At 43.0% G+C, this 69,552-nt stretch overlaps 3 protein-coding genes across 4 annotated transcripts; 1 reads left to right on the top strand and 2 right to left on the bottom strand.

Annotated features, from left to right (window-relative positions):
• The first annotated feature begins 17,982 nt into the window (after nucleotides 1-17,982).
• Nucleotides 17,983-20,470, top strand: LOC127300084 (pentatricopeptide repeat-containing protein At3g09040, mitochondrial-like). The gene has a single exon (XM_051330160.1). The coding sequence runs from the start codon at nucleotides 18,072-18,074 to the stop codon at nucleotides 20,313-20,315; it is 2,244 nt and encodes a 747-aa protein (XP_051186120.1). The 5' UTR covers nucleotides 17,983-18,071; the 3' UTR covers nucleotides 20,316-20,470.
• A 289-nt stretch (nucleotides 20,471-20,759) lies between these two features.
• Nucleotides 20,760-23,878, bottom strand: LOC127300085 (double-stranded RNA-binding protein 8). The gene is made up of 4 exons (XM_051330161.2): nucleotides 23,716-23,878; nucleotides 23,166-23,431; nucleotides 22,177-22,390; nucleotides 20,760-22,036 (listed from the first exon to the last, which is right to left on the bottom strand). Exons 1-4 carry the CDS (start codon nucleotides 23,792-23,794, stop codon nucleotides 20,913-20,915), a joined length of 1,683 nt encoding a protein of 560 aa, XP_051186121.1. The 5' UTR covers nucleotides 23,795-23,878; the 3' UTR covers nucleotides 20,760-20,912.
• A 3,524-nt stretch (nucleotides 23,879-27,402) lies between these two features.
• Nucleotides 27,403-37,562, bottom strand: LOC127300082 (regulatory-associated protein of TOR 1). Of its 2 annotated transcripts, none has more exons than XM_051330158.2 (23): nucleotides 36,909-37,562; nucleotides 35,143-35,245; nucleotides 34,448-34,530; nucleotides 34,206-34,364; nucleotides 34,011-34,127; nucleotides 33,721-33,875; nucleotides 33,451-33,605; nucleotides 33,234-33,378; nucleotides 33,080-33,158; nucleotides 32,893-32,994; nucleotides 32,521-32,604; nucleotides 32,319-32,429; nucleotides 31,872-32,225; nucleotides 31,612-31,792; nucleotides 30,908-31,513; nucleotides 30,481-30,807; nucleotides 30,242-30,365; nucleotides 30,016-30,140; nucleotides 29,794-29,933; nucleotides 29,596-29,697; nucleotides 28,855-28,940; nucleotides 28,623-28,707; nucleotides 27,403-28,493 (listed from the first exon to the last, which is right to left on the bottom strand). In XM_051330158.2, exons 1-23 carry the CDS (start codon nucleotides 37,236-37,238, stop codon nucleotides 28,152-28,154), a joined length of 4,095 nt encoding a protein of 1,364 aa, XP_051186118.1. In that variant the 5' UTR covers nucleotides 37,239-37,562; the 3' UTR covers nucleotides 27,403-28,151. The 2 variants fall into 2 exon arrangements, with proteins under 2 accessions (XP_051186118.1, XP_051186119.1); XM_051330159.2 differs by having other exon boundaries at nucleotides 30,242-30,362.
• Between the last annotated feature and the right edge of the window lie 31,990 nt (nucleotides 37,563-69,552).

Genomic DNA, 69,552 nt, shown 5'->3' with positions numbered 1-69,552 from the left:
CGAGCGGAGCCGCGTGGCGTCATTTTATGTGTCCTGGTAACCACTTCAAAAGACGGAATTGGGATACGACAATTATCTTGAAAAACCCTTCACGAATAGGGCTATCACGTCCGGAGTTCTATGGCTTTTAGGGGAAATGAGTAGGAAACGGCCCGTTTCACCACATAGTTTGTCGGAACGAGGCCATATTTGGCACGTGCGTGGACCTTAGGATGGGAAGCAAGGCCCGTGTCGCGGATTTCCAATCCGAACCACGGGCGACGGTTTTTCCATTTTCGGGGTGCCGGAAGGGCTTTTTTTTGTGAAGGGGCTACATGGTGCGCATTTTAGTATTGTGCGAGACCTCCGCACAGCGGTAGGATACCTCCTACGCACCACCTATCACATGCCGTATGCGCGCGGTAGCCATCTGGGAATCCCTCCCGCTTCCTGCGGTGTCCCGCCGAATCCGCTGGAAACTGACCGGATTTGAACTGGGGCCACACTTTCCTTTGCTCAATAAATGGAGGGAAAAATGTTTTTAGGTCTAGGACGCGTCATTTTATGTGCTAAATGTTTTCCGTTTCACGCGTTGGCGGACGGGTGCACGCGCGCGCCCGGTACGGCCATACCGCATGTCCCGACGGCCCCGTTTTGCGCAGTTGGCAAATTAAACGGAGCCAAAAAAATCGAGCGGAGCCGCGTGGCGTCATTTTATGTGTCCTCGTAACCACTTCAAAAGATGGAATTGGGATACGGCAATTATCTTGAAAAACCCTTCACGAATAGGGCTATCACGTCCGGAGTTCTATGGCTTTTAGGGGAAATGAGTAGGAAACGGCCCGTTTCACCACATAGTTTGTCGGAACGAGGCCATATTTGGCACGTGCGTGGACCTTAGGATGGGAAGCAAGGCCCGTGTCGCGGATTTCCAATCCGAACCACGGGCGACGGTTTTTCCATTTTCGGGGTGCCGGAAGGGCTTTTTTTTGTTAAGGGGCTACATGGTGCGCATTTTAGTATTGCGCGAGACCTCCGCGCAGCGGTAGGATACCTCCTACGCACCACCTATCACATGCCGTATGCGCGCGGTAGCCATCTGGGAATCCCTCCCGCTTCCTGCGGTGTCCCGCCGAATCCGCTGGAAACTGACCGGATTTGAACTGGGGCCACACTTTCCTTTGCTCAATAAATGGAGGGGAAAATGTTTTTAGGTCTAGGATGCGTCATTTTATGTGCTAAATGTTTTCCGTTTCGCGCGTTGGCGGACGGGTGCACGCGCGCGCCCGGTACGGCCATACCGCATGTCCCGACGGCCCCGTTTTGCGCAGTTGGCAAATTAAACGGAGCCAAAAAATCGAGCGGAGCCGCGTGGCATCATTTTATGTGTCATGGTAACCACTTCAAAAGACAGAATTGGGATACGGCAATTATCTTGAAAAACCCTTCACGAATAGGGCTATCACGTCCGGAGTTCTATGGCTTTTAGGGGAAATGAGTAGGAAACGGCCCGTTTCACCACATAGTTTGTCGGAACGAGGCCATATTTGGCACGTGTGTGGACCTTAGGATGGGAAGCAAGGCTCGTGTCGCGGATTTCCAATCCGAACCACGGGCGACGGTTTTTCCATTTTCGGGGTGCCGGAAGGGCTTTTTTTGTGAAGGGGCTACATGGTGCGCATTTTAGAATTGCGCGAGACCTCCGCGCAGCGGTAAGATACCTCCTACGCACCACCTATCACATGCCGTATGCGCGCGGTAGCCATCTGGGAATCCCTCCCGCTTCCTGCGGTGTCCCGCCGAATCCGCTGGAAACTGACCGGATTTGAACTGGGGCCACACTTTCCTTTGCTCAATAAATGGAGGGGAAAATGTTTTTAGGTCTAGGACGCGTCATTTTATGTGCTAAATGTTTTCCGTTTCGCGCGTTGGCGGACGTGTGCACGCGCGCGCCCGGTACGGCCATACCGCATGTCCCGACGGCCCCGTTTTGCGCAGTTGGCAAATTAAACGGAGCCAAAAAATCGAGCGGAGCCGCGTGGCGTCATTTTATGTGTTCTCGTAACCACTTCAAAAGACGGAATTGGGATACGGCAATTATCTTGAAAAACCCTTCATGAATAGGGCTATCACGTCCGGAGTTCTATGGCTTTTAGGGGAAATGAGTAGGAAACGGCCCGTTTCACCACATAGTTTGTCGGAACGAGGCCATATTTGGCACGTGCGTGGACCTTAGGATGGGAAGCAAGGCCCGTGTCGCGGATTTCCAATCCGAACCACGGGCGACGGTTTTTCCATTTTCGGGTGCCCGGAAGGGCTTTTTTGTGAAGGGGCTACATGGTGCGCATTTTAGTATTGCGCGAGACCTCCGCGCAGCGGTAGGATACCTCCTACGCACCACCTATCACATGCCGTATGCGCGCGGTAGCCATCTGGGAATCCCTCCCGCTTCTTGCGGTGTCCCGCCGAATCCGCTGGAAACTGACCGGGAGGATTTGAACTGGGGCCACACTTTCCTTGGCTCAATAAATGGAGGGAAACATGTTTTTAGGTCTAGGACGCGTCATTTTATGTGCTAAATGTTTTCCGTTTCGCGCGTTGGCGGACGGGTGCATGCGCGCGCCCGGTACGGCCATACCGCATGTCCCGGCGGCCCCGTTTTGCGCAGTTGGCAAATTAAACGGAGCCAAAAAATCGAGCGGAGACGACATTCTAGCTAGGAGAATCCTTCACGATCGAACTGCCACGTTCGGAATCTTGATGTATATAGAATGGGGTAAAGCTTGCATATGCCTTATGATAAGCATATAATTAGTGTGTGCAAGAGACATATATTATTTGACCTAATTAACCAAACATTTTATGATTTTTTTATATAATTTAATTATTAAGGATTCTAGGAGTTTCATATATCCCTATATTATTATCATTAAAGGAATGAAGGTGACACACGTTTAATTACATGATATTCTGTTTTTAAAAATATTTTAACCTACACCAAATTATATGCATTATTGCGCATTTAATTATTATTGTTTTGCACAAAAAAGCCCCAAAAATTCCCTCCAAAACCCCAAAACCCTCCAAAACCCCAAAACTCTCCCGCCCAGCTTCTCCCGCCAGCTCCAGCGAAATGTTTTGAATCCGCCCGCCACTAACCTAAGCTGGAAAGGAGGGCAAATGTCCGAAACGCCACTAACCTAAGCTGGAAAGGAGGGACATTTCAGTCAAATCCCGTACGAGCTCCCTCAATTCCCCAATTCCCCTCCCACTCCGGTGCAGTACGAACCCCAATTCCCACTCCGCTCATCCCCACCCGCCGACGGCCACCGACGAGCGGCGCTCCGACGAGCGGCGCTCCGACGAGCGGCGCTCCGACGAGCGGACGAGCGGAGAGCTACCCGCCGACGACGGCCGCGCGTGCGTAGACGCTCGCCACAAGATCTTCAGGCGAGTTCCCCCCCTCTTCTATGGCCTTTTCTTGGCCTGCTTAGGGTTTCGTCGGCCATGGCTAGGGTTACGGTTTGCTTGGCATGGCATGGTTAGGGTTAGGGATTTCGTGGCATGGCTTGTTTCCTTGGCCTGTCCAGGGTCAGGGTTGCTCGGCCTGTCATGGTTCTTGCTCCAACCAGTCCATGGTTGCTTCAGATCTTGCTTTTCATGTTCTTGCAGCAACCAGTCGATGATTGCTGCGGATCTTGCCTGGCTCAGGCTCTGTAGATTTTAGATTTGGTTTTCTGCAGTCCCTATATGATTACCTGCTGCCGATCTTGCTTGCTATATGCAAGCAGTCCATGGTTGCTTCGGATCTTGATTGGCATGTGTCTTGCTGCAACCAGTCGATGATTGCTGCGGATCTTGCTTGGCTCAGGCTCTGTAGAATTTAGATCTGGTTTACTGCAGTCCCTATATGATTACCTGCTGCCGATCTTGCTTGCTGTATCCAACCAGTCAATTAGTGATGCAGATCTTGCCTGGCGTGGGTCTCGCTGCAACCAGTCCGTGATTGTTGGGGGATTTTACTTGGCTTGGGCTCTGTAGATTGTACATCTAGTTTACTGCAGTCCATATATGATTAGCTTCTACAGATCTTTCTTGCTGCAACTAGTACATAATATGATTACCTGCTGCGGATCTTGCTTGGTACAGATCTTTACCAAGGCATTCCCTTTTATATTTCGTCGATGAACATTTATATTGCCCTTTTATCCTGTGTTGATGAAACTTCTCCCAAACAAAGTTTGGGAGCCCTGTTTATCTGTACATGCCTACAGCTTTTTCTGTGTACATGTCTATTGTTGTATGAAGGGATATGTCTAATGATTATAACCTGTTATCTTCTTAGGTAATACAATCAAGGTCTGACCTACTTCAAGGAGCAAGGTGAACCAGGTGATTGTTGATCCACATGAACCTATGTTGCTTGGTTCTTTAATTGCATCCATATGTTGTATCTGCTGTCACTAATTGTTATTCTTTTCGTGCCGACATATCCAACCCATCAACATCAGGCATGGCAAAGACTGGGAAGAAGCAGCTGGCTGGTATGCGGCTTCATCCTAACATCATTGTGTCTAATTGATGCTTTTAATCGGGTGCTGGGTTTTTTTGGCTCTGTCTGAATATTTCTGTACCCTAGGATTAAATGAAACTAAAAGTTGAAAATTGCTATGATTAAACAATTTACCTTAGTTGTTCGAGTTGGCTTGCTTCTATGCATTTCAACCATCAATCTAATGGTTACATATTTTTCTCATACATGTAAAGAAGCGCCCCTCACCGAGATAGAGAAGGACAGGGCTAGGACAATGATGCGGAACAACCGTGTCTTACAATCCCTGGGTATCCCCGCCGTAGTGTCAATTTTTAGGAAGTCACATGGTGGTCGAGGTGGAGGTCGTTCCACACTTTCAAATGATGAGTCATCTGCCATAACACAAGGCGAGAGCTCAGATTATCATCCGAGCAATGACCAATTGGTTGACCAGGAGGATGGGGAGGTTGAAGGGAGTATAGGGGAACACATTGAGAAGGTGCATTCTGCTTATCATCTTTGGAGGGCTGGCATTACTTGTATCTGTTTTCTTATTTCTGTTTTGCTATAACCTGTGATGTAATGCCATTTTGTTTTGCTATTTTTGCGAGGCATTGAAGGATCCCAAGAGTAGAAAGAAAAAGGCTTCTGTTAGAAAGACAAGCCCAGGGAGGAGGAGTAAGAGGTTGCAAAAGGAACAAAGTTCAATGCCTCCTGTTAGAGTGTTTGCTGATGCTCCAGGAGGGAGAAAGAGGCATCTGGAACCTGTTGCTAAAGCTCCTTCCAAAAGAGTCACCAGGAGGACATCAAGTGAAGCTTCTGCAACCAACAATGAAGATACTCCGCCCCGCAACAATCGCAGTAGCTCACCGCAGATTGATGAAAGGATCGATGAAGCAAGCACTGTTCGCAGGGACACAGGTCCTACTGCATCTGATGTCATGGTCCATCAGCACTTTGATTACGATGGTTTTCTTGATCCCGAGGATGATGAAGGCAAGTTTTTGTTGGACAGCTGTCCACACTATCTTGCCTTTTTTGTTTATCTTTATAAACTCTTTTGGTTGTGGGTCTTTGCTTTACGACATGATCTTTGTATGTATGCTATTCAGGTGGAACCACTGCTGCAGGTGGCCGTAAAAGGAAGGGCACCGGGCTGGAGCAGATTTGCAAGGGGATGGGAGTCAAGCTTACCATTGAGATTCCTCTAGGGCTGAAACGTCCTGAGAAGCCTTTGCCTGCTGCCAAGTTTGCATCGGAGGGTGGAATGCTTGCAAGAGGCCAGATGCCGCTCCTTCCGCATTTCAAGTTGTACAAGAGGGATGAGAATTTGTTGGCCAACTTCGTTGGAAAGATGGGGGTAATCTTCTTCATCACCAGTTCATTTGTTAGATGATAGGAGTGCTTGCTTGATTGTTCATAGTTCATGATAACTAACCTCGTCCTTGCCCTTGTTTGCTTTGTAGGCAAATTTCAACATGGACACAGAGTCGGAAGACATCCAAAAGGCTTGCTATGACGTACTGCGGAAAGTGTCGAAGAACAGGCGCTACATCCTGAAAAGGGACTACTTCGACAAAGTACCAGCAAATGAAGTCAGCATCAAGTCCCCTGTTAAGGATGTTTCAGATGAAGAATGGGAAGCTCTAATCGCTCTCGTGGGTAACCCCAAGACACAGGGGTATGTTCTTTGCTTCGATTGCGATCATTAGTGCTTGCATGGTAGACATGATGCTCATCGTTATAGTGTGCACATTGCTGAATATCATGATTGTGCCCTTCTGCAGAACACATGTACCAAGAACAAGGACAGTCATGCTGCGGTCAAATTTGGCCAAAAGACTGGCTCTCGTAGCTATGCTGCTCATCTGTATGCAACTGTAAGAACACTCTTACAGAATTTCCTTTTGCATCTTACTCTTGTCTCCACAAGCTTATGTTACGATTCTTGGTGAACATCATTTCCAGAGGGAGGAGCGCAGAGGTGAAGAGCTAGATGCAGTCGACATCTTTAAGGCGACCCATCACAGCAAGAAGGATGGTTTCTCTGAGGAAGCTCTAGCTGCAATAGTAAGTGACTTGTTCATTTCACTTTTGTGAACCATTCTTGGACCTGTGCGTTTCCTGAATTGATGAATCTTTTGGAAATGGATCTCCAGGCTGATATGGAAGCTGAGATGGCTATTCCTGTGCCAGAAGGTGCACCGCCAAGGTCTGCAGTCGCTGTTGTTGCAAAGGTTCTTAGCAAGGAAGCCAAGCACAGCACTTTCCTGAAGAATGCTGGACTTCAGCCCAGTTCCACTGTCAAGCTCAACAAGCCCACCGCAGCCTTTGTATCGGCGCATGTTCATGACCCGGAAGCACACCGAAGAGGTCCCAGGAGGAAGCTGAGCAGATGAAGCGGCAGCTTGTCGCCATCATGGAAGAAGCTGCTGCCAGAAGGAGAAGCAAGCGGCAAATGAAGCCGCACAAGCTCAGCGTGACAAGGACTACATGGAGCTCCTCAAGCGGACTGAGGAAAGTGATAGGAGGCTTGCTCACATGATGTCCATCTTCGGAGCATCTGCGAATTAGCTCCTGCTGCTGGTCGTATCCCTTTTTTGTGTCCCGCCATGGAACTTGGTCATATCCTGGCAGCGTGACAATAACTTGGTCATATCTGTGAACTTCTTACTGTGAATCTGTGAACTTTCTTGACATGTTGGTGAATCTGTGAACCTGGTCATTTTGCTGCTGTCACTCTGCTGTGAAATTTGCAGATTTGAAATGTTGTCTTTTATATTTTGCTGTTGAATTTCCTAATTTAATATATGCACTGTTGGGCTATTGTGGGCTCTTAAAAGGCCAAGGCCCAAAGTAGCCTAGAAATATATGGGCTCTTAAAAGGCTAGAGCCCAACAAATAATTAATTGCATTTTCGAAAAATGGGAGTTGAAAAGGCCAAAAAAGGCCGAAGCCCAAAAAACTTGCAGGACCGTAAAAAGGCCAAAGCCCATAACTTTTATGGACCCAAAAAGGCCAAGGCCCAATATCTTTATGGACCCCAAAAAGGCTGAGGCCCAAAACCTTTGTGGACCCTATAAAGGCCTAGGCCCAAAATCTTAATGGACCCTAAAAGGCCAAGGCCCAAAACCATAATGGACCCTAAAAAGGCCAAGGCCCAAAAGTGTAATGGGTCCTAAAAAGGCCACGGCCCAAAACTGTAATGGGTCCTAAAAAGGCCACGGCCCAATGGAAATTGGCCCAGGCCCAGTAAGTATAGCAGCTAAAAAGGCCGTTGAAAAAAAATAAGCTAAAAAGGCCGAGGTAATTGGGCCAGTTACGGGCCAAGGCCCAACAAAGCCGAAAAAAATAATCAGAACTAATGGGCTCAGCCCACATAAGGAGCTGAATGGACCGGGCTGAATTCAGATAACGACGTTTCTAATTCGTCACAATTTTGCCACGTCGGATTGCCACGCTGGACTCGGGGGCAGGTGCCCATGACGTTTTGGGAACGTCATGCCGTCAGTGACATTTTAAAACGTCACAAAGCTCTACGACGTTTTCAAGTGAAACGTCTTAAGCACTCACTGCTGACTCCCAGCTTTCGACGTTTTGAAAGTCGTCACAATAACGTCACAAGTAGCCATTAGTGACGTTTCAGTGACACCTTTATTTCGTCAACTTATGGCAGATTTCTTGTAGTGTCTTCTGGAAGCTCCGTGGAAAAATAAGACCCTGGGCGTTGATTTCGTCCAATTCCGAGAATATTTCCTTTGTAGGATTTCTGCAACCAAAAATAGCAGAAAACAGCAACTGGCTCTTCGGCATCTCGTCAATAGGTTAGTGCCTGAAAATGCATAATAATGACATAAAGTGTGTATAAAACATGTGAGTATCATCATAAAAGTAGCATGGAACATAAGAAATTATATATACGTTTGAGACGTATCAAGCATCCCCAAGCTTAGTTCCTACTCGCCCTCGAGTAGGTAAACGATAACAAAGATAATTTCTGAAGTGACATGCTATCATAATCTTGATCAATACTATTGTAAAGCATATGAAATGAATGCAGCGATTCGAAGCAATGGTAAAGACAATGATTAAACAACTGAATCATATAACAAAGACTTTTCATGAATAATACTTTCAAGACAAGCATCAATAAGACTTGCATAAGAATTAACTCATAAAGCAATCGATTCATAGTAGAAAGCTTTGAAGCAACACAAAGGAAGATATAAGTTTCAGCGGTCGCTTTCAACTTCAACATGTATATCTCATGGATAATTGTCAACACAAAGTAATATGATGAATGCAAATAAGCAAATATGTAGGAATCAGTACACACAGTTGACACAAGTGTTTGCTTCTAATATAGAAAGAAGTAGGCAAACTGACTCAACATAAAGTAGAAGAATGGCCCTTCGCAGAGGGAAGCATGGATTACTATTTTTGTGCTAGAGCTTTTATTTTGAAAACATAGAAACAATTTTGTCAACTGTAGTAATAATTCATATGTGTTATGCATAAGACATCCTATAAGTTGCAAGCCTCATGCATAGATTACCATTAGTGCTCGCACCTTGTCCTAATTAGCTTGGATTTACATGGATTATCATTGCATAACATATGTTTCAACCAAGTGTCACAAAGGGGTACCTCTATGCCGCCTGTACAAAGGTCTAAGGAGAAGGTTCGCATTGGATTTCTCGCTTTTGATTATTCTCAACTTAGACATCCATACCGGGACAACATAGAAAACAGATAATCCATACAGACGCTCCAAGTAAAGCACATAAGATGTGACGGAATAAAAATATAGTTTCACTAGAGGTGACCAGATAAGTTGTCGATGAAGAAGGGATGCCTTGGGCATCCCCAAGCTTAGATGCTTGAGTCTTCTTAAAATATGTAGGGATGAACCACGGGGGCATCTCCAAGCTTAGACTTTTCACTCTTCTTGATCATATTGTATCATCCTCCTCTTTTGACCCTTGAAAACTTCCTCCACACCAAACTCAAAACAAACTCATTAGAGGGTTAGTGCATGATTAAAAATTCACATATTCAGAGGTGACATAATCATTCTTAACACTTCTGGACATTGCACAAAGCTACTGAAAGTTAATGGAACAAAGAAATCCATCAAACATAGCAAAACAGGCAATGCGAAATAAAAGGCAGAATCTGTCAAAACAGAACAGTCCGTAAAGACGAATTTTTCTGGGGCACTTAACTTGCTCAGATGAAAAAGCTCAAATTGAACGAAAGTTGCGTACATATCTGAGGATCACGCACGTAAATTGGAAGATTTTTCTGAATTACCTACAGACGGGGCTGCTCAATTTCGTGACAGTAATAAATCTGTTGTTGCGCAGTAATCCAAATCTAGTATCAACCCTACTATCAAAGACTTTACTTGGCACAACAATGCAATAAAATAAAGATAAGGAGAGGTTGCTACAGTAGTAACAACTTCCAAGACTCAAATATAAAACAAAAGTGCAGAAGTAAAATAATGTTGTCTCCCATAAGCGTTTTTCTTTAACACCTTTCAGCTAGGCGCAGAAAGTGTGAATCAAGTAACATCAAGAGATGAAGCATCAACATCATAATTTGTTCTAATAATAAAATCATAAGGTAACTTCATTCTCTTTCTAGGGAAGTGTTCCATACCTTTCTTGAGAGGAAATTGATACTTAATATTACCTTCCTTCATATCAATAATAGCACCAACAGTTCGAAGAAAAGGTCTTCCCAAAATAATGGGACAAGATGCATTGCATTCAATATCCAAGACAACAAAATCAACGGGGACAAGGTTATTGTTAACCGTAATATGAACATTATCAATCCTCCCCAAAGGTTTCTTCATAGAATTATCAGCAAGATTAACATCCAATTAACAATTTTCAATGGTGGCAAGTCAAGCATATTATAGATTTTCTTAGGCATAACAGAAATAGTTGCACCAAGATCACATAAAGCATTACAATCAAAATCATTGACCTTCATCTTAATGATGGGCTCCCAACCATCTTCTAACTTCCTAGGAATAGAAGTTTAAAGTTTTAATTTCTCTTCTCTAGCTTTTATGAGAGCATTTGTAATATGTTTTGTAAAGGCCAAATTTATAGCACTAGCATTAGGACTTCTAGCAAGTTTTTGTAAGAACTTTATAACTTCAGAGATATGACAATCATCAAAATCTAAACCATTATTATCTAAAACAATGGGATCATTGTCCCCAATATTTTGAAAAATTTCAGCAGTTTTATCACAAGTAGTTTCAGCAGTTTTAGCAGTTTCGGGCAGTTTTGCACGCTTTGCATTAGGAGTAGAAACATTGCTAACACCAATTATTTTACCATTGATAGTAGTAGGTCTAGCAACATGTGAAGCATCAACATTACTAGTGGTGGTAATAGTCCAAACTTTAGCTACATTATTCTCTTTAGCAAATTTTTCTTCTCTTTCCCACCTAGCATGCAATTCAGCCATCAATCTAATATTCTCATTAATTCAAACTTGGATAGCGTTTGCTGTAGCAAATGACTTAATATCTTTAGTTTCATTAGGCATAGCTTTCAATTTTAAAAGATCAACATCAGCAGCAAGACTATCAACCTTAGAAGCAAGAACATCAATTTTACCAAGCTTTTCTTCAACAGATTTATTAAAAGCAGTTTGTGTACTAATAAATTCTTTAAGCATGGCTTCAAGACCAGGGGGTACACTCCTATTATTGTTGTAAGAATTACCATAAGAATTACCATAACCATTGCCATTATTAGAAGGATATGGCCTATAGTTGTTACCAAAATTATTCCGATAAGCATTGTTGTTAAAATTATTATTTTTAATGAAGTTCATATCAACATGCTCTTCTTGAGCAACCAATGAAGCTAAAGGAACATTATTAGGATCAACATTAGATCTACCATTAACAAGCATAGACATAATAGCATCAATCTTATCACTCAAGGAGGAGGTTTCTTCAACTGAATTTACCTTCTTACCTTGTGGAGCCCTTTCAGTGTGCCATTCAGAGTAGTTGATCATCATATCATCAAGAAGCTTTGTTGCGGCGTCTAAGGTGATGGACATAAAAGTACCTCCAGCAGCTGAATCCAATAGGTTCCGCGAAGAAAAATTCAATCCTGCATAAAAGGTTTGGATGATCATCCAAGTAGTCAGTCCATGGGTAGGGCAATTCTTTACCAAAGATTTCATTCTTTCCCATGCTTGGGCAACATGCTCATTATCCAATTGCTTAAAATTCATTATGCTACTTCTCAAAGATATAATTTTAGCAGGAGGATGATATCTACCAATGAAAGCATCCTTACATTTAGTCCATGAATCAATACTATTTTCAGGCAAAGATAGCAACCAATCTTTATCTCTTCCTCTTAATGAGAAAGGAAACAATTTTAATTTTATAATGTCACCATCTACATCCTTATACTTTTGCATCTCACAAAGTTCAACAAAATTATTAAGATGGGCAGCAGCAACATCAGAACTAACACCAGAAAATTGCTCTCTCATAACAAGATTCAGTAAAGCAGGTTTAATTTCATAAAATTCTGCTGTAGTAGCAGGTGGAGCAATAGGTGTGCATAGGAAATCATTATTATTTGTGCTTGTGAAGTCACACAACTTAGTATTCTTAGGAGTACCCATTTTAGCAGTAGTAAATAAAGCAAACTAGATAAAATAAATGCAAGTAACTAATTTTTTGTGTTTTTAATATGGAGAACGCAAACAAGACAGTAAATAAAATAATGCAAGTAGCTAATTTTTTTGTATTTTTGATATAGAAAGCAAACAAAGCAGTAAATAAAATAAAGTAAAGTAAGACAAAAACAAAGTAAAGAGATTGGAAGTGGGAGACTCCCCTTGCAGCGTGTCTTGATCTCCCCGGCAACGGCGCCAGAAAACAGTTGCTGGCGTGCAGTTGATGTGGGAGTTAGAAATCTTTGTGGTGTAACTTTTCTTCAGGTCCCCGGCAACGGCGCCAGAAAACAGTCTTGATACGCGTGAAGCACACGTACGTTGGGAACCCCAAGAGGAAGGTGTGATGCGTACAGCAGCAAGTTTTCCCTCAGTAAGAAACCAAGGTTATCGAACCAGTAGGAGTCAAGGATCACGTGAAGGTTGTTGGTGGCGGAGTGTAGTGCGGCGCAACACCAGGGATTCCGGCGCCAACGTGGAACCTGCACAACACAATCAAAGTACTTTGCCCCAACTTAACAGTGAGGTTGTCAATCTCACTGGCTTGTTGTAAACAAAGGATTAAATGTATAGTGTGGAAGATGATGTTTGTTTGTGAAGAACAGTAAAAAACAAGTATTGCAGTAGATTGTATTCAGATGTAAAAGAATGGACCGGGGTCCACAGTTCACTAGTGGTGTCTCTACAATAAGAAATAGCATGTTGGGTGAACAAATTACAGTTGGGCAATTGACAATAGAGAGGGCATAACAATGCACATACATATCATGATGACTAATATGAGATTTAATCAGGGCATTACGACAAAGTACATAGACCGCTATCCAGCATGCATCTATGCCTAAAAACTCCACCTTCGGGTTAGCATCCGCACCCCTTCCAGTATTAAGTTGCAAACAACAGACAATTGCATTAAGTATGGTGCGTAATGTAATCAACACAAATATCCTTAGACAAAGCATCGATGTTTTATCCCTAGTGGCAACAGCACATCCACAACCTTAGAACTTTTTGTCACTGTCCCAGATTCAATGGAGGCATGAACCCACTATCGAGCATAAATACTCCCTCTTGGAGTTACAAGTATCAACTTGGCCAGAGCCTCTACTAGCAACGGAGAGCATGCAAGAACATAAACAACACATATATGATAGATTGATAATCAACTTGACATAGTATTCTATATTCATCGGATCCCAACAAACACAACATATAGCATTACAAATAGATGATCTTGATCATGATTGGCAGCTCAAAAGATCTAACATGATGGCACAATAAGGAGAAGACAACCATCTAGCTACTGCTATGGACCCATAGTCCAAGGATGAACTACTCACACATCAATCCGGAGGCGATCATGGTGATGAAGAGTCCTCTGGGAGATGATTCCCCTCTCCGGCAGGGTGCCGGAGGCGATCTCCTGAATCCCCCGAGGTGGGATTGGCGGCGGCTGCGTCTCTGGAAGGTTTTCCGTATCGTGGCTCTCGGTAATAGGGTTTTCGTGACGGAGAGTATATGTAGGCGGAAGGGCAGAGTCGGAGGGCTGACGAGGGCCCCACACCATAGGGCGGCGCGGGCCCCACCCAGGCCGCGCGGCCCTGTGGTGTCGGCGCCTCGTCGCCCCACCTCGTATACTCTTCGGTCTTCTGGAAGCTCCGTGGAAAAATAAGACCATGGGCGTTGATTTCGTCCAATTCCGAGAATATTTTCTTTATAGGATTTCTGAAACCAAAAACAGCAGAAAACAGCAACTGGCTGTTCGGCATCTCGTCAATAGGTTAGTGCCGGAAAATGCATAATAATGACATAAAGTGTGTATAAAACATGTGAGTATCATCATAAAAGTAGCATGGAACATAAGAAATTATAGATACGTTTGAGGCGTATCAGTGTGTCCTGGGCGCTGCAGTGTTTACTGTTGAGCGAGTCCTTCCTCCCTGCGTACAACGGCAGGCGACGTATAGCGCCGAAGAGTCCTTCCTCGTGAGAGGAAACGAAGTTGCTTATAGTGATGGTCATGCTCAATTCTACTTGGCGGGCCGATATTTATTAAGTGCCCTAGGAATCGACACTTATTTGTGCAGGTACTAATGGAAGTATTCTATCTTTTTTTTATCCGAAGTATTCTGTATATCATGATCGATTTATAGAGTTGTTTGCACTGAACATACATTCAATCATAGGCTTTATAGTTCGCACATCACATCCCTAACCCACCTGGCCACCTCCTCGGCTCCTCTATGCAATGAGTAGTAGTACCGAGCAGCGCATCAGAATTCAGGAAGCCGCTTCTTTAAGCTCATCTGTTATTCATTCCTATTTCATGATTACAAAAATCGTTCTTCTCCTCCATTTCATGTAGGGATCCATAGGCTTATATCCAACTACTAACTGAAGGATTCAACATATTTGCAGGAAAAACATTTATACCTTTATTTTTGGTAATGAACACAACACTGAGAAATAAAAAAAGTTCTGCGACCAAATGTTTCTTTGTCAATGTTCAACAAGCATAACTTACTATGAAGGTGCTACTATTCTATTTGCATTATACATGTCATTATCTTTTGCTTATCACAAATTCATCTGAAATTTCCGCAGCAACGCGCGGGGTATCAACTAGTTTATCCAGACGAGATTGTACAAGTCAAGAGTGGAATAATTACCAGAAAGTTTTTTTTTTGTTTCTGAAAGTTCAATTTAAAAACTAAATATACTTTTCTTTATCTTTGACAAAAAAAAATCCAACTAGAAATTTCGGGATGCACAAATTTGTTACAAATTTGAAATTGTTTTGTCACTTTGCTTGGGCTGATGTGGTGGGTATTTTCCTGCCAAAACACAGAGAGGTTCACGAGATTTTTTTTGTTTGGAGAAAAATGAAAGAAATGTGGGCTCCAAGTGCACTAACAACTACACAACAATGAACTTACGCAATAAAAACAAGGATATTTTGTATTGTATTTGCAATGGTTGAAATTATTTTCATACTGCTATCTATACAAAAAAAAAATATTTTTTCCACCTGATCCCCACATCGCCTCCCTCCGATGACTCCAGGTAAACCCTAGAATTGTGCTACGTCGGGTGCTCCGTGACAAAGTCTCATGCGAAAAGATGTATATATTTATTGTCCGGGGCAGACACCAGCAACGCCCTTGCACAACACATTCTTCTTGAAGGCAATGTCGAGGCGGTGTCCTCGCTCCTCTACCCGGGTAACTCCAAGGGAAACCCCGGATCCTACAAGGGATCATGTGTCGGTGTTGCCTCTCCGTCACATTCCTTCCGAAGTCTAGTCTTGAATGTTGCCTCTGGCTGGATGGACCCATGAGATGTCGGTGGGCAACGGCGACGAGTCACCGGACAACCTTTAGCTACATAGGTGAACTAGCAGAAACAATTTTGGGTTTTACGAGCTCGGGGTAAAATCAATGCACCGACCTCGGTCGGTGTCGGCGATGGCAGCATTCTACGGATGTCTCTCCCCTCATAGGAGGCATCGTCGAGGAGCCCCTTCACCAACCTCGTCGGTTGTGCTTTGTCTCTGCTGGTGTTGGTTGGCGTTGCCTTGCAACTTTGTCATCTCGGCTAGGCGGGTACGACCCTAGGGCCAGTGTGGAGTCGGAGCAGCAACTCTGAAACATCCATTGATGTGTTGGTGTGTAGGGTGTCACCTTTGGTTACTTTTGCGGAAGAACGGATTGTTTCTGGGATGTGTGGAATCGTGGGAGGTGGTGTTTTGGCTCATATGTGCATATGAACCTATTATTAAAAATGCATAAATATTACATCTCAAAAGTATCAAAAAAATGGAAATAGACTTTCACGTGTACATATGGACATTCTATGTTCTCACGCAAGATTTCGGGGATAACGAACATTTCGCGTTGCTGGTGTAAAAAAGACAAAAAAAAATGTTCAGTGAATAGTTATGTAGAGGCATCAAAATTTGTCTTTTTTACATGGGACATAAAAAAAATGTTAATTTTTTCGAAAATTTGTGTGCCAAACATAAAATGTCTAGATATACATGGAAAATTTTAGTTCATATTATTTGATATTTTGAATTGTGTTTTCACATAATGGATTCATATACACCTGACCCGAAATGCATTTCCCGGCATCGTGTTGTATCGATTTTCTTATTAACTGGTGAACTCATATTTTTGTATGAGGCAGTAGTTGGGCGAACTTTGGGTAGTAGCACTTTCTCTAACCTATATTTGAACGTATATTTCTGTTCAATTGAGAGTAGTTGCACTTTTTAACATACATTGGAACCTATATCTTGCAGCCAAATTTATGTGCTTTTTTTTTTGGCTTCCGCCTAGTGCTTCTTTTGAACCGGCAAGGATTCCGGTTCTGGCGCATGCTTGGAAGAAGATTTTGTTTATATGTACATGAGGAGGGCTTTTCAATGCGAAACCTTTAACTCAACTAGTAAAATGCCGGTGCGTTGCCACGATGCGACGATAGATATAAACACACTAAAAAGATTGTTAATATGCAAATATAGTGTCATCAACATATGGCATTGTTTCTAACTTCATTGAGTTCTCATGAGACGTTGGCAGGTGAAAACATAGCCATCATGTTCTCTTGTAAATCTTTTTTTTTCGAAATTATGCTTCAGACAGTGATGATTCAGTTGCAAGCCAAAAACTTTTGAAAAATATTTGAGCCGATCTATACACGTCTAAATGTGTAATGAATAAGGATTTTTTAAAAACTTGTGTAGTAAATAAGGATTATCTAGGATGATAAGTACAAATATTTTTAAGACATCAACTTAATTATTCAAAGTGTATTCTTTGACCATACACACAAAAATCAAGAACTTATTTGAAAATTTAATATAAATCCAAAAAATAAAATAAAAACCATACAACGAATTTTCCATATCACATCACACCATGTCTTATCATAAAGCAAATATTTCATGAAGTAAATAGTGCATGGAAATTGTAATGCGCCTAACTGCAATAGTGTTTTTATTTTTCTTAAAAGGAGCACCCGATTCCATTACATAATGGTCATCAAAACAAATACAAAGTTTCACAGCGATTCAGGTCGGAGAAACCTGGAATTCTGTCAACGCTCATCGTAGGCTGCAAAATTTGTGTGCCAATTATTACAGTCAAAGATAGAACGAAAACTAAACAGAAAAAATTAAGCCTAAAAAAGGCTCGCAATTCTCAGTAAATTATTCCATTTAGCGTCATGTCGAAGTCAGTGTTCTTCAGGGTGCAACAGATTCTGCACATCCGACTCCAGCTCCAAACAACCTACACGCCAACTAATCACAAGCAATATGTGGAAATGATTAGTGATACAGTCAATGAGATATGTTTTATATTTATCAGTGCATTATAAATGCACTTTGGCTCATAGGAGCATATGCTCCCATTATGTGAATCCACATTTCAAAGTGTCAACCCTTGGTTCCATATTATTCCATATATAAGGTTTGTTAAAGGTAAGGTTTGTAATCTTTGACCAACTAACTATACAATATAAAATATCAGTGTGTACATAATCAAATGTAAATGATATAATAGTACATTACATTATGGTACTAATGATATTATTTTTATTTTCTAAATAAAAAATATATTTTTGTATAACATTAGTTAAACTTGACAAAGTTTGATTTTGGCCAACCCGCAGAGTAATAATACGAAATAAAGGGAGTATATATACTATACCATACAAAAGAACACACGATGAACTCATGAGAGCGTCAGCATTATTTTTCCACGCGAGGGGTTATTCCAGCCTCACAAACCCGAGGTCGCCGGCCCCCCTCGCCCTTGCCAATGCGCTCTCCATGGCCTCACCCTCCTCCAGGCCACCCTCGCACCTCCACGCCCTGGTTCTCAAGCTCGGCATGTCCGGTGACACCTTCACTACGAACCACCTGCTCATCTCTTACTCCAAATTCGGGCTCCTCGGGCACGCGCTCCAGGTGTTCGATGAATTGCTGCACAGGAACCTGGTTTCCTGGACCGCCATGGTGTCTGGCTCGGTACGCAGCGGCGCGCCAGAACTGGGAATACAGTTGTTTGTCTCCATGATCAGGGACGGCTTCTGCCCCAACGAGTTCGCCCTCGCCAGCGCGCTCCGTGCTGCGTGTGACCAGTCCATGGCCCACGTCAAGCTCCAGTTTGGCATTTCGCTCCATGGTGTCGCGGTGAAGGTTGGCGTGGATGCCGATCCTTTTGTAGGAAGCTCGCTGCTCCTCATGTATGCAAAACATGGGCGTGTAGCTGCTGCGGAGCTCGCGTTCGTGGAGATACGGCGCAAAGATTTGACTTGCTGGAACGCGATGCTCGATGGTTATGTATCCAATGGTTTTGGGCGTGACGCTCTGATGGTGGCGTCTCTGATGCACCAGTCCGGGCTAACAGCTGACATGTTCACCTACGTTTCAGCTGTCAAGGCATGTTTGATCGCCGGGGAGTTGGATTTTGGGCGGCAGCTGCATGGCAGTGTCATCCATAACATGTTTGAGTCTGATACCTCGGTGATGAATGCGCTTGTTGATATGTATTTCAGAGCTGGGCTGATGGGCATTGCCATGGCTGTTTTTGGTAGGATTCGGCACAAGGACACAATTTCTTGGAATACGGTGATATCCGGTTTCGCGCATGATGAAGATGAGAGGGCAGTTGTGGGCTGTTTTGCTGAGATGAAACAATCGGGTGGTAAGCCCAATGAAGTCACTTTATCTACCATGCTGAGGCTGGCTGGTGCCAAAGAGAATGCCTCACTTGGTCTTCAGATATTTGGGCTTGCCTATCGTTATGGCTACTCTGACAGTGTTCTTGTAGCAAATGCAGTTATCAACATGCTGTCTAGATGTGGATTGCTCTATTGTGCACATGGCTTCTTCAGTAACCTCAGTTTCAGAAACACAGTGACATGGAACGAGATGATCGCAGGTTATGGTCTATACAGTTGTTCAGAGGATGCAATGAGGCTCTTCCGTGATATGGTTTGCTTCGGAGAAAGACCGGATGAGTTCACCTATTCAGCTGTTTTGTCTGCTCTCCAAGAACCTCATGAACCAAAGAACCATGAACAAGTCCATGCAAGTATTCTGAAACAAGGTATCGCTTCACAGCAGTTTGTGTCGACTTCACTGATCAAGGCAAAGGCGGCTTTCGGATCAGTTCAGAGTGCACTGAAAGTCATTGAAGACACTGGCAAGATGGATTTGGTGTCGTGGGGAGTCATCGTCTCTTCATTCCTCAGTAATAACCTAAACGATGATGTCATTTTCCTTTTCGACTTGTTTAGAAGTGACTGCATGAACAAACCTGATGAATTCATCCTGGCTACAGTCCTGAATGCCTGCGCAAACGCTGCATTAATAAGGAAGTGCAGATGCGTCCATTCTCTTGTTATCAGGACAGGGCACAGCAAGCACTTCTGTGTGGCAAGTGCTCTAGTTGATGCCTACGCAAAGTGTGGTGACATAGCCGCTGCGAAGAGTGCTTTCGCCGCTGTTTCATCGAGTGGTGATGCCATACTGTACAACACCATGCTGACAGCTTACGCCAACCATGGCCTGATCGACAAAGCCCTCAGCCTCTACCAACATATGACACGAGCTCAATTGGTTCCCACTCCAGCTACGTTTGTTGCCATTGTCTCAGCGTGCAGCCATTTTGGGCTGATAGAGCAGGGAAAGCTTGTATTCAGTGTGATGCTGTCTGTAGATCAGGGTATGAATCCTACGAGGGCAAACTTTGCCACCCTAGTCGATCTCCTGGCGCGGAAAGGGCTCCTCCACGAGGCCAAAGGCGTGATTGAGGTAATGCCTTTCCAACCGTGGCCTGCGGTTTGGAGGTCTCTGCTGAATGGTTGCCGCATCCACGGGAACAAAGAACTGGGAGTGCTTGCAGCACAGCAAATCCTCAGAATGGTGCCAAGCAATGATGGCGCCTATGTTTCGCTTTCCAACGTCTTCGCTGGGGATGGAGAGTGGCATTATGCAGAAGAAGCCAGGAGGATAATGGCTGAGAAGCAAGTCAGGAAGGTGCAAGGGTATAGCAGGATTGAGATTTAGGGATAATGTTTATATAGGAGTTGCTAAGCTAGCACTAACAACAGAACAGCCATGTGGCTGCAAGAACTGATACTATCTCCGTGAACCTAGGCATATTTTTAGGGATTATTTTGCTACTGAAAGTCTGGAGCAAATACACCTAAAAATACGTCAGATATTCTGCTATTTGCTTTGGCTTGGAAATTCCTAAAAGGTGTTGCTATGATTTTATATTTCAAAACGGTGGAATAGCATGTACTGATAACGAATGGTGATTATTCATTAACGATCGGATCGGACTACTTAAGATAGATGGATCCAAGATCATATTGTCAGGCATACAAATTTTCTAATAGCTAATGGCAAGCATAGGCTAACTATGCTCCGCCCAAATACTTCTCATCTGTTTTGCAAAAATCTCTAAATTGCAAAGGCAGCTATTCAGAATTAATACAGATCAAGACGTAAAACTGAAAGGACCATTTTGATTCAAGCACCACAATTTATTTTGCGCTCGTAAAGGCAGATGAATGATCTGGCATATCTCCCATAGTTTGGCCCTTGTGTTTGGACAAAGATTCACTGTTCTTAAACACTAGGTTCCTTAATTGGTAGCAGCTATGAACCATTGCTGAGTGGCTCCTGGTTTACAATTCTAGTTTCTTCGTCATGTTGTGGTACTGCTTTGTTGCTCAGTGGCTCCTCCTTTATGTTTCTAGCTTCTGCATTAGGTTGCTGCTCTATTGTGGAGTCGTTCGGAGACACATGAGTCACACTTGGTTTAGCTACCTCATTAGGTAGAGGAACTGCAGTGTCAATGTGTGGTTCCTGCTTTACACTTCTAGGATCCTCATTAGGTTGCATCACTGCGTCTCTGGGTGGCTCCGGTTCCACACTTCTACCTTCCACGTGAGGTTGAGGCATTGCTGCGTCAATGAGTGGCTCCTGCTTTACACTTCTCGGTTCCTCATTAGGTTGCACCACTGCTGCATCTCTGGGTGGCTCTGGTTCCACACTTCTATCTTCTACATGAGGTTGGGGCATTGGAGTGTCAATGAATGGCTCCTGCTTTATACTTCTAGCTTCCTCATTATGTAGAACCATTGGAGTATCACTGGGTGGCTCCTGTTCAACTCTTCCAGCTTCCTCATTAGCTTGCAGAATTGCAGCATCTCTGGGTGGCTCTGGTTCCACACTTCTATCTTCTACATGAGGTTGAGGCATTGCGGTGTCAATGAGTGGCTCCTGCTTTATACTTCTAGCTTCCTCATTATGCAGAAACATTGGAGTATCATTGGGTGGTTCATGTTCAACTCTTCCAGCTTCCTCATGAGCTTGCAGAATTGCAGTGTCACTGGGTGACTCCTGTTCTACTTTTCTAGCTTCCACATCAGGTTGCAGAATCGCAGTGTCACTCATCGGCTCATGGTCCATTCTTATAGTTTCTTCATCAGGTTGCAGCATTACAGTGTCGATGGACGGATCTTGTGTTGTTTCCGCTGGCTCCATGGGAACATCAGATTGATGACTGTCTCCAGGCAATTCTTCATTCTTTTCTACATTAACTGCTTGGCCATTATTCTTGATGAATTTCTGCTTGTTCCGTTGCTTCTTGAAACCACCTTTTTTGGCCTTGAGTGGTTTTGGAGTTTCAATTGGCCTTTTCTCTGGCTCCTTACCTTGCCTTTTTCCAGGCACAACAATATATTTTGTGCTACCATTTGCACAACCCTCTGATTGGCCTGCAAACAAATATAGCATGCGGATGATTCGATGTCCAACCCAACACCGAAAGGAGGAAAGAAGTACAATTTCGGCAGAATAGCTAGGATTGAACAAGAAAAAACACCTCTTTCGAAACGAACAGAACAGGAAAAAATACCTTGGATGGCAAGAAGAGCAGTTCTTGCAGCTTTTATCTCTGCCTCTTTCTTTGTACGTGCTGTTGCACCAATGTAATGTATTCCACCAATCTCTACGGTGCATATGAAAGAACCTACTCCTGAAGTTTGTTTGACGCAAATATATGATGGAATAGCGTAATTCATCTTCTGAGCATACTCCTGAAGAAGATTCTTGCACAGGCCAGTTTCTTGCTGGAAAGCATGGGAAGATGTGTCAAGAAAGCACAGCATCCAGGAAAGAGACTAGTAGATTGTTATCATAATTTAATCATTCTCCTAAGAACTAGGAAAACTCAATCCTATAAAGCATGGCTTTAGACATGGTAGCAAAATTTGACACTTGTACTGTGAGGTAAAAAAAATCTTGTTCTAATGAGGGAAACTTCCCCATGGAACCGAAATAATAGAATTTTCTGCATCTTCATTACTAACTTAATAATACGTTTAGGGAAGACACTAGTAAAATGAGGAGCTTGAATAAATAGGAGCAATTTCCTTCAGAAATAAACACAAACAAATGAGAGTCAACGACACTAGTGTCGAATTTGGCAAAGTCGTGAAATAACAACAGCTCTCCACTGCACCTTAAGATACTACAGCCAAGCTATTGAAAGACTAACAAGTAAAGGAACACAAAAGATATTAGCATTCACACAGCCCATTCAATTGGTGTTTCATCACAACTGAACTTGAAGCATATCTCTCATATTTAAGAAAACATGAAAATGTTGTAGGCAACAGAACAGATGTGATTTCACAACATGATTCAGGCGGACGAAGGTGGTCAGCTTCTCCCCAACCACCAAATAGGACGAACATAGATCGTCACCCATCCCCTTACTAGCTAGCTTCTATGTTGAACACAAAATTCTTTTCTGACCATACAAGTTACAGACAAGAAATCTTTCTAGCCATTTCACATAAGCAAAGCCAGACTTGAGAAAAAAAAAACCAATGAACAACTTACGACTGCAGGGATGCTGGCATTGGTGGCCACCGCAGCAGACTTGCCGATTTCCATGAGCGCGACCTCGGCAGCGGACTGCTCGGCAGCCTTGCGGCTGAAGAAGCCGGGCAGCGACTCGTACTTGGCGTTGTTGATGAGCACCGTGGACCTGAAAACTGGCTCGTGGGAAGGCCCCTCCTTGAGGGTCTGGTACTCGGGCGCCATGAGGCCGGCCTTCTGCGCGTACTCCTGCAGCCTGCTCTTGAAGACGTAGCAATTCTCCACCCCTGCGGCAAATCAAGCGTGCCAGAGCTCAGGAAACGACGTCGTGGCACATTATTGGATTTGAAAATTGGGATTTGGGGACAGTTCTATGCTAATACTCCGCAGCAAGTTCTGAGAAGATACGCAGTAGCAGCAGGTCTGGGTGCACAAGGGGAAGATATCTGTAGTAAATTCTCGATCCGGAACAGCCGTCTCGGAAATAGCGAAGTTGGGGAAGGGGAGCGAGGAGGGGGGAGGGTGGCGGCGGCAGAGGTCAGGGGAGAGGGGAGAGGGGAGGGGTTCTTACTGATCCCGCCGCCGCTGCCGTTGGGCGCTGGCGAGGAGTTGGCGTGCTCCGGCGGCGCCGACATGCCGGCCCCGTCCATGTCCACCGAGCGCCGCTGTGGAGAATCAGGGAGAGACGAGGGTTTTGTGCGGCCTCTTGTTGTGCTTGTGCAGCGGTGGTGGGCTGATGTGGTATGTGTGTGCCTTTAGCCGTCGGGGACAGGTAAAATATTCGTCGGTGCCATGTTCCCCAAAGAGAATATTTTATTGTTTCCCAATAATAACAAAAATTGTAAAATTACAATCAAAACCCTTTTATGTGCTGATAAATAGTATTAAAAAACAGGAATGCAAGAGTGTAAATTTACAATAGCCAAACAATGACACTTTGCAGCCAAGTCACCAAGGTTTCTTCACGGATGTATATTTAGGTTCTTATTGTTTATTAAAAAAAAAACACAAATCTTGGTAGCACCTACCGCAATCCTTTCAAAAATATGGCACACTTGAAAAAAGTGAAATGTACTTTGTTTCAACTGCGAGTGTAGGCGATAAAAAGAAAATGTAACAACAGAATCGCAAGTCGATTTAGATAACATGATCTTATTTAGCTAGGGAGGTGCTTCAAGGAATGTAGCAAAATTGCAACTCTTTGCATTCAGAAGGTAGCTAGGGAGGTGCTTGGAGTGACAAAGGGTAAGAAGCCAGAAGCTAAGGACACATGGTGGTGAAATGCGGATGTCCAACGGGCCATCAAGGAGAAGAAGTGCTACAAGAGTTGCCACCACGATAGAAGCACAAGTAACATGGTGGAGTATAAAGAGGCCAAGAAGAATGCAAGGCGGGTTGTGAGTGGAGCAAGAGGCGAGCTATATGATAGACTAGGCACAAAGGAGAGCGAGAAGGATATCAACAAGATGGCAGAAATTCATGAGAGGAAGAAGTGCGACCTAAACCAAGTTAAATGCATCAAGGATGAGGCTAATCGACTTTTAGTGAGGAGATCAAGAATAGATGGAGGGTGTACTTTGATAGTTTATTCAACGATGGGAACGAGGGCACTATGCCCAAGTCGGATGATTCCTTTGATGACACCAATATGCATTTCGTGTGGAGGATCCAAGAGCTTGAGGTTGAGGCCCTTAAAAGGATGAAAGGAGGAAAGGCCCTTGGCCCTGATGATGTTCCAATTGAGGTGTGGATAAGCCTTGGAGATGTGGCAATAGTATGGCTAACTAAGCTATTCAACCATATTTTCGGTTAAACAAGATGCACGAAGAGTGGGGAAAGCATATTAGTACCCATGTTCAAGAATAAAGGAGATATTCAAAGTTGTACTAATTATCGAGGGATTAAGCTTAAAAGCCATATTATGAAACTTTGGTTGAGAATCATCGAGCATCGCTTGAGGAGAGTGATGAATGCCACTAAAAACCAATTCGGTTTTATGCCAGGAGGTCGGCTACAAAGGCGATTTTGTTACTTCGCCAACTTATGGAGAGATATAGGGAGCAGAAGAAGGACCTACATATGGTTTTCATCGACTTGGAGAAGGCATATGACAAGATACCAAGGGCGTTTATGTGGTGGGCGCTGCAGAAACACAAAGTTTCAACAAAGTACATTACCCATCATTAGAGATATGTACGACCGTGTTGTGACAAGTGTTCGCGCAGGTGATAGTGAGACCGATACCTTCCCAATAACGATAGGACTATATCAAGGGTTAGCATTGAGCCCATACATGTTTTCCTTGGTGATGGATGAGGTGACCAAAGATATACAAGGAGATATTCCTTGGTGTATGCTCTTTGCTGATGATGTGGTGCTAGTAGATGAACTAGGATCGGTGTAAATAGGAAGTTAGAGCTCTAGAGGCAGACGTTGGAGTCAAATGGGCTTAGAGTTTAGACTTAGCAGGACCAAGGCGGAGTACATGCGATGCGGCTTTAGTGGTGTTGCCGGCGAAGTGGAGATGTCAAATTAGAAGGACAGAGAGTGCCTAAGAGGGACACCTTTCGATACTTGGGATCAGTGTTGCAAAGCAATGGTGATATCGATGAGGATGTTTGCCACAGGATCAAGGCAGTGTGGATGAAGTGGCGGCAAGCATCTGGTCCGATGTGACAATAAGGTTCCACAAAAGCTATAAGGTAAGTTCTATAGGACGGCAGTCAGACCGGCGATGCTATATGGAGCAGAATGTTGGCCAACTAAAAGAAAACACATCCAACAAATGAATGTCGTGGAGATGCGCATGCTACGATGGATGTGCGGCCGGGACCGGATTAGGAACAGGGTAATTCACGATAGGCTAGGGGTGGCACCGATCAACGAGAAGCTAGTCCAACAACGACTTAGGTGGTTTGGGCATATCCAGCGGAGGCCTCCAGAAGCTCCAATTAACAGTGGAATTCTAAGGAGTATGGAGGAGACAAGAAAGGGTAGAGGATGACCAAAATTAACTTGGATGAAAGCGGTAAAAAGAGACTTGAGGGATTGGAATGTATCTAAAGTCTTGGCTCTTGATAGGACTACATGGTGATCAGCGATCAATATGCCAGAATTTTAGTTTACTCTCTTTTTTCCTTCTCCTTCTTGTTTTGGCTTCCTTTCGTTTCTTTTGGGTTTCATATCTAGCATATCCAACTTTCTTGGCAAAAGGCTCTAATACTGTAGCGGAAGTTTTAGTTTTTAGTTTTCTTTTTCTCTTTTTTGGATGTGTGCATCCATAATATTTTAGGGTATTGCGTTGTTGCAGAGGCTGGATATAATTGGTATCCTTCGATATTAATATATTCCCTTTATCAAAAAAGCTAAACTCTCATTCGCTTTCATTTATGCTGTCAAACACGCTTCTAGAGGTAGTCCTTAGCAGTCTTTAGCACTCACTGCATTGGCAACAACTGCACGCGATACCATTCCCATTTCTCCTCTATGTATATGTATAGAAATCAAATCGAACACAACTTCAATCTCCGCAATTGCCGCTCCTCTGTGACTGTCGGTCTTGACACGCTCTTTCCTCCTGCTCCAAGGATTGCCATTACCGTTCTCTCCTTGGTGTTTGCACTACTCTATGTTCTCTCCGACGATAGAGCTCAGTTTGCGATGGTCATGGTTCATCAGGGATGGTGAGGAGCCAAGGATTCACGGAAGCCTCAGCTGTAAGCCTATAAGGGAGGAGGCAATCACTACCTGTGATCTCAAGAGAAAATAAGTGAATCCGAGTTGGTAGAAATGGTACCAATAGTAGCCCTTTTTAAATGGCCTAAGCACAAAACATGACCAGGCTAAAATCTTTGGAAGCGAAATTGATCATTAGGACGGTCTCAGGATAAAAACCACCCAGCCAACAGTCACTAGTGAAATACAATCACTCGAAAAAATAGTGAAATCCTTAATGCCCTCACAACCTCAAGCATTTCCTCGCATGCTATGAAATCTCACATAAAATTCATTTCACCACATCCCAAAATAAGATTGCCAGTTGTTTGAATGAAACATCGCCAGCATCTTGTTTGTGATGCCTCCAACTTGTCAAGATAAACTCAGTACATCCAACACTCTTCAGGGTTCAAGCTCATGCTGCATAATCCTAACCATCAAAATAGACCACGTATAATGCCAGGCACAATATTTAGAGACCACAGCTATCTCGATTTTTTAACAGCCCATGATACTATGCGGAAAAAATAAGAACAATGTGTACAGACACAAGCTTCTTCTTCACTTAATTATTCATCAGAATGTCAGATACACCCAAGGATAAACATGCATTACATCTTAAGAGAGAGTTAACTACTGTACAAATGCAGTTCATATATACAAATAGACAGTGAAGCCAGAGCTGTGACAATGAATGAGCTGGAGAATACTAATTCAAGCAAGCCATGGTAACAACTCACCTCTAATCCTATATTAGCTGGAAAAGGAGCATCTATCTATGCAGAACATCTGTGAGGAGGCATGTGCATTGCATTCTCCCTCCCTGGCCCATATAAACAACCACTTGCTCGAGCAGGCCACCGCCAAACCCGACTTATGATATGAAGCGTCGGCAAACCTTTTTACACTTTGGAAAGAAAGAGAACTGACTAAGAGAACAATCCAAATGCGGACGGCTATTTACATTTCAGCTAACCTAGGTATGATTATTTGAGAAGCCTCCTAGTTCACTGATGGGGACAACAGCTGCCTATCACTTTCACAACCTTCTGCAGGGGAGGCTAATGAATCTTTTTTTGTATCTTACAAATTGCACACGCCGATCAGAGATGTAGATGCCCAACACAAGCAATATGGACCAAAAGCCGCAGCACTAGCACCACCACCATGTTGCTGACCAGGCTTTGTATCATCTTGTATCTTGTAGCTGAACCTGCTGCGGATCCAGCAGTTGGCCAATCATATGGCCTACTGATTGCATCGTCATTGCATGCCACAAGATTGTAAACCTCATCTTACTTGATAATTGTCCTCAGCATAGATAGAGACCAGAGCATTATCACCAGCACCAGCAGCCAAGAGAGATTTGTACGGATGGAAAGAAAGGCAGTTTACACTGCCTATTCTTTGGCCCATAAAAGATGGCTGGTAGCGAATGATCGTTAATTGTTCTCCTTCAAGACTGAACACTTTAATCATCTGCTTAGCTGAGCCACTTGCAATGACCGGGGCATGTCTATGAACAGCTAATGCAGTTAATGAACCCCTGTGAGCTTCAATAGTGAGGTAGGGTTCAGCTGCCCTTCTAATATCAAGAAACTGAATGTCTCCAGCTTGAGATGCGCTTACAATCTGTGATCACACATATTATATAGCTTTGTAAAGCTCAAGCATACCTTTTTTTCCAAATATACCACTTTAAACAATTAAAAATATAACACCACAAAGAGCACAACAATACAGAAGATGTCATCAAAATACCTTGTATGGATCAAATCCAGGCTGAAATCCTATACCGACAACCTTTTCAGTTCTTGGGGAATGTGGTCTTGCCATATAAACTAACCTGCATCATTGAAGGAAAAAACATCAGAATGAATGAGCATAAATGGGGATAAAAGGCAACACAGAATGAATCTACTACGCTGAAGATATGGATGATATCTCCTGAAACATCATGAAGGGTAAAGGACAGAAAAAGATCTTTGCTTACCTGTCGGGAGTACGAACATCAAATATTCTCACGGATGCGTCAATAAAACCAGCAGCAAATTGACCGGATCGAACTTGAGATGCAGACTGAAACAGAAATAGCAAGCAATGGTCATTCACAACACAAGATGCAAAGCTCATCAATACGACTTGACACAATAGCTCAAATGGGATACAAAGTCCTATGGATCAAAAATACATAAATTCTTAAGAGGCAAGACACCAAATGTTATTTCGCTAATTGTATTCCTTACATAATGGAAAAGGGCCAACAACAAAACAAGCTAACAAAAACCAACTGAAATACACTGCTTATACTCTTAATTGAGTTAAATTTTGGAATAACCTGTGCGCAAATACTTCAGAAAAAAAATACTCTAGCATACAATGTTCAACCTAAGAAAATGACCAGTACCAATAGAAAGCAGCCCCAAACCCTTTAAGATTTCATTTCCCTTTGTGCGACAGTGCAAATATCCCAGTTCAACCAAACTAATGAATATGAAACTTGTATCTCATAAAACATATAGCTAACGGTGAAACACCATACGTATTGGCAACACTGATTAGTATGAAAATTTGGCAAGCCGCCAAGTATAGAGCAGGAGCAGCAGATCAGAAATGAAGCATATATAGATAACTGACCAATTCTTAAGCAAGGTCCAAAAACTGACTAGCTTAACAACAATTTTGCATACAATTATTCTGATGATTCAAAGAGCACATTGTAACCAGAACTCACCAGAGCTGAAATGCCGCTGTCAGCAGATGATTGTATGGTGTGGAGAAGTTGCTCCTTGTCAAGATCCCATACAAAGATGGAAGACATGTCACCAGATGCATACTGGTGTATAACAAACAGAGTAGGTTCCAGTATTAGAGCAGTCTTAATAAAATACAGATGTACCTAAGTCATTCGAAAGAGACATCAGAATATCACCAGATAACCAGATTGCTGTTGCCAGTCAACAACAGCACTACGTCCAACAGCTCGATGGCCCTGAACTGATGAGAAAGCAGTTACAAGTTGCTGTCCACCCTTTTGGGTATAGTTTCTCCATATACGGACATTTCCATCACCTGCAATGTGAAAATAGATATCACAAACAGTACATATTAACAGTACAGATACAACAGACAACAATAAAGAGGAGAGACATACTTGAGCCAACTAAAAGCAAGCTTTCATCAAGCTCATTGATAAGCAAAAGTTTTGATAGACCTCTCTCAGATAACTTGTGGTTTTCAAAAGTATTCACTGGTAGAGCATCGTCATAGTTCCACACTCTGGCATAGGATACAGTAGGGCAAAACTTTAGACAACTGCATTCATGCAACTAATACACAATTATTTTCAATTCAAGAGGTTCTAACCAAAAAAAAATCACCTTATTTGCTCGTTCTCATCAGCTGCAACAACGATTGGTGCAAAAGGCAAAAGCAATGCTGATTTTGTACCCAGCTCAAACCTTGTATCCCAACTAGCAATTTGGCTGGTCATCTTGCATGCTGCTATTCCGGCCGACCAGAAAAAGGAGAAGAGGAACCGTCACAAATGAAACACAAATAAGTAATGAATTTTAAAAAAACAATACTTCAATGCAGAATAAACTGTCAATCCACATACAGGAACGCTGACATTTTCCAATGCAATCCATTGCAATTCGTTCCCGCTCTTCTCTTCTAGCACTTGCTTCCCCGTTATCATCAGAATTATTTAGAAGTGGCCTAGAGAAGTGGCCACAACTCCAGTTATAAATTGTTGATTGGGGAAGTATATTAAGCTCACTGGTACTGGGCGCTGCAGCAGAGCTTAAGACCGGATCAGCTAAGCCATCAGGGGAATTCAAGAGGTGTGGTCTAAACTCCATAGAACACACGCGGCGCAGCCCTGTAAGGTAATCATGCTGAGGGGGGCTAACAGGAGGAGTCCTAAATGCCATTGAGAAATTTGCTGCACAATGTTGGAATTAGTCAATGAACAGTTAATCCTATTGAAAGAAAAAGGTAAGAGACACTACAAGCACATTGCAAAAAAAGAGATTATAACCTACCAGAGTTCATGTCAAACCAGGAAGAAGAACGTGCCATTCCAATGTTTGATGAAGGAGCAGATGTCTCGCCTGCACCCCCACTGCCAAATCTATTTCTCATGACCACTTGCTCGACCCCTACGTGGGATAGTGCTTTCCGGCCAATACTTGCAATTCTTGGATAAGGGTCTTTAGCAACAGAGCACATAGTCGAAATAAATTGAGAATAAATTCCACTATCAATAATAGGCCTTGACCTGGTGTAGTTGAGACCGCCGTTACTTGCATTCTCCCTAAGCAATATGCCTGAATCAGAGTGCTGAGAAGAATCGTCTGACTGAGGAGACCCATGCATGATGCTGTTTGTCGCGATCGGGCTGCTCGTAGAAATTCTCCCATCACGACCCGTGGCACTGTTATCACTACCAACCCTTAACACAGGACCAATATGAGAAGAGAGACCACTGCTGCCTTGCAGAAAGTTGCTGGGACTGTAAACATTGCTTGGGTTATTAATATTGGCCAATGATGGTAATGACTTTAGTAGTGAATTGGTTTGAGGTCTCCAGTACTCCGCAGCAACAATTTTGAGATGTTTGTTGTGGCCCAACGCAAAGCGGGTAAGAGCTGGAAGACATCAGCTTGACTCAAAATGATTGCCACAAAGCTAATAGGAAAAAAAAAGACTATTTAGGAAGTGCAAGATATTTTTCAGGTCCACATACCTACAGACACCTCAGCTCTAACAAGAGGGCTACCATCTGAAGAAAGTTGCAGAAGGCTTCGAACAACATTTATTTCAGCCCTCGCCTTTTCATCATCATCAGAGTCATCATCACCTCCATTCACTGATGAAGATCCAATATCCAAGAGATTTCCAAGAGCAAAAACAGCAGAGGCTCTAACCTGCCAAGGCCAAATATTTATTGCTTAAGTTGTTAACTGGCAGTAAGGAATAAATGAAACAACATGAAGTATACCGTACCTCAGGTTGAGGCTCGGCCAATAAACATATAACAATTTCTGGTGCATTTGATTGTAGACCAAGTAACTGAGCCTCAGGAAAATCCTCCCACAGTTTGCCAAGGCATAAACAAAGCCATTGCAAAAGCAAAGGCTCTGTTTGTGCATCATGAGGATTCTCAGGTTGCAGATGTCTCAGGCAAACATCTATAAGACCTGCGTTCATACAAGCCTCTTGACCCCTCCTATGCCCATCCACAATAACTGCTAAAACAAAAGCAGCCATGGCACGCTGCTCTGGGTAAGCATCCAAACTGTCGAGAAACCTGATAAAATATGCATGCCCTCCATCTTTCACCAAATCAACCTGGCATGACTGTCATTTCAACGAAAAGAGCAACTAAGTGAGCACCAGACTCTTTCAATATAACAGGAACAGCTGCAGAAAATTTCGAAGCAGAGCAAGTACCTTATCAAGAGAGAGAATTTTTGTCCATATGAACACAAGAATTTGACGCAACTCCATCGCACTTGTTTGAAGAAGTTTGAGCACGTAAGGGAAGATACCAACAGACAAGGCCTAAAACAATGATGCAACATTGTTTGAATAAGGATTAAATAACCAGAATTTTGTACAAAAAAAAGGTCTGCAGATTATGTCAGCTACATACCAAATCAACTGCCCACGGTCCCATGTCAAGAAATCTTCCGAGAAGAACGAGCGCTCTAAATCTGTGTGATTGACTAAGCAGGACCTACGCAAAGCATGGTTGTATCAGGAGAAAAGGAAAACAACAAAAGAAATATTGCTGACAACTGTACGAAAGTGTAGCACATTCTCCCAAATCAGCACTGGTAGCATGAGGTCGGGAACCAATGAAGATAACAACATGATATAAACAGAACCAAGATGGTAAAATAGGCGACGAGAGGTGGACAAACCAAACAATGTCTCTTGCCTCTTACTTGGAGAGTTTGTTACAGTCTCAAATAAAAAAAACACTACTAGCCTCAAGAAAAGTTGCCCAGAGACACTGCCTTACCTGAAGAACAATGGGTAATTGTTCAGGTGGTTTCTTATCCTTCGAGCCATGATCAAGCCACACTTCAAATGCTGTCAATTGTTCCGTGAAAAATGGGCTCGGCTGTTTGAGTAAGGAGACAAGCTGAGTGATGGTAATGAAGCGATAAGTCAAATGGCATAGTAAAACCAACAATAAGTAGCAAGACCTGAAACTCTGCGTTAGGATCAGCAATCAATTGAGGAAGCTTGGAAAGGCAGATCTCCGCAGCCATGTCCCATGCATCCCTGACATTTAGCTAATTACAGAAAACGCAGAAAAGGTATCTATTATACAAACACTTGATCAGTTTAGTTAATTACCACATGTGGTGTTGATGTGTTGGTGGCAACATTGGGTATGTAATTGGAGAACAGTTTGCAGACCGCATGATTCTCTCAGCAAGTAGGAAGTTGCGGAAAAGACTAGCGACCAAAAGATCCTGCCTGAAAAGCCTTTGGAATAGTTCTGCACAGTGAAATTTGATCATAAAAGTGATGCCTGTTGATATTACTTTTTAACTCAAATGACCTTCCATACCATGAGGAAGAACATTCCATGCAATAGTATCTGTAATAGCAGTGAAAATCCAGTTCAACTCCCCCAGGAGTGTTTTACGGTCATTTTGCCTTCCAGGAATTTGGTCAATAAGAGAGTGATCCAGAGAACCACGGAGTAATGATCGATTACAAAACCTGCATAGTTATAGATGTTCACAGATCAGTACAAATGTCAGTTCAAATCAGAAGGGGGGCTATACAGATACATAGAGAGAGAGAGAGGGAAGAGGGGGGGGGGGGGGGGGGGGACCAGTGCAACGCCATTTTGATGGGTGTGGTCAGGCAAGCTGTAAACACATCAGCAGGATATTCTGCACTCTGTGGAAGAGTTTGATGTGACTCGCACGCAGCAAGGAGAATGCAATCCTTCGAAGATGTAGAAGAGCTTGAACTCCAGTCTAGGCGCTGAAGTCAACATAAGGAAACATAATGAATATTAAACCATCCAAGAATCATACATACGTAAAATACTACAAGTCTATGATCCATAAATCATGTTTCTTCTAATGTACAAAAATTAGCAGGAGCTATAGTATATACCTCAAGAAAAGCTTTGACAATCATTCCAGCTGCTGAGCAGTCGAAAACATAAATCGATGGTGTTTTCAGCCATGAATCAAGATCAGTAATCGGAAGAGGGATATACTGTGTGTAACTCTGCATCAAAGTACAAAAAGGACGCTTATTAAATAGTGCATTAACATATTCAATGGCTGACTCTTTAGCAACATTCACCTTGTTAAACACCCAAATCTCCCCATTGGCTGTAGGCTTTGGTACGCCATGACCATTGTAATGAAAAAGAACTCTCTCTGATCTGGCATATTTGCGGCAAGTATTACAAAGCTTCTTTACTTCTTCGACTGTGGGATCCAGCTGAAGCTTATAACGAGCCTGCAAACATCATTAGCACATGAAGATGTAAGCAGTGATATCAATTTATCAGAACACTATCTAAGTAAAAAATAGTGTGTCACCTTAGGTTGCCATCGCTCATACTGTGAGTGTAATGTTTTTCCAATAGTTTCAAGCGCTTTGGGAGGTGCCATAGAAAATGGATCTGCAAAGAAAAGCTGTGAGCAGATAACAAGGTAACTGAAGTGCAATACAGTTTTGACATACTATGCTATCAGCTATCTACAACGATAACCAATTAACCATCACCCATATCTAAATCTGGTACATTTCACATTCTCAACAAATAATTATCACAACTATTAACAAATCAAGTTCATATCATCCACCGACCTTGAAATTTAAAATGCAGCCTAAAAAATATACCAGATTTTGAAAATGCAGCCTAGACAACTTTAATTCCCCTCTAGAATCGAACACCACAGTTTGGGTTAAAGCAAACAGGACATTCAGCAGTTGTTTTATAAATAGATGCCAGAGTGATCTCTTTGTTGCAAACTTGAAATCTCCTCCAGCTATCAATGTAGCCTTGGCAATCAGAAATGCAAAATAGAAAAAAAAAACATTTCCAGTAAAATGGCAAAAGTACTAATAATTAATAATACAAAAAATATTAACTTTGTTATAACTAGTAAGACACATAAAAGGTAAAAAAAAATTAAACAGATATGGAGCTGCATACCGCACCATGAACACAAAAAATAATCACCAATAGATGATTTAAAAAATTCTCATACACACATGACCAGATGTTTACCTATCCAACACTCCATTCTTGCACAAGGGGAAATTTTAATTACATCCGGTGGATCAACACTAATGTTTAAGCATAATACAAGTGCAACACATCCAGTCTTCATCTGCAACCAGAGACAACTATTAGTATATGGAATATGCAAAACGTGAGCAGTTTATGAAAATAACACCATCCAAAGGTTATACCACAATTGATAAGAGTAGAAACAAATACTAAAACAGCCACAAGGAGCAATAAGGAAGGAATGACTAACACAGACCAACACTCTGACAAAACTAGAGAACCAATTGTGATACTAAAGCTATTTATTCATTAGCATTAGCTAGGTCCACTAGAAATGAACAAACTACAGCTGTGTCAAAATTTATATTTATAATAAATGTAATAGCTCCTTGCTGACATAATAATTTAGCATAAATCTTTTTTACAAAACTCATGATAGGTAGTAGGCACACAAATAGTTAATAAAGTTAAGGACAATGTTCTAGTCCAGACAAATAAACATAATCTGCAAACCTGCTAGAGAGTTAATTTGTATATGAAGGGGACGGGTAGCTTACTATACATCCAACTTCTACAAAGAGTTTATAGAGAGTAAAAGAACTAGTTAGGTGAACATCCTTCTCCAAAAGCAATTAGCCAAATCTCTACTCCTAAATAAATCTCACAGGAAATTTCAAGGGCAATAATGTTGAATTGTTTTCAAGCATGGTAGCCTCATCTTAATCATCCAAGTCATCTTCCTCGTATTGCCATGAGTTGTAACACCATATATACTTCAAATTTATGGCATTGCCAATGTGAGATCCCATAAACCCCCGTGTACTCACAGTCACGCGCCTAATTCTTAACAATGGAATTTCTTAAGACCATCAGTGACACTTGTACATTGGGTAGACAACTTTTCCTTGAAAACTTTTACAGCGATCCAGAATTTGATCATCGCCTCACTCCCTACTTAGCTTCACCACACACAAAACGTCCGCAGCAAGAATCAACTTTATCCACTTGATACCCATACAATATTTGGGTATTGCATACCAACTTTAACATTTAAAAAGAGACGTGCTCTGTTGGTTAAAATCACAACACCTATCGTCACACAACTTCCTCAAAGTGGGTTGGCCAGAATGATAATCATATGAGAAAGTGCTCTGATAGTAATTGTGTTACTTGACTTGCTTATTTGAATTATTTTTTTTTTTGACCGATTAATCACACTCACGGTGGTGATCTTGGTGCTGCATTTACTTGTAACGATACCGTGCAGCACCTATTTTGTCGACGGATAAGCAGGATTACGATATAACATAGCAGCAACGATAACGGTTCCCTTTTGCATTAATTAATGAATGGAACGGACAGCGCACATCAACATCTCCATGCATTTGGGAGGAGAATGGCATCGATTCACAGCTAACAATAATAAGTATGCTCATAGTCCGGACCCTGGATAGCCGGTCGACAGATTTGGTTATCCAGCTAACACTAAATCATGACAACTCAAGAGTTTATCACCTTACCGATTATATATTGTTATTAACAGTGTGGTGGTGAATCAAAAATGATAAACGATACTACATTCACACGTAGGAACATAAGCCAGAAGCAGCTACTCCACATTTAGCTCATTCGACTAGGCGCGCTGTTAAACCGTAACCTCATGAGCATCACCTGACCGCTTCCCTGGGGCCTAACCATGGCAAATATAAGGACGAAATGATCAACAACAGGTGTAGGGGGGAAACAGCAGCTATATCCATTACCCGGTCCTTTGGGCGCCACTTGGAGACGGGGCCGCTGGTGGAGGGCCCGGCGGCGGCGGCAGCGGCCTCATCGAAGCCGTCGTGGCGCTGCTCGCAGAGGACCACGGTCTGCGGCAGGCAGGCGACGAGGCCCACGGCCCGCCCGTCGTCCTCCTCCTCCTCCCGCTCGGCGGGGAGCAGCGGGTCCGGGCCGTTGGCGGCGGGGAGGTCGGCATCCGCGCGGAGGGCCACCGCCGCGGCCGCCGGGGAGGGCGTGGGGAGCGAGGGCGAGGAGGACGAGGAGGAGGAGGAGTGCACGAGCCTGGACGCCATGAGATCTCCCAATGCCATCTACGTCTCGCCGGTCCCTCCCGCGAGGTTCTCACCCGGCTCGCCACTCCGCGGCCATCTCGGGGCGGGGTGTGTAGGGTGTGATGCGTGGGCAGCGCGTGTCGCTGCCTACATCGATCGGACCGGCCCGGCGCGGCGAATCCGAATCCGGCCGCCGGGGACGGGCGCCGGCGAGGGGCTGGGGAGGAGGCGCGCGTGGGCGGGGTTTAGGGTTAGGGTTTGGCAGCGCGGGGATGCGGCGGAGGGAGAGGGTGGGGAGGAAGAGAGAGGCAGCCCGAGGCGAGGAGAGAGAGATGGACGGGGAAAACAGTAGTATAAAAACTGGAAACTGGATTCTCTCCTCTCTTTTTCTTCCCCGGCCTTGGCTTGTTTTCTTCTTTTGGGGTTTGGTTTGGTTGCCTGCCCTCATTCCCCTCAAGATGAGTAGGTGCGCGCAGCCTCGTGCCCGTGTGTTTTGCTTCCTCAGCTATTGTGCTAAGCTTCAGCTTCTCTTTCCTGGTACTAGTGCTTCTCTTGTCCAAGCATTTTCAGTGTGATCTCTATGTTACTTGAGCTGAGGTGATGTATTTTTTTACGGTCGGTTAGTTTATTATAGTTTTGTTGAATTTTGTGATGCGTGGAAATTTGCTTATAAAATGTTGTGGGTGAGTAGGTGCAAGAACAGACAAAGTTAGTTGGCCAGATAGCAAATTTGCAATAGAAATAATTCCACCTTTTCTCTTACTATTTTGTTCTTTGTGGCAGGGATTACTCATAATTTTTAATTATGCCACGTTTTACCCATCTTCTAATTTTGTGCCACATTTTGCCCACTAACAAGGTTTTTGCCCATTTTAACCACCTATAATCGGTGTTACCGTGACTGTGTGCACTAGTCAATGCAGAGGCGGAAAGAAGAATATGTTACACCTGAAAACATGTACAGAATAAATGTGTCTCGGTTTTTGGCTAGTTTTTCTTATAACCATGCAAGCCCTTTTCTACTATCTCAATGAAAATACATATATCTTGCCTCGTTTGAAAAAAAATTGTGTCGGTCTGTTAACATGGCTCTTTCTCTTGCGAAAATCGTTAACATGGCGCTCACATGTCTGATGTGGCATGATATACATGATACTGGAACTTAGCCAACCTGGCAAAATTTTAGGGGTTAAACCTGACACGCATTGAAAAGTAGGGGTGGGATATCAATACAAACAACAAAGCTTTTCCCTTGTTTCAAAAAGAAGATATAAAATGACACAAGTTGAAAATGTAAGGTAAAATGTGTCACGCATGTTAAGCTATGGGGTAAAAGGTGAAATTAACTCTTTGAAAAAACTAGTCATTCATAGAGGAATAATCCACCTGAATTCCAAAGTGGGTGTTAGCATTAAGCTGGCGCAAGGCCAAATGCAGAGTTCGCAACAAACTGGCATCATGTTCTTGCAACAAAAGAGAAAAGGAGTTTATGGTTTTGATTTTGATTTTGATTTTGGAGTTGGTGATCCTGATACGCTTTGCCAATATGAGGCGGTGTGGTCGCCAGTGAATGAGGCAACGCGCACCTCATTAACATCGGGAATGGGGTTACAAACGCGACGAGTTTGAGCGACTTATACTAGGATCAGCTCGGCTCTAAAAAAATCAGATAAGCTCTAATTGATTTGAGTGGAAGGTTGGACCGTAAAGTTGGCTCGTACTCACCTTGTGACGACCTCTAGTCAATCTTAAACTAGTTTTGAGCGAAAATGAAAGTAAAAAATTCTAATATTTTAACGTAATTTTTTAACTAGTAAGACACACAACGATGTCATAATAAAAAAATGTACTTGCAAGGATAGGGAAGATCTGTCTCCTTTCAAACTTTGGCCGGAAGACCTATATATGGTGTAGCCTATTCATAGGGGCAGACAACGTACCATTAATACCAAATTTACTCGCCTAATTGATATTTGTTGCGCGTAGCAGGAAAGAAAAATCACTCATAACATACAAGGCAACAAATTATTGTACTGTATTTATTTTTAATATGGCAAAATAATTACACATAATTATATTATTTTAAGCTACTGAGCTAAAATAGAGCCAGCTATTTGTTGTTTAAGATCAGCTAGTTTTTAGGTTGAACTAGTAAGACACTTATACTCGGCTCATTTCATTTTTGAGTCGACCACGAGCAAAGCTAAAAGATGAATTGGTCTCGAGCCGCTCGCGAGTCTCAAGTCTTTCTTGCGACCCTAATCGAAAATATTGATATTGTTCACCACATAGGTGATAAATCTGAGTTCATGGAACATCCACACTTTGATACTACCAAAAGTAACTCGGAGTTTCGTCGAATGTTCTCAACTCTAGTAAATCAGAGAAGAGATCCAGATACTGACGGATCAATATATTCTTAACCGGGTCATGATACACACACAGCTTCTCCGTAAGCACGGTGCGATTCAGTTAACCGCCATGACAGTTCTCCTCGTCAGCAATCTAGCTAGAAAGCCCCTTTGAGGATTAGCTTAATCAGCACTAGCAACCCTTTTGTAGCTTTGTGTTGCAAGTTGCACGCATGCTTGTTGACCCGTGGAGGACTCATGCGTACTTGCTGCTCGTCTTTGATCCACCCACATATTGACATATATAAAATCAAAAAGGACAACAAGGATAGATCCATGGCATGCTACTGTAGCATTAGTTATAGGAGGAAGATGAGCAGCTCACGGCTAGGCCACGTCTCCCTTCGTCTCTGTTGCGGACGTAGGCAGGCCAGCAGCCGCACGGCATGAAATAATTTTCTCGACAGAGCTCTGATGTCGTAGGAAACTGCTTACTTAACAGCTTTCCACTAACTCTGAGACAATCATGCACAGTAGCACTACCATGTTGTCATCTGTTTGATGGATCGAGAGAGAGTCAGAGGGAGTAGGGAGGAGATGTTGCATTTCCAGTAGCAATTAGTGGAAAGTGGAACCTAGGTGTTATGTACCAAGTACTGGACCTGGAGTAGCAAGGCAGCTTGGCAGATGCTTGCTGGCTCACACACCCTGGAACAGAACAGCACAGCACAGCACGGGGGCTGCTGCAATGCCCAGATTTGGTGTGCTCCATGGTCAGCTCGGCTGGAAAAACAGGAGGCATCGATGGAGCTCCCTCCCCACGGCCATTATTGCCAGCCAATGTCAAGCCGACACCACTCGCTCGCTCCCCTGCACCTTGCACGCACTCGATTATTACATGCCTTCACCATCACTCATTTTCGCCCCAACTGACTGCTCAAGGAACTTGCAGGAGTCCGCTGGCAGGAATGGCGTAGTCTAGTACGTACATTACATCCACCCTGTTACCTAAATTCAGTCGAACGAGAGTCTGAATCAGTGAGTTATGTGTCTGTACATCCACTACTCCGGCTGAGGCTTAATTCCTTCACTAAAAATCTAGCTCATTCAGCTTAATTAGATTATAAATTGTCAGCTAGGGCTCGAGAAGCTGGCAGGGCTGGGCCTGCGAGCTGCAATGCTTCGTTGGTGGCGTGTGTGGACTTCTATTAGGGGACATGGCATCACTAACACCAGCACACATCCCAGCGGCCTGACGCAAATGGACCAAAAGTATCAATTTTAGTCAAGTTAGACATAATTTGGGGAAACTCTCAGCCTAGAGCTGACCCAAAATATTCGTTGTATCCGCACCGACGCATTTGCTAGTCAAATTTGGGCTCTTGTATAAAGCATGGCCCACCCGGCAGTGGCATAGTAGCCACTCCCGCTCCTGCCACCCAAAACTCTATTTGGCCGGCTTCAAAACCTTTGCCTGATGGCCGCCGCCATGGTCGTTGGCGAAGCCGCCCCAATTGGAGCCCCCGTGTACCAGAGGCCTCCCAAGAGCATATCCTTAAACGGGCCACTGCTGCTAACCGTAGGGAGAAGGCCAAGGTGACGAAGAAGGAGCACACGTCGGAGGACAGGACGGTGTAGACAAAGAAAGATAGTGAACGCTACTCCATCATGCAGGCGAAGAAAGCCACCAGGGTCGCCAACGAGATGGCATTGGAGATGCAGGCGCACGCTGCGGTGGCCCAGCATACCACTGCATGTTGTAGTATACAAGTCGTTGATATGATCTTTGATAGGGCAAAGGTGTCTGATCTTTCGATGAGATGATGATAACGTCGATTTGTTGGAGTTCGTGCTTGACGATCCAACTACACGTGCAAAGCTTGTGCGCTAATGCAATCGCTAGGACAATATCGGGGAGTTACTGATCTTGCGGATGCACGATCAGCCTGACCAGCGAGGATCTTAATTCCTACCTGAAATCGAGAACAAGTAGAAACTAATGAAGCAATCAGAATATTTCGGATTTAGATGAAAGCTTTATTGAAATGTGGGATTTCGAATAGTCGGTCTTGTTCTGGGCCGTTAGCCTCAAAAGAAATACATGAGAGTTGCAATAATGACTAACTTTTAGTCTAATCAAAATCCGAGTCTAAACGTGACGGCTATGGGGGTATTTAAACGAGGAAAAGATGGGGTTTCGGCCAGCCATACATATGGTGGCCGAACCAAACCCTAGAAGGCATTTCCCCCTTCAAAACGGACTCTAAAAAGTGGCTGACTTCATTCCTGCAAAAATGACATGGGCCTGGCCCAAAACTAAAGGTGACGCCGCACCATATTAAGCTATGGATGAAATTATGAAGTGGAGAACTCTATATTTCCTCCATGTCTTCATCTCTTCTTATGGTGGCTTCAAAGTTCTGAAATCTCCACTTGCGGCGTCCTCTTCAATCATCAAATGCTTGCTGCCATCTCCTTCATGTGTGATCATGCTCCAATGCTTGTCCTCCTAATCCATGCTAGGTCCATCATTCCTAAGAGTAATAAACAAATCTGATTTAGGCAGCATCATATTCTCATGTATGTGAGGAATAGTTTCAAGAAACGAAAGTACCTAATAGTTAAGTTGTTTGGCACGAGCTCGAGTGATTGGTCCTTGTATTTGTGTGGCTATAGGTACAACGGTTGTATCAGCAGATGGGATGTCCTCATCATGCCCCCCTTCTTGAATTGAAGTCGTCCTCGATGAAAGCTCCTCTTCTTCACCAAAGTAAGGCTTCAACTCTGCAATGTTAAATGTAGGACTAACTGAACCCAATTCTGCAGGAAGCTCAAGTTTATATGCATTATCATTTATTTTCTCTAACACCTTATGTAACATCCCTGTTTTGCTAAACCTAGATTAGGGTTGTTTGTGCATCATGAGCATCATGTATTTTTTTTTAGAAAATATGCAAAAAAGAAATTATTTTGGAAAATCCTAATGTTATGCAAATCTGCCTCTTTTTCAAATGCTCAAAGTATTTCATTATTTCAAATTAAACCTACCTTGCACTTCTCTGTTAAGAAGTCCATGGATAATGTGAAAAACCTCAGAAAAGTTTGAAACTTCAAACAAATTTCAAATATCAAAAATAGTTTGGAAATAAAAAAATAAAAACAGATTTGGGAAAAAGAGAGAAGAGCTCTCTCTCTCTCTCTTCCCTGGGCCAGCAACCCATCTCCTTCCCCTTTCTCCCCTCCCTGGCGCAGCCCAGCTCGGCCCAAACCATCCCAGTAGAAACCCCAGGGGGTATTGGCAAAAATTGCCATCGTCTTCCTCCCCCCTATGCAGCTCGGTGGCAGAGCCACGGGTGCTTGATACGTCTCCGACGTATCGATAATTTTTTATGTTCCATGCCACATTATTGATGATATCTACATATTTTATGCATACTTTATGTCATATTTATGCATTTTCCGGCACTAACCTATTAACGAGATGCCGAAGAGCCAGTTGCTGTTTTCTGCTGTTTTTGGTTTCAGAAATCCTAGTAAGGAAATATTCTCGGAATTGGACGAAATCAACGCCCAGGGGCCTATTTTCACACGAAGCTTCCAGAAGACCGGAGGACTAACGAAGTGGGGCCACGAGGCGGCGCCACAGTAGGGCGGCGCGACCCAGGGGCTGGCCGCGCGGCCCTAGCGTGTGGGCCCCTCGTGACTCTCCCGACTCTGCCCTTCCGCCTACATATAGTCTTCGTCACGAAACCCCCAGTACCGAGAGCCACGATACGGAAAACCTTCCAGAGACGCCGCCGCCGCCAATCCCATCTCGGGGGATTCAGGAGATCGCCTCCGGCACCCTGCCGGAGAGGGGAATCATCTCCCGGAGGACTCTTCACCGTCATGGTCGCCTCCGGAGTGATGAGTGAGTAGTTCACCCCTGGACTATGGGTCCATAGCAGTAGCTAGATGGTCGTCTTCTCCTTATGTGCTTCATTGTCGGATCTTGTGAGCTGCCTAACATGATCAAGATCATCTATCTGTAATGCTATATGTTGTGTTTGTTGGGATCCGATGGATAGAGAATACTATGTTATGTTGATTATCAATCTATTATCTATGTGTTGTTTATGATCTTGCATGCTCTCCGTTATTAGTAGAGGCTCTGGCCAAGTTTTTACTCTTAACTCCAAGAGGGAGTATTTATGCTCGATAGTGGGTTCATGCCTCCATTAAATGCAGGACGATGTGAGAAAGTTCTAAGGTTGTGGATGTGCTGTTGCCACTAGGGATAAAACATCGATGCTATGTCCGAGGATGTAGTTGTTGATTACATTACGCATCATACTTAATGCAATTGTCTGTTGTTTGCAACTTAATACTGGAAGGGGTTCGGATGATAACCTGAAGGTGGACTTTTTAGGCATAGATGCATGCTGGATAGCGGTCTATGTACTTTGTCGTAATGCCCAATTAAATCTCACAATACTCATCATATCATGTATGTGCATTGTCATGCCCTCTCTATTTGTCAATTCCCCAACTGTAATTTGTTCACCCAACATGCTATTTATCTTATGGGAGAGACACCACTAGTGAACTGTGGACCCCGGTCCATTCTTTTAATCGAATACAATCTACTGCAATACTTGTTCTACTGTTCTCTGCAAACAATCATCATCCACACTATACATCTAATCCTTTGTTACAGCAAGCCGGTGAGATTGACAACCTCACTGTTTCGTTGGGGCAAAGTACTTTGGTTGTGTTGTGCAGGTTCCACGTTGGCGCCGGAATCCCTGGTGTTGCGCCGCACTATATCTCGCTGCCATCAACCTTCAACGTGCTTCTTGACTCCTACTGGTTCGATAAACCTTGGTTTCTAACTGAGGGAAACTTACTGGTGTACGCATCACACCTTCCACTTGGGGTTCCCAACGGTCGCGTGCTGTACGCGTGTCAGCGCTCGATCTCCGGCCGCGCGGAGATGCTCGCCGCCGCCCCCGGCGGCCTATAAAGCCCCTCCGCCGTTGCCAGGGAACCCTGGGCCGCCCACATCTCCTTCTCCCCCTCGCTCCCTTCTTCTTCCTGTGAGGCGTCTGAAACCCTACCCCCCGGCCACCACCTTGCCCCGCAGCTCCGGCCATCCCCGAGCCCCGACGAGCACGCCATCAGCAACGTTGTGTCCTCCTCCATCTCCTGGCCAAAGGAATCGGCCGGGATGCCCCCAATCGACGGGGACATCCCCTTCTTCTCCGCAGACGGCCACCGGCCACCGGCTCAACGCCGCCGCTACAACCCTCCCCCACCCTCGCCTACCAGTTGTGGAGCTTCCTGGTGAGCTGCTGCTCCTCCTGGTGCTCTCGGCCTCCTCTCTCCCCCTCTGGAGCGTCCCCGCGTCGCACGTCTGCCCCGGCCGCCGCCGCTCGTCGTCGCTGGCAATGCTCTGGCGACGTTCCCGAAGCTGCGCCGCCAGCTAAAGGTTCCCCGCAACGCCCCGCGTCTGATGCCCCCGCTTGCACGCTCAATTGCGGTCCGATTCGGCTAATTGCAGCTCCATCTGCAAGCTCAATGTCGCGCTGATTCGGCTAATCGTCTCAGAGGTGATCACACTCTAAGCTGAGCTCCTCTTTTTTTTTTCATCAAGATGGCGACCGTGGTGTCGATAGTCGGCGCCGCTTCCTTCAGGGCGAAATCATCGGTAGCAAGTAAGCGCAAAGGAAGAAGAAGAAGAAGATAACTACACAGTGCTTGGTGCTACCTTATTTCGCCGGGGTTGGGCCGGGTTGAAATCATCGGACGACGATGATTCCTTGGTCGTTGATACGTCTCCAACGTATCTATAATTTCTGATGTTCCATGCTTGTTTTATGACAATACCTACATGTTTTATACACACTTTATGTCATTATTATGCATTTTCCGGAACTAACCTGTTGACGAGATGCCGAAGTGCCAGTTCTTGTTTTCTGCTGTTTTTGGTTTCAGAAATCCTAGTAAGGAAATATTCTCGGAATTGGACGAAATCAACGCCCAGAACCTTATTTTACCCGGAAGCTTCCAGAGAGCCAGAGTGGGACCAGAGGGGAGCCCTGGGGGCCCCACACATGGTGGCGGCGCGGCCCAAGGGGGGGCGCGCCCCCTATTGTCTGGCCCCACCAGGGCCCCTCCGAGGCTGTCCTTCCGCCTACTTAAGGACTCCGTCGCGAAAACCCTAAAGGAATAAGCCACGGTACGAGAAACCTTCCAGAGCCGCCGCCATCGCGAAGCCAAGATCTGGGGGACAGGAGTCTCTGTTCCGGCACGCCGCCGGGACGGGGAAGTGCCCCCGGAAGGAATCTCCATCGACACCACCGCCATCTCCATCACCGCTGCTGTCTCCCATGAGGAGGGAGTATTTCTTCATCGAGGCTAAGGGTTGTACCGGTAGCTATGTGGTTAATCTCTCTCTCCCATGTACTTCAATACAATGATCTCATGAGCTGTCTTACATGATTGAGATCCATATTATGAGCTTTGTAATCTAGATGTCGTTATGCTATTCAAGTGTATTTTACTTATGTGATCTTCGGAGACTCCTTGTCCCAGGTGTGTAAAGGTGACAGTGTGTGCACCGTGTGGGTCTCTTAGGCTATATTTCACATAATACTTATTCACTGAGTTATGATTTAAGTTGGATGTCTCTATGAAATTGTGGTGTGTTAGTACCTCCTATGAATGCTCACAGTGACAGCGTGGGGTGTTTATTAGTACTTGGGAATACATCTTTAAGGTTTGCCTACATGATGAATTAGTGTTCGTTATCTTGCCAAAGAGTAATTCAGAATAGCATAGTGAAGTGCTTATTTATATTCCTTTATGATTGCAATGTTGAGAGTGTCCACTAGTGAAAGTATGATCCCTAGGCCTTGTTTCCAAACATCGAATCTCCGTTTATTTATTGTTCTGTTGCATGTTTACTCACTGCCATATTTTATTCAGATTGCTATTACCACTCATATACATCCATATTACTTGTATTTCACTATCTCTTCGCCGAACTAGTGCACCTATACATCTGACAAGTGTATTGGGTGTGTTGGGGACACAAGAGACTTCTTGTATCGTGATTGCAGGGTTGCTTGAGAGGGATATCTTTGACCTCTTCCTCCCTGAGTTCGATAAAACCTTGGGTGATTCACTTAAGGGAAAACTTGCTGTTGTCCTACAAACCTCTGCTCTTGGAGGCCAAACACTGTCTACAGGAAAAGAAGCCAACAGTAGACAACAAGCTATTTTCTGGCGCCATTGCCGGGGAACGAAGAAAAGCTACACCACAGAGATTTCTACCTCCCACGTCAACCACGCGCCAGTTGTGGACAGCAAGATTTTTCTGGCGCAGTTGCCGGGGAGGAAAGGTAAAAGGCACTCACACTCCGGACCCAGGTAACTAAGTTATTTTCTGGCGCCGTTGCGAGTGCTCGAAGCTATTTCCTTTAGATCCTGCAATTGCATCTTTTTGTTTCTTGTTTTTATTTCACTAGTTAGGCATAATGGAAAGCAACATGGAGCTTTTTAATCTATTTCCTGAGTTAAGACATGGATTGTTTGATGCGAAAATTTAAAAACCTATGGAACCTTATTTGCATGCTAGTATCAATAATATTAGTATGAACGCTTTGAACACCATTGTTGCTAATGATATGGAAAATTCTAAGCTTGGGGAAGCTGGTTTTGATGAGCATGATATTTTTAGTCCCCCGAGCATTGAGGAGAAAATTTTCTTTGATGATACTTTGCCTCCTATTTATGATGATTATAATGATAGTGGTCTTTTGGTACCACCTACTATGGAGGATAAATTTAATTATGATTACAATATGCCTCCTATATTTGATGATAGCTACTTTATTGAATTTGCTCCCACTATTACTAATAAAATTAATTATGCTTATGTGGAGAGTAATGATACTTTTATGCATGTAGCTCATGATAAAAATGTTTCATTTGATAGGTATATTGTTGATTTCATTAATGATGCTACTGGATATTATTATGAGAGAGGAAAATATGGTTGTAGAAATTTTAATGTTACTAAAACACCTCTCTTTTTGCTGAAAATCTTGAAGTTGCACTTGTCTAGTTTTCCTATGCTTGTCACTATGCTCTTCATGAACTTGTTTATTTACAAGATTCCTTTTCATAGGAAGTGGGTTAGACTTAAATGTGTTTTGAATTTGCTTTTTGATGCTCTCTTTTGCTTCAACTATTATTTCTTGAGAGTGCATCAATAAATCACTGAGCCCATCTTAATGGCTATAAAGAAAGCACTTCTTGGGAGATAACCCATGTTTTTTATTTTACCACAGTAATTTTGTTTTATATTTGAGTCTTGGAAGTTGTTACTACTGTAGCAACCTCTCCTTATCTTTATTTTATTGCATTGTTGTGCCAAGTAAAGTCTTTGATAGTAAGGTTGATACTAGATTTGGATTACTGCGCAGAAACAGATTTCTTGCTGTCACGAATTTGGGCAGGTTTCTCTGTAGGTAACTCAGAAAAATCTGCCAATTTACGTGAGTGATCCTCAGATATGTACGCAACTTTCATTCAATTTGAGCATTTTCATCTGAAGAAGTTAAGTGCCTCTAAAAAAATTCATCTTTACGGACTGTTCTGTTTTGACAGATTCTGCCTTTTATTTCGCATTGCCTGTTTTGCTATGTTTGATGGATTTCTTTATTCCATTAACTTTCAGTAGCTTTGTGCAATGTCCAGAAGTGTTAAGAATGATTATGTCACCTCTGAACATGTGAATTTTGATTATGCACTAACCCTCTAATGAGTTTGCTTTGAGTTTGGTGTGGAGGAAGTTTTCAAGGGTCAAGAGAGGAGGATGATACAATATGATCAAGAAGAGTGAAAAGTCTAAGCTTTGGGATGCCCCTGTGGTTCATCCATGCATATTTCAAGAAGACTCAAGCATCTAAGCTTGGGGATGCCCAAGGCATGGGCATCCCCTTCTTCATCGACAAATTATCAGGTCACCTCTAGTGAAACTATATTTTTATTCCGTCACATCTTATGTACTTTACTTGGAGCGTCTGTGTGCTTTTATTTTCGTTTTGTTATTTTCATTATCTGAATAAATTCATGCTTGTGTGGGAGAGAGACACGCTCCGCTCGTTCATATGAACAATGGTGTTCTTAGCTTTACTTTTAATGTTCATGGCGAAGGTTCAAACTGCTTCGTTCATTGTTATATGGTTGGAAACAGAAAATGCTACATGTGGTAATTAGTATAATATCTTGAATAATGTGATACTTGGCAATTGTTGTGCTCATATAGATCATGTTTAAGCTCTTGCATCATATACTTTGCACCTATTAGTGAAGAAATACTGTAGAGCTTGTTAACGTTTGGTTTGCATGATTGGTCTCTCTAAAGTCTAGATATTTTCTGGTAAAGGTGTTTGAACAACAAGGAAGACAATGTAGAGTCTTATAATGCTTGCAATATGTTCTTATGTAAGTTTTGCTGTATTGGTTCATACTTGTGTTTGCTTCAAACAACCTTGCTAGCCTAAGCCTTGTATTGAGAGGGATTACTTCTCGTGCATCCAAATCCTTGAGCCAATAACTATGCCATTTGTGTCCACCATACCTACCTACTACATGGTATTTTCTGCCATTCCAAGTAAATTGCTTGAGTGCTACCTTTAAAATTCCATTCTTTGTCTTTGCAATATATAGCTCATGGGAAAAATAGCTTAAAAACTATTGTGGTATTGAATATGTACTTATGTATCTTATTTCTTATTAAGTTGCTTGTTGAGCGATAACCATGTTCCTGGGGACGCCATCAACACCTTGTTGAATATCATGTGAGTTGCTATGCATGTTCGTCTTGTCTGAAGTAAGGGTGATTTGTCATGAGTTGAATGGTTTGAGTATGCATATTGTTAGAGAAGAACATTGGGCCGCTAACTAAAGCCATGATCCATGGTGGAAGTTTCAGTTTTGGACAACAATCCTCAATCTCTTATGAGAATATTATCTGTTGTTGAATGCTTATGCATTAAAGAGGAGTCCATTATCTGTTGTCTATGTTGTCCCGGTATGGATGACTAAGTTGAGAATAATCAAAAGCGAGAAATCCAATGCGAGCTTTCTCCTTAGACCTTTGTACATGTGGCATAGAGGTACCCCTTTGTGATACTTGGTTAAAACATATGTTATGCGATGATAATCCATGTAAAAACGAGCTAATTAGGACAAGGTGCGGGCACTATTGGTAATCTATGCATGAGGCTTGCAACTTTTAAGATATCTTATACATAACACATATGCTTTATTACTACCGTTGACAAAATTGTTTCTTGTTTTCAAAATAAAAGCTCTAGCACAAATATAGCAATCCATGCTTCCCTCTTCGAAGGGCCATTCTTTTACTTTTATGTTGAGTCAGTTTACCCACTTCTTTCTGTCTTAGAAGCAAACACTTGTGTTAACTGTGCATTGATTCTTACATACTTGCTTATTTGCACTTATTATATTACTTTGCGTTGACAATTATCCATGAGATAAACATGTTGAAGTTGAAAGCAACCGCTGAGACTTATATCTTCCTTTGTGTTGCTTCAATGCCTTTACTTTGAATCTATTGCTTTATGAGTTAACTCTTATGCAAGACTTATTGATGCTTGTCTTGAAAGTACTATTCATGAAAAGTCTTTGCTATATGATTCAGTTGTTTAATCATTGTCTTTACCATTGCTTTGAATCGCTGCATTCATTACATATGTTTACAATAGTATGATCAAGATTATGTTGGTAGCATGTCACTTCATAAATTATCTTTGTTATCGTTTACCTACTCGAGGACGAGTAGGAACTAAGCTTGGGGATGCTGATACGTCTCCAACGTATCTATAATTTCTGATGTTCCATGCTTGTTTTATGACAATACCTACATGTTTTATACACACTTTATGTCATTATTATGCATTTTCCGGAACTAACATATTGACGAGATGCCGAAGTGTCAGTTCCTGTTTTCTGTTGTTTTTGGTTTCAGAAATCCTAGTAAGGAAATATTCTCAGAATTGGACGAAATCAACGCCCAGAACCTTATTTTACCCGGAAGCTTCCAGAGAGCCAGAGTGGGACCAGAGGGGAGCCCCACACATGGTGGCGGCGCAGCCCAAGGGGGGCGCCCCTATTGTCTGGCCCCACCAGGGCCCCTCCGAGGCTGTCCTTCCGCCTACTTAAGGACTCCGTCGCGAAAACCCTAAAGGAATAAGCCACGGTACGAGAAACCTTCCAGAGCCGCCGCCATCGCGAAGCCAAGATCTGGGGGACAGGAGTCTCTGTTCCGGCACGCCGCCGGGACGGGGAAGTGCCCCCGGAAGGCATCTCCATCGACACCACCGCCATCTCCATCACCGCTGCTGTCTCCCATGAGGAGGGAGTAGTTCTTCATCGAGGCTAAGGGCTGTACCGGTAGCTATGTGGTTAATCTCTTGATGCGTGTAGTTGACACGTCCGTTGGGAACCCCAAGAGGAAGGTGTGATGCGCACAGCGGCAAGTTTCCCTCAGTAAGAAACCAAGGTTTAATCGAACCAGTAGGAGTCAAGAAGCACGTTGAAGGTTGATGGCGGCGGGATGTAGTGCGGCGCAACACCAGAGATTCCGGCGCCAACGTGGAACCTGCACAACACAACCAAAGTACTTTGCCCCAACGAAACAGTGAGGTTGTCAATCTCACCGGCTTGCTGTAACAAAGGATTAGATGTATAGTGTGGAAGATGATTGTTTGCAGAAAACAGTAGAACAAGTATTGCAGTAGATTGTATTTCAGTATAGAGAATTGGACCGGGGTCCACAGTTCACTAGAGGTGTCTCTCCCATAAGATAAACAACATGTTGGGTGAACAAATTACAGTTGGGCAATTGACAAATAAAGAGGGCATGACCATGCACATACATATTATGATGAGTATAGTGAGATTTAATTGGGCATTACGACAAAGTACATAGACCGCTATCCAGCATGCATCTATGCCTAAAAAGTCCACCTTCAGGTTATCATCCGAACCCCCTCCAGTATTAAGTTGCTAACAACAGACAATTGCATTAAGTATTGCGCGTAATGTAATCAGTAACTACATCCTTGAACATAGCACCAATGTTTTATCCCTAGTGGCAACAGCACATCCATAATCTTAGAGATTTCTGTCACTTCCCCAGATTCACGGAGACATGAACCCACTATCGAGCATAAATACTCCCTCTTGGAGTTACAAGCATCTACTTGGCCAGAGCATCTACTAGTAACGGAAAGCATGCAAGATCATAAACAACACATAGATATAATTTGATAATCAACATAACAAGTATTCTCTATTCATCGGATCCCAACAAACACAACATATAGAATTACTGATAGATGATCTTGATCATGTTCGGCAGCTCACAAGACCCGACAATTAAGCACAATGGGGAGAAGACAACCATCTAGCTACTGCTATGGACCCATAGTCCAGGGGTAGACTACTCACACATCACTCCGGAGGCGACCATGGCGGCGTAGAGTCCTCCGGGAGATGATTCCCCTCTCCGGCAGGGTGCCGGAGGCGATCTCCTGAATCCCCGAGATGGGATTGGCGGCGGCGGCGTCTCGGAAGGTTTTCCGTATCGTGGCTCTCGATGCGGGGGTTTCGCGACGGAGGCTTTAAGTAGGCGGAAGGGCAGGTCAGGGGGCCATACGAGGGGCCCACACTATAGGTCGGCGCGGCCAGGGCTTGGGCCGCGCCGCCCTATAGTCTGGCCACCTCGTGGCCCCACTTCGTCTCCTCTTCGGTCTTCTGGAAGCTTCGTGGCAAAATAGGACCCTGGGCGTTGATTTCGTCCAATTCCGAGAATATTTCGTTACTAGGATTTCTGAAACCAAAAACAGCAGAAAACAGCAACTGGCACTTCGGCATCTTGTTAATAGGTTAGTTCCAGAAAATGCACGAATATGACATAAAGTGTGCATAAAACATGTGGATATCATCAATAATGTGGCATGGAACACAAGAAATTATCGATACGTCGGAGACGTATCAGCATCTCCAAGCTTAGTTCTGCTCGTCCCGAGCAGGTAAAACGATAACAAAGATAATTTCTGGAGTGACATGCCATCATAACCTTGATCATACTATTTGTAAAGCATATGTAGTGAATGCAGCGATCAAAACAATGTATATGACATGAGTAAACAAGTGAATCATATAGCAAAGACTTTTCATGAATAGTACTTCAAGACAAGCATCAATAAGTCTCGCATAAGAGTTAACTCATAAAGCAATAATTCAAAGTAGAGGTATTGAAGCAACACAAAGGAAGATTAAGTTTCAGCGGTTGCTTTCAACTTATAACATGTATATCTCATGGATAATTGTCAACATAGAGTAATATAATAAGTGCAATATGCAAGTATGTAGGAATCAATGCACAGTTCACACAAGTGTTTGCTTCTTGAGGTGGAGACAAATAGGTGAACTGACTCAACAATAAAAGTAAAAGAATGGTCCTTCAAAGAGGAAAGCATCGATTGCTATATTTGTGCTAGAGCTTTTGATTTTGAAAACAAGAAACAATTTTGTCAACGGTACTAATAAAGCATATGTATCATGTAAATTATTTCTTACAAGTTGCAAGCCTCATGCATAGTATACTAATAGTGCCCGCACCTTGTCCTAATTAGCTTGGACTACTGGATCATCGCAATGCACATGTTTTAACCAAGTGTCACAAAGGGGTACCTCTATGCCGCTGATGCGTGTGGTTGACACGTCCGTTGGGAACCCCAAGAGGAAGGTGTGATGCGCACAGCGGCAAGTTTCCCTCAGTAAGAAACCAAGGTTTAATCGAACCAGTAGGAGTCAAGAAGCACGTTGAAGGTTGATGGCGGCGGGATGTAGTGCGGCGCAACACCAGAGATTCCGGCGCCAACGTGGAACCTGCACAACACAACCAAAGTACTTTGCCCCAACGAAACAGTGAGGTTGTCAATCTCACCGGCTTGCTGTAACAAAGGATTAACCGTATTGTGTGGAAGATGATTGTTTGCGAAAACGATAGAACAAGTATTGCAGTAGATTGTATTTCAGTATAGAGAATTGGACCGGGGTCCACAGTTCACTAGAGGTGTCTCTCCCATAAGATAAACAGCATGTTGGGTGAACAAATTACAGTTGGGCAATTGACAAATAAAGAGGGCATGACCATGCACATACATATTATGATGAGTATAGTGAGATTTAATTGGGCATTACGACAAAGTACATAGACCGCCATCCAACTGCATCTATGCCTAAAAAGTCCACCTTCAGGTTATCATCCGAACCCCCTCCAGTATTAAGTTGCAAAGCAACAGACAATTGCATTAAGTATGGTGCGTAATGTAATCAACAACTACATCCTTAGATATAGCATCAATGTTTTATCCCTAGTGGCAACAGCACAACACAACCTTAGAACTTTACATCCTTTGTCCCGGTGTCAATGTAGGCATGAACCCACTATCGAGCATAAATACTCCCTCTTGGAGTTACAAGCATCTACTTGGCCAGAGCATCTACTAGTAACGGAGAGCATGCAAGATCATAAACAACACATAGATATAACTTTGATAATCAACATAACAAGTATTCTCTATTCATCGGATCCCAACAAACGCAACATATAGAATTACAGATAGATGATCTTGATCATGTTAGGCAGCTCACAAGATCCGACAATGAAGCACAATGGGGAGAAGACAACCATCTAGCTACTGCTATGGACCCATAGTCCAGGGGTAGACTACTCACACATCACTCCGGAGGCGACCATGGCGGCGTAGAGTCCTCCGGAGACGATTCCCCTCTCCGGCAGGGTGCCGGAGGCGATCTCCTGGATCCCCCGAGATGGGATCGGCGGCGGCGGCGTCTCTGGAAGATTTTCCGTATCGTGGCTCTCGGTACTGGGGGTTTCGCGACGGAGGCTTTAAGTAGGCGGAAGGGCAGGTCAGGAGGCGGCACGAGGGCCCCACACCACAGGGCCACGCGGCCAAGGGGGGGCCGCCCCGCCCTAGGGTGTGGCCCCCTCGTGGCCCCACTTCGTCTCCTCTTCGGACTTCTGGAAGCTTCGTGGCAAAATAGGACCCTGGGCGTTGATTTCGTCCAATTCCGATAATATTTCGTTACTAGGATTTCTGAAACCAAAAACAGCAGAAAACGACAAGCGGCACTTCGGCATCTTGTTAATAGGTTAGTTCCAGAAAATGCACGAATATGACATAAAGTGTGCATAAAACATGTAGATAACATCAATAATGTGGCATGGAACATAAGAAATTATCGATACGTCGGAGACGTATCAGCATCCCCAAGCTTAGTTCTGCTCGTCCCGAGCAGGTAAAACGATAACACAGATAATTTCTGGAGTGACATGCCATCATAACCTTGATCATACTATTTGTAAAGCATATGTAGTGAATGCAGCGATCAAAACAATGTATATGACATGAGTAAACAAGTGAATCATATAGCAAAGACTTTTCATGAATAGCACTTCAAGACAAGCATCAATAAGTCTTGCATAAGAGTTAACTCATAAAGCAATAATTCATAGTAAAAGCATTGAAGCAACACATAGGAAGATTAAGTTTCAGCGGTTGCTTTCAACTCATAACATGTATATCTCATGGATATTGTCAACATAGAGTAATATAATAAGTGCAATAAGCAAATATGTAGGAATCAATGCACAGTTCACACAGGTGTTTGCTTCTTGAGGTGGAGAGACATAGGTGAACTGACTCAACAATGAAAGTAAAAGAATTGTCCTCCATAGAGGAAAAGCATCGATTGCTATATTTGTGCTAGAGCTTTGATTTTGAAAACATGAAACAATTTTGTCAACGGTAGTAATAAAGCATATGTATCATGTAAATTATATCTTACAAGTTGCAAGCCTCATGCATAGTGTACTAATAGTGCCCGCACCTTGTCCTAATTAGCTTGGACTACCGGATCATCACAATGCACATGTTTTAACCAAGTGTCACAAAGGGGTACCTCTATGCCGCCTGTACAAAGGTCTAAGGAGAAAGCTCGCATTGGATTTCTCGCTATTGATTATTCTCAACTTAGACATCCATACCGGGACAACATAGACAACAGATAATGGACTCCTCTTTTATGCATAAGCATGTAACAACAATTAATAATTTTCTCATATGAGATTGAGGATATATGTCCAAAACTGAAACTTCCACCATGGATCATGGCTTTAGTTAGCGGCCCAATGTTCTTCTCTAACAATATGCATGCTTAACCATAGGGTGTTAGATCGCTCTTACTTCAGACAAGACGAACATGGTAGCAACTCACATGAAATTCAACAAAGAGTAGTTGATGGCGTCCCCAGTAAACATGGTTATCGCACAACAACCAACTTAATAAGAGATAAAGTGCATAATTACATATTCAATACCACAATAGTTTTTAAGCTATTTGTCCCATGAGCTATATATTGCAAAGGTGAATGATGGAATTTTAAAGGTAGCACTCAAGTAATTTACTTTGGAATGGCGGGAAATACCATGTAGTAGGTAGGTATGGTGGACACAAATGGCATAGTGGTTGGCTCAAGTATTTTGGATGCATGAGAAGTATTCCCTCTCAATACAAGGTTTAGGCTAGCAAGGCTTATTTGAAACAAACACAAGGATGAACCGGTGCAGCAAAACTCACATAAAAGACATATTGAAAACATTATAAGACTCTACACCGTCTTCCTTGTTGTTCAAACTCAATACTAGAAATTATCTAGACCTTAGAGAAACCAAATATGCAAACCAAATTTAGCATGCTCTATGTATTTCTTCATTAATGGGTGCAAAGCATATGATGCAAGAGCTTAAACATGAGCACAACAATTGCCAAGTATCACATTACCCAAGACATTAATAGCAATTACTACATGTATCATTTTCCAATTCCAACCATATAACTATTTAACGAAGAAGAAACTTCGCCATGAATACTATGAGTAGAAACTAAGGACATACTTGTCCATATGCTACAGCGGAGCGTGTCTCTCTCCCATAAAGTGAATGCTAGGATCCATTTTATTCAAATAAAACAAAAAACAAAAACAAACCGACGCTCCAAGCAAAGCACATAAGATGTGATGGAATAAAAATATAGTTTCAGGGGAGGAACCTGATAATGTTGTCGATGAAGAAGGGGATGCCTTGGGCATCCCCAAGCTTAGACGCTTGAGTCTTCTTGATATATGCAGGGGTGAACCACCGGGGCATCCCCAAGCTTAGAGCTTTCACTCTCCTTGATCATGTTGCATCATACTCCTCTCTTGATCCTTGAAAACTTCCTCCACACCAAACTTAGAACAACTCATTAGAGGGTTAGCGACAATAAAAATTAACATGTTCAGAGGTGACACAATCATTCTTAACACTTCTGGACATTGCATAAAGCTACTAGACATTAATGGATCAAAGGCAATGCGAAATAAAAGGCAGAATCTGTCAAAACAGAACAGTTCGTATTGACGAATTTTATCGAGGCACCAGACTTGCTCAAATGAAAATGCTCAAATTGAATGAAAGTTGCGTACATATCTGAGGATCACTCACGTAAATTGGCATAATTTTCTGAGTTACCTACAGGGAAAACAGCCCAGATTCGTGACAGCAAAGAAATCTGTTTCTGCGCAGTAATCCAAATCTAGTATGAACTTTTCTATCAACGGCTTTACTTGGCACAATAAAACACTAAACTAAGATAAGGAGAGGTTGCTACAGTAGTAAACAACTTCCAAGACACAAAATAAAAACAAAGTACTGTAGGTAAAAACATGGGTTGTCTCCCATAAGCGCTTTTCTTTAACGCCTTTCAGCTAGGCGCAGAAAGTGTGTATCAAGTATTATCAAGAGACGAAGTGTCAAAATCATAATTTGTTCTCATAATAGAATCAAAAGGTAACTTCATTCTCTTTCTAGGGAAGTGTTCCATACCTTTCTTGAGAGGAAATTGATATTTTATATTACCTTCCTTCATATCAATGATAGCACCAACAGTTCGAAGAAAAGGTCTTCCCAATATAATGGGGCAAGATGCATTGCATTCAATATCCAAGACAACAAAATCAACGGGGACAAGGTTATTGTTAACGGTAATGCGAACATTATCAACTTTCCCCAAAGGTTTCTTTGTAGAATGATCAGCAAGATTAACATCCAAATAACAATTTTTCAATGTGGCAAGTCAAGCATATTATAAATTTTCTTAGGCATAACAGAAATACTTGCACCAAGATCACATAAAGCATTACAATCAAAATCTTTAACCTTCATCTTAATGATGGGCTCCCAACCATCCTCTAGCTTTCTAGGAATAGAGGCTTCGCGCTCTAGTTTCTCTTCTCTAGCTTTTATGAGAGCATTTGTAATATGTTGTGTGAAAGCCAAATTTATAGCGCTAGCATTAGGACTTTTAGCAAGTTTTTGCAAGAACTTTATAACTTAAGAGATGTGGCAATCATCAAAATTCAAACCATTATAATCTAAACCAATGGGATCATCATCCCCAATGTTGGAAAAAATTTCAGCAGCTTTATCACGAGCGATTTAATGATTTTAGCGATTTCGGGCAGTTTCTCGCGCTTTGCATTAGAAGTGGAAACATTGCTAACACCAATTCTTTTATTATTAATAGTAGGAGGTGCAGCAACTTGTGTAGCATTAGCATTACTAGTCGTGGTAATAGTCCAAACTTTAGCTACATTCTTCTCTTTAGCTAGTTTTTCATTTTCTTCTCTATCCCACCTAGCACGCAATTCAGCCATCAATCTTATATTCTCATTAATTCTAATTTGGATGGCATTTGCTGTAGTAGTAATTTTGTTATGATGATTTTCATTAGGCAAAACTTTCGATTTCAAAAGATCAACATCAGCAGCAAGACTATCGACTTTAGAAGCAAGTATATCAATTTTCCCAAGCTTTTCTTCAACAGATTTGTTAAAAGCAGTTTGTGTACTAATAAATTCTTTAAGCATAGCTTCAAGTCCAGGGGGTGAACTCGTATTATTGTTGTAAGAATTCCCATAAGAATTACCATAGCCGTTGCCATTATTATAAGGATATGGCCTATAGTTGTTACTAGAATTGTTCCGGTAAGCATTGTTGTTGAAATTATTATTTTTAATGAAGTTCACATCAACATGTTCTTCTTGTGCAACCAATGAAGCTAACGGAACATTATTAGGATCAATATTAGTCCTATCATTCACAAGCATAGACATAATAGCATCAATCTTATCACTCAAGGAAGAGGTTTCTTCGACAGAATTTACCTTCTTACCTTGTGGAGCTCTTTCCGTGTGCCATTCAGAGTAGTTGATCATCATATTATCAAGAAGCTTTGTTGCTTCACCAAGAGTGATGGACATAAAGGTACCTCCAGCAGCTGAATCCAATAAATTCCGCGAAGAAAAATTTAGTCCTGCATAGAAGGTTTGGATGATCATCCAAGTAGTCAGTCCATGGGTTGGGCAATTTTTAGCCAGAGATTTCATTCTTTCCCAAGCTTGAGCAACATGTTCAGTATCTAATTGTTTAAAATTCATTATGCTACTCCTCAAAGATATAATTTTAGCAGGGGATAATATCTACCAATAAAAGCATCCTTGCATTTAGTCCATGAATCAATACTATTCTTAGGCAGAGATAGCAACCAATCTTTAGCTCTTCCTCTTAATGAGAAAGGGAACAATTTTAATTTTATAATGTCACCATCTACATCTTTATATTTTTGCATTTCACATAGTTCAACAAAATTATTAAGATGGGCAGCAGCATCATCAGAACTAACACCAGAAAATTGCTCTCGCATAACAAGATTCAGTAAAGCAGGTTTAATTTCAAAGAATTCTGCTGTAGTAGCAGGTGGAGCAATAGGTGTGCATAAGAAATCATTATTATTTGTGGTTGTGAAGTCACACAACTTAGTATTTTCAGGGTTGGCCATTTTAGCAACAGTAAATAAAGCAAACTAGATAAAGTAAATGCAAGTAACTAATTTTTTTGTGTTTTTGATATAGCAAACAAGATAGCAAATAAAGTAAAACTAGCAACTAATTTTTTTGTATTTTGATTTAGTGCAGCAAACAACGTAGTAAATAAAACTAAGCAAGACAAAAACAAAGTAAAGAGATTGAGAAGTGGAGACTCCCCTTGCAGCGTGTCTTGATCTCCCCAGCAACGGCGCCAGAAATTTGCTTGATGCGTGTGGTTGACACGTCCGTTGGGAACCCCAAGAGGAAGGTGTGATGCGCACAGCGGCAAGTTTCCCTCGATAAGAAACCAAGGTTTAATCGAACCAGTAGGAGTCAAGAAGCACGTTGAAGGTTGATGGCAGCGGGATGTAGTGCGGCGCAACACCAGAGATTCCGGCGCCAACGTGGAACCTGCACAACACAACCAAAGTACTTTGCCCCAACGAAACAAGTGAGGTTGTCAATCTCACCGGCTTGCTGTAACAAAGGATTAACCGTATTGTGTGGAAGATGATTGTTTGCAGAAAACAGTAGAACAAGTATTGCGAGATTGTATTTCAGCATAGAGAATTGGACCGGGGTCCACAGTTCACTAGAGGTGTCTCTCCCATAAGATAAACAGCATGTTGGGTGAACAAATTACAGTTGGGCAATTGACAAATAAAGAGGGCATGACCATGCACATACATATTATGATGAGTATAGTGAGATTTAATTGGGCATTACGACAAAGTACATAGACCGCCATCCAACTGCATCTATGCCTAAAAAGTCCACCTTCAGGTTATCATCCGAACCCCCTCCAGTATTAAGTTGCAAAGCAACAGACAATTGCATTAAGTATGGTGCGTAATGTAATCAACAACTACATCCTTAGACATAGCATCAATGTTTTATCCCTAGTGGCAACAGCACAACACAACCTTAGAACTTTCATCCTTTGTCCCGGTGTCAATGTAGGCATGAACCCACTATCGAGCATAAATACTCCCTCTTGGAGTTACAAGCATCTACTTGGCCAGAGCATCTACTAGTAACGGAGAGCATGCAAGATCATAAACAACACATAGATATAACTTTGATAATCAACATAACAAGTATTCTCTATTCATCGGATCCCAACAAACGCAACATATAGAATTACAGATAGATGATCTTGATCATGTTAGGCAGCTCACAAGATCCGACAATGAAGAACAATGGGGAGAAGACAACCATCTAGCTACTGCTATGGACCCATAGTCCAGGGGTAGACTACTCACACATCACTCCGGAGGCGACCATGGCGGCGTAGAGTCCTCCAGGAGATGATTCCCCTCTCCGGCAGGGTGCCGGAGGCGATCTCCTGGATCCCCCGAGATGGGATCGGCGGCGGCGGCGTCTCTGGAAGGTTTTCCGTATCGTGGCTCTCGGTACTGGGGGTTTCGCGACGGAGGCTTTAAGTAGGCGGAAGGGCAGGTCAGGAGGCGGCACGAGGGCCCCACACCACAGGGCCACGCGGCCAAGGGGGGGCCGCGCCGCCCTAGGGTGTGGCCCCCTCGTGGCCCCACTTCGTCTCCTCTTCGGACTTCTGGAAGCTTCGTGGCAAAATAGGACCCTGGGCGTTGATTTCGTCCAATTCCGAGAATATTTCGTTACTAGGATTTCTAAAACCAAAAACAGCAGAAAACAGCAACTGGCACTTCAGCATCTTGTTAATAGGTTAGTTCCAGAAAATGCACGAATATGACATAAAGTGTGCATAAAACATGTAGATAACATCAATAATGTGGCATGGAACATAAGAAATTATCGATACGTCGGAGACGTATCAGCCGCCTGTACAAAGGTCTAAGGAGAAAGCTCGCATTGGATTTCTCGCTATTGATTATTCTGAACTTAGACATCCATACCGGGACAACATAGACAACAGATAATGGACTCCTCTTTTATGCATAAGCATGTAACAACAATTAATAATTTTCTCATATGAGATTGAGGATATATGTCCAAAACTGAAACTTCCACCATGGATCATGGCTTTAGTTAGCGGCCCAATGTTCTTCTCTAACAATATGCACGCTCTAACCATAAGGTGGTAGATCGCCCTTACTTCAGACAAGACGAACATGCATAGCAACTCACATGATATTCAACAAAGAGTAGTTGATGGCGTCCCCAGGAACATGGTTATCGCACAACAAGCAACTTAATAAGAGATAAAGTGCATAAGTACATATTCAATACCACAATAGTTTTTAGGCTATTTGTCCCATGAGCTATATATTGTAAAGGTGAATGATGGAATTTTAAAGGTAGCACTCAAGCAATTTACTTTGGAATGGCGGAGAAATACCATGTAGTAGGTAGGTATGGTGGACACAAATGGCATAGTGGTTGGCTCAAGGATTTTGGATGCATGAGAAGTATTCCCTCTCGATACAAGGTTTAGGCTAGCAAGGTTATTTGAAACAAACACAAGGATGAACGGCGCAGCAAAACTCACATAAAAGACATATTGTAAACATTATAAGACTCTACACCGTCTTCCTTGTTGTTCAAAACTCAATACTAGAAATTATCTAGACTTTAGAGAGACCAAATATGCAAACCAAATTTTAGCATGCTCTATGTATTTCTTCATTAATGGGTGCAAAGCATATGATGCAAGAGCTTAAACATGAGCATAACAATTGCCAAGTATCACATTATCCAAGACATTATAGCAAATTACTACATGTATCATTTTCCAATTCCAACCATATAACAATTTAACGAAGAAGAAACTTCGCCATGAATATTATGAGTAGAGCCTAAGGACATACTTGTCCATATGCTACAGCGGAGCGTCTCTCTCTCCCACAAAGTGAATGCTAGGATCAATTTTATTCAAACAAAACAAATAACAAAAACAAACCGACGCTCCAAGAAAAGCACATAAGATGTGACGGAATAAAAATATAGTTTCAGGGGAGGAACCTGATAATGTTGTCGATGAAGAAGGGGATGCCTTGGGCATCCCCAAGCTTAGACGCTTGAGTCTTCTTAGAATATGCAGGGGTGAACCACCGGGGCATCCCCAAGCTTAGACTTTTCACTCTTCTTGATCATAGTATATCATCCTCCTCTCTTGACCCTTGAAAACTTCCTCCACACCAAACTTAGAACAACTCATTAGAGGGTTAGTGCACAATCAAAAACTCACATGTTCAGAGGTGACACAATCATTCTTAACACTTCTGGACATTGCCCAAAGCTACTGGAAGTCAATGGAACAAAGAAATCCATCACACATAGCAAAAGAAGCAATGCGAAATAAAAGGCAGAATCTGTCAAAACAGAACAGTCCGTAAAGACGAATTTTATTGGGGCACCAGACTTGCTCAAATGAAAATGCTCAAATTGAATGAAAGTTGCGTACATATCTGAGGATCACTCACGTAAATTGGCATAATTTTCTGAGTTATCTACAGAGAATTTTGCCCAGATTCGTGACAGCAAAGAAATCTGTTTCTGCGCAGTAATCCAAATCTAGTATGAACTTTTCTATCAACGACTTTACTTGGCACAACAAAACACAAAACTAAGATAAGGAGAGGTTGCTACAGTAGTAGACAACTTCCAAGACACAAATATAAAACAAAGTACTGTAGCAAAATAACACATGGGTTATCTCCCAAGAAGTGCTTTCTTTATAGCCATTAAGATGGGCTCAGCAGTTTTAATGATGCACTCATAAGAAATAGTAGTTGAAGCAAAAGAGAGCATCAAGAGGCAAATTCAAAACAAATTTAAGCCTAACATGCTTCCTATGAAAAGGAATCTTGTAAATAAACAAGTTCATGAAGAGCAAAGTAACAAGCATAGGAAGATAAAACAAGCATAGCTTCAAAAATTTCAGCACATAGAGAGGCATTTTAGTAACATGAAAATTTCTACAACCATATTTTCCTCTCTCATAATAACTTTCAGTAGCAACATGAGCAAACTCAACAATATAACTATCACATAAAGCATTCTTATCATGAGTCTCATGCATAAAATTATTACTACTCCCAACATAAGCATAGTCATTCTTGTTAATTATAGTGGGAGCAAATTCAACCAAGTAGCTATCATCAAATATAGGAGGCATATTGTAATCATAATCAAATTTATCCTCCATAACAGGTGGTACCAAAATACTACTATCATTATAATCATCATAAATAGGAGGCAAAGTATCATCAAAGAAAATTTTCTCCTCAATGCTTGGGGGACTAAAAAGATCTTGAAAACCAGCTTCCCCAAGCTTAGAACTTTCTATATTATTATCAACAATGGTGTTCAAAGTGTTCATACTAATATTACTACCAGCATGCAAATAAGGTTCCATAGGTTTTTTAATTTTCGCATCAAACCATCCATGTCTTAAATCAGGAAATAGAATAAGAAGCTCATTTTTGTCCATTATGCCTAACTAGTGTAAACAAGAAACAAAAAGATGCAATTGCAGGATCTAAAGGAAATAGCTTCGAGTACTTACAACGGCGAAAATAGCTTAGTAGCCGAGATCCGGAGTGTGAGTACCTTTTACCTTTCCTCCCAGGCAACGGCGCTAGAAATTTGCTTGATGCGTGTAGTTGACACGTCCGTTGGGAACCCCAAGAGGAAAGTGTGATGCGCACAGCGGCAAGTTTCCCTCAGTAAGAAACCAAGGTTTAATCGAACCAGTAGGAGTCAAGAAGCACGTTGAAGGTTGATGGCGGCGGGATGTAGTGCGGCGCAACACCAGAGATTCCGGCGCCAACGTGGAACCTGCACAACACAACCAAAGTACTTTGCCCCAACGAAACAGTGAGGTTGTCAATCTCACCGGCTTGCTGTAACAAAGGATTAGATGTATAGTGTGGAAGATAATTGTTTGCAGAAAATAGTAGAACAAGTATTGCAGTAGATTGTATTTCAGTATAGAGAATTGGACCGGGGTCCACAGTTCACTAGAGGTGTCTCTCCCATAAGATAAACAACATGTTGGGTGAACAAATTACAGTTGGGCAATTGACAAATAAAGAGGGCATGACCATGCACATACATATTATGATGAGTATAGTGAGATTTAATTGGGCATTACGACAAAGTACATAGACCGCTATCCAGCATGCATCTATGCCTAAAAAGTCCACCTTCAGGTTATCATCCGAACCCCCTCCAGTATTAAGTTGCTAACAACAGACAATTGCATTAAGTATTGCGCGTAATGTAATCAGTAACTACATCCTTGAACATAGCACCAATGTTTTATCCCTAGTGGCAACAGCACATCCATAATCTTAGAGATTTCTGTCACTTCCCCAGATTCACGGAGACATGAACCCACTATCGAGCATAAATACTCCCTCTTGGAGTTACAAGCATCTACTTGGCCAGAGCATCTACTAGTAACGGAGAGCATGCAAGATCATAAACAACACATAGATGTAATTTGATAATCAACATAACAAGTATTCTCTATTCATCGGATTCCAACAAACACAACATATAGAATTACTGATAGATGATCTTGATCATGTTCGGCAGCTCACAAGACCCGACAATTAAGCACAATGGGGAGAAGACAACCATCTAGCTACTGCTATGGACCCATAGTCCAGGGGTAGACTACTCACACATCACTCCGGAGGCGACCATGGCGGCGTAGAGTCCTCCGGGAGATGATTCCCCTCTCCGGCAGGGTGCCGGAGGCGATCTCCTGAATCCCCCGAGATGGGATTGGCGGCGGCGGCGTCTCTGGAAGGTTTTCCGTATCGTGGCTCTCGGTACTGGGGGTTAAGCGATGGAGGCTTTAAGTAGGCGGAAGGGCAGGTCAGGGGGCCACACGAGGGGCCCACACTATAGGTCGGCGCGGCCAGGGCTTGGGCCGCGCCGCCCTATAGTCTGGCCACCTCGTGGCCCCACTTTGTCTCCTCTTTGGTCTTCTGGAAGCTTCGTGGCAAAATAGGACCCTGGGCGTTGATTTCGTCCAATTCCGAGAATATTTCGTTACTAGGATTTCTGAAACCAAAAACAGCAAACTTGACAAGCGGCACTTCGGCATCTTGTTAATAGGTTAGTTCCAGAAAATGCACGAATATGACATAAAGTGTGCATAAAACATGTGGATATCATCAATAATGTGGCATGGAACACAAGAAATTACCGATACGTCGGAGACGTATCAGCATCCCCAAGCTTAGTTCTGCTCGTCCCGAGCAGGTAAAACGATAACAAAGATAATTTCTGGAGTGACATGCCATCATAACCTTGATCATACTATTTGTAAAGCATATGTAGTGAATGCAGCGATCAAAACAATGTATATGACATGAGTAAACAAGTGAATCATATAGCAAAGACTTTTCATGAATAGCACTTCAAGACAAGCATCAATAAGTCTTGCATAAGAGTTAACTCATAAAGCAATAATTCATAGTAAAAGCATTGAAGCAACACATAGGAAGATTAAGTTTCAACGGTTGCTTTCAACTCATAACATCTAGCTACTGCTATGGACCCATAGTCCAGGGGTAGACTACTCACACATCACTCCGGAGGCGACCATGGCGGCGTAGAGTCCTCCGGGAGATGATTCCCCTCTCCGGCAGGGTGCCGGAGGCGATCTCCTGGATCCCCCGAGATGGGATCGGCGGCGGCGGCGTCTCTGGAAGGTTTTCCGTATCGTGGCTCTCGGTACTGGGGGTTTCGCGACGGAGGCTTTAAGTAGGCGGAAGGGCAGGTCAGGAGGCGGCACGAGGGCCCCACACCACAGGGCCGCGCGGCCAAGGGGGGGCCGTGCCGCCCTAGGGTGTGGCCCCCTCGTGGCCCCACTTCGTCTCCTCTTCGGACTTCTGGAAGCTTCGTGGCAAAATAGGACCCTGGGCGTTGATTTCGTCCAATTCCGAGAATATTTCGTTACTAGGATTTCTAAAACCAAAAACAGCAGAAACAAAGAATCGGCACTTCGGCATCTTGTTAATAGGTTAGTTCCAGAAAATGCACGAATATGACATAAAGTGTGCATAAAACATGTAGATAACATCAATAATGTGGCATGGAACATAAGAAATTATCGATACGTCGGAGACGTATCAGCCGCCTGTACAAAGGTCTAAGGAGAAAGCTCGCATTGGATTTCTCGCTATTGATTATTCTGAACTTAGACATCCATACCGGGACAACATAGACAACAGATAATGGACTCCTCTTTTATGCATAAGCATGTAACAACAATTAATAATTTTCTCATATGAGATTGAGGATATATGTGCAAAACTGAAACTTCCACCATGGATCATGGCTTTAGTTAGCGGCCCAATGTTCTTCTCTAACAATATGCACGCTCTAACCATAAGGTGGTAGATCGCCCTTACTTCAGACAAGACGAACATGCATAGCAACTCACATGATATTCAACAAAGAGTAGTTGATGGCGTCCCCAGGAACATGGTTATCGCACAACAAGCAACTTAATAAGAGATAAAGTGCATAAGTACATATTCAATACCACAATAGTTTTTAGGCTATTTGTCCCATGAGCTATATATTGTAAAGGTGAATGATGGAATTTTAAAGGTAGCACTCAAGCAATTTACTTTGGAATGGCGGAGAAATACCATGTAGTAGGTAGGTATGGTGGACACAAATGGCATAGTGGTTGGCTCAAGGATTTTGGATGCATGAGAAGTATTCCCTCTCGATACAAGGTTTAGGCTAGCAAGGTTATTTGAAACAAACACAAGGATGAACGGCGCAGCAAAACTCACATAAAAGACATATTGTAAACATTATAAAACTCTACACCGTCTTCCTTGTTGTTCAAACTCAATACTAGAAATTATCTAGACCTTGGGGACGAGCAGGAACTAAGCTTGGGGATGCTGATACGTCCCTGACGTATCCATAATTTCTGTCGTTCCATGCTTGTTTTATGACAATACTTACATGTTTTGCTTGCACTTTATGATGATTTCATGCATTTTCCGGAACTAACCTATTAACAAGATGCCACAGTGCCAGTTCCTGTTTTCTGCTGTTTTTGGTTCCAGAAAGGCTGTTCGGGCAATATTCTCGGAATTTGCCGAAACGAAGACCAAACATCATAATTCACCGAGACGGACCAGGACACCGAAGGGGAGTCAGAGGGGAGGCCTGGGGCCCCCACACCATAGGGCCGCGCGGGCCAGCCCCTGGCCGCACCGGCCTATGGGGAGGGCACCCTGTTGCCCCTCCTGCGCCGCCTCTTCGCCTATATAAGCTCTTTCGACCTAAAAACTCGATACCAATTGACGAAACTCCAGAAAGACTCCAGGGGCGCCGTCGCCATCGCGAAACTCCAATTCGGGGGACAGAAGTCTCTGTTCCGGCACCCTGCCGGGACGGGGAAGTGCCCCCGGAAGCCATCTCCATCGACGCCATCGCCTCCATCATGCTCCGTGAGTAGTTCCCCCATGGACTACGGGTTCTAGCAGTAGCTAGTTGGTACTCTCTATCCCATGTACTTCAATACAATGATCTCATGAGCTGCCTTACATGATTGAGATCCATCTGATGTAATCGGTGTTGTGTTTGTTGGGATCCGATGGATGATACATTATGATTAGTCTATCTATAAAGTTTGTGAAGTTATTGTTGCTGCAATCTTGTTATGCTTAATGCTTGTCACTAGGGCCCGAGTGGCATGATCTTAGATTTAAGCTCTATACTTATTGCTTAGATTGTATCTACAAGTTGTATGCATATGTCGCTGTCCGGAACCAAAGGCCCCGAAGTGACAGAAATCGGGACAACCGGAGGGGATGGCGGTGATGTGAGGATCACATGTTTTCACCAAGTGTTAATGCTTTGCTCCGGTGCTCTATTAAAAGGAGTACCTTAATATCCAGTAGATTCCCTTGAGGCCCGGCTGCCACCGGCTGGTAGGACAAAAGATGTTGTGCAAGTTTCTCATTGCGAGCACGTACGACTATATATGGAAAACATGCCTACATAATTAATGATCTTGATATTCTATCTTAATGCTTTGAATCCTATCAATTGCCCAACTGTAATTTGTTCACCCAACACTTGTCACTTATTGGAGAGTTACCACTAGTGTAGATCGCTGGGAACCCCGGTCCATCTCTCATCATCATATACTCGTCTCTATATGTCATTGGAAGTAGTATCAACTATTTTCTAGTGCCATCGCCTACGTATTCTTATTCGCTGCTGTGTTACTGTTACTATTGCTCTCATATTACTGTTGCTTTCACATCACCCCTGTTACTAGTGCTTTTCCAGGTGCAGCTGAATTGACAACTCAGTTGTTAAGGCTTATAAGTATTCTTTACCTCCCCTTGTGTCGAATCAATAAATTTGGGTTTTACTTCCCTCGAAGACTGCCGCGATCCCCTATACTTGTGGGTATCAGATGTCTCTATGAAATTGTGGTGTGTTAGTACCTCCTATGAATGCTCACAGTGATAGCGTGGGGTGTTTATTAGTACTTGGGAATACATCTTTAAGGTTTGGCTACATGATGAATTAGTGTTCGTTATCTTGCCAAAGAGTAATTCAGAATAGCATAGTGAAGTGCTTATTTATATTCCTTTATGATTGCAATGTTGAGAGTGTCCACTAGTGAAAGTATGATCCCTAGGCCTTGTTTCCAAACATCGAATCTCCGTTTATTTACTGTTCTGTTGCATGTTTACTCGCTGCCATATTTTATTCAGATTGCTATTACCACTCATATACATCCATATTACTTGTATTTCACTATCTCTTCGCCGAACTAGTGCACCTATACATCTGACAAGTGTATTGGGTGTGTTGGGGACACAAGAGACTTCTTGTATCGTGATTGCAGGGTTGCTTGAGAGGGATATCTTTGACCTCTTCCTCCCTGAGTTCGATAAAACCTTGGGTGATTCACTTAAGGGAAAACTTG

Source organism: Lolium perenne, chromosome 5 (genome assembly GCF_019359855.2).
Source record: "Lolium perenne isolate Kyuss_39 chromosome 5, Kyuss_2.0, whole genome shotgun sequence".
Taxonomy (NCBI): domain Eukaryota; kingdom Viridiplantae; phylum Streptophyta; class Magnoliopsida; order Poales; family Poaceae; genus Lolium; species Lolium perenne.
This window is presented reverse-complemented; position numbering and strand designations above follow the sequence as displayed.

Bases quoted from the DNA above. Each gene is read 5' to 3' on its own strand.
- LOC127300084 (XM_051330160.1), top strand. From the start codon at position 18,072: ATGGCCTCACCCTCCTCCAGGCCACCCTCGCACCTCCACGCCCTGGTT.
- LOC127300085 (XM_051330161.2), bottom strand. From the start codon at position 23,794: ATGGACGGGGCCGGCATGTCGGCGCCGCCGGAGCACGCCAACTCCTCG. The intron at 23,432-23,715 runs GTAAGAACCCCT...GATTTGCCGCAG, and splicing joins CGGCAGCGGCGGCGGGATCA to GGGTGGAGAATTGCTACGTC. The intron at 22,037-22,176 runs GTATTTTTTCCT...ATTTGTTTGCAG, and splicing joins TGCTCTTCTTGCCATCCAAG to GCCAATCAGAGGGTTGTGCA.
- LOC127300082 (XM_051330158.2), bottom strand. From the start codon at position 37,238: ATGGCATTGGGAGATCTCATGGCGTCCAGGCTCGTGCACTCCTCCTCC. The intron at 34,128-34,205 runs GTGAATGTTGCT...ACTTTGATGCAG, and splicing joins AGATTTGGGTGTTTAACAAG to AGTTACACACAGTATATCCC. The intron at 33,876-34,010 runs GTATATACTATA...TGTTGACTTCAG, and splicing joins TTGTCAAAGCTTTTCTTGAG to CGCCTAGACTGGAGTTCAAG.